This window comes from Lotus japonicus, chromosome 1, assembly GCF_012489685.1.
Source record: "Lotus japonicus ecotype B-129 chromosome 1, LjGifu_v1.2".
NCBI lineage: Eukaryota > Viridiplantae > Streptophyta > Magnoliopsida > Fabales > Fabaceae > Lotus > Lotus japonicus.
Window position 1 is genome coordinate 74,303,441 of NC_080041.1, and position 51,204 is coordinate 74,354,644.

The 51,204-nt window shown below is 38.2% G+C and overlaps 2 protein-coding genes and 1 pseudogene across 2 annotated transcripts; 2 read left to right on the top strand and 1 right to left on the bottom strand.

Moving 5' to 3' along the window:
* Nucleotides 1–28,367: 28,367 nt before the first annotated feature.
* Nucleotides 28,368–30,821, top strand: LOC130745958 (uncharacterized; annotated as a pseudogene).
* A 2,676-nt stretch (nucleotides 30,822–33,497) lies between these two features.
* Nucleotides 33,498–34,757, bottom strand: LOC130749541 (PRA1 family protein D-like; the record flags this gene model as incomplete). The annotated part of the gene is made up of 1 exon (XM_057602917.1): nucleotides 33,498–34,757. A coding segment is annotated over one exon (429 nt), but the record flags the coding sequence as incomplete, so codon positions are not given.
* Nucleotides 34,758–40,055: 5,298 nt separating this feature from the next.
* Nucleotides 40,056–42,294, top strand: LOC130749547 (60S ribosomal protein L10). Its single transcript, XM_057602926.1, has 4 exons — nucleotides 40,056–40,166; nucleotides 40,884–41,385; nucleotides 41,705–41,786; nucleotides 42,053–42,294. The coding sequence occupies exons 1-4, from the start codon at nucleotides 40,157–40,159 to the stop codon at nucleotides 42,128–42,130; spliced, it is 672 nt and encodes a 223-aa protein (XP_057458909.1). The 5' UTR covers nucleotides 40,056–40,156; the 3' UTR covers nucleotides 42,131–42,294.
* The last annotated feature ends 8,910 nt before the right edge of the window (nucleotides 42,295–51,204 follow it).

Consider the following 51,204-nt stretch of genomic DNA (forward strand, 5'->3'; position numbering starts at 1 on the left):
TTTTGACAGCATATTTTCTTTTAAGCTTTTTATGTTTATTTAGCAGCACATCATGTTTCTCCATTATTTCAACTAATGCAGTTCTTAGCTCAGATGGAGAAAAATTAGAAAATACCTCATCGTCATTCTCAGAGTCTGAGTCATCTTCTGAAGCTCTCATATCATCCTGTGCTTCAGCATCTTTGCTGGTGGTAGCCATCAGAGCTTCCACAGCTTCATCTTCTTCTGACTCAGCTTCATCAGAGTCAGTCGCATCAAATGTCACAAGGGCTTTCTTCTTGAAGACTTTTCTTGGTCTCTTGTCCTTCTTTAGCTTGGGACAGTCACTCTTGTAGTGCCCAGATTCCTTGCATTCAAAGCAGGTGACTTCCTTCCCAGAGGACTTCTTTTGATCAGATGAAGATTCAAATCTTCCCTTACTTTTCTTCAGTCCTTTTCCCTTGCTGTGTTTGTGAAAAGAGATAGCTCTTCATCACCAGAAGCATCTGATACTTCTTCAGAGGAATCTTCCTCTTCTGCTTGGTAAGCTTTCGCCTTGTCAGATTTTGACTTAAGAGCAATAGATTTGTCTTTCCTTTGAGGCTTGTGCTCTTTGAGTTCAATCTCATGGCTTCTGAGATGACTCACAAGCTCTTCTAGCTTCAAGGAGTTCAGATTCCTGGAGAGTTTCAGTGCAGTGACAAAAGCCATCCACTCCTTAGGCAAACTTCTGATGATCTTTTTGACATGATCACCAGTGGAGTAGCTCTTGTTCAGCACTCTGATCCCAGCAATCAGAGTTTGAAACCTTGAGTACATCTCCTCAATGGTTTCACCAGATTCCATCTTAAACTGCTCATATTGCTTTATGAGAGCAAGAGCCTTAGTCTCCTTAACTTCTTCATTTCCTTCGTGCGTCATAACCAAGGAGTCATAGATGGATTTTGTTGTTTCTTTGTCAGAGATCTTTTCATATTCAATATATGATATTGAACATAACAACATGGACTTCGCCTTGTGGTGATCCTTAAAACGCTTCTTCTGAGCGTCAGTCATTTCAGTACGGGGGATCTTCACTCCTGAAGCATCTACTGGATCAGTATAGCCTTCCATGACCATATCCCAGAGATCTGGGTCAGTGCCAAGGAAATAACTTTCGATTCTATCTTTCCAGTACTCAAACTTTTCACCATCAAAGACCGGTGCTCTGAGTTGGTTGTTGTTGTTGTTGTTGTTGTTGTCAGCGGAAGTATTGGCTTGGGCCATCGTTGTTTTTCACACTAGGTTCTGGATCACTGAACACTGTTAAGTGTATAAATCAGAACCGGAGCTCTGATGCCAATTGAAGGTGCGAAAAACACTAGAAAGGGGGGGTTTGAATAGAGTTTTTCAATAAACGTTTCCCTTTTGTAAGTTTTGGCAAACTTAAAGATAAGAACTAGGTGCTAAAGAATATAGAGTAGAGCATGCGAGTATTTTATCCTGGTTCACTTGAGATAAAAGCTCAAGCTAATCCAGTCCACCCGTGAAGGTGATTTCTTCCTTCTTCTGATGAAGGCAATCCACTAAAATCAATGAATGTCACAACTGCACTTGCGACCTGCAAAGTGACTAACAGTACACTGATTTTCTCACTAGTATTCTCTCAAGAAGCTGATCAACCGATCCTCTCAAGACTAGCTAAACACTGAATCAAACTTGATTCAGTCCTCTCAAGATCCGACCAACCTTGGTCTCTTAAGGAACTTTACAAAGTGTTTGTAAAAGGTTTTGGGTTTACAAGAAATGCTTCTAAAAAGCTAATGGTAAACTCAGATGTTTAAGAATACTGAAGAAATATTGCTAAGAGATTGGTTAGATGAATTCAGGAATATCAGCAAAGTTTCTTAGCTTCATTCTTCTTTCTTCAGTCCTTTTATACTCTAAGGCAAATGATGTAGCCGTTGCTAGGGTTTTGTCCGTTGGAGTGGCAATCTTGTAATATCAGACTGCTAGACTGAACGAGGTAGGTAGCGGGCAGGCTAAGACTGTACAATGTGTACTATGACAGCGACCTGTCCTTTCACCAGCTGACTTCAGATCTGGTGTGCTTCAGATGGATGTTGGTGAAGCTTCTGATCAGTGTCAGACGGAAGCTTGGATCTTCTGACCTTGCAACTTCTGCTTCTGGACATGTTCCTCAGAACTTCTAAACGCCAGTGCTAGAATAGCTTGGGTCTTCAGAGCCAACTTCTTGCCGGTCTTCAGAACTTGAGTCTGTCTTCTTCAGAACCGTTCCTTCTGGAACATCTGGTCTTCAGAACTTCTGACTTCGGTTCTTCAGTACCTCTTGAGAGCTTCTATCTTCAGAACTTCTGAAGTATATGCCACTGTTCTGAGCGAACATGGTAAGCTTTAAAACTCTCTTATGGTTACCCTTGGGTCTTTATCTTCTGATTGAATAGGCTTGGGTCAGAATCAGAACCTGTTTGTCACAACTAAAAGAGACAAACGTTAGAGTACCATAATTGTTCATCCTCAAAAAACTTAATTGTAATCATCAAAATATAGAGATGCAATCACTGATCAAATCTTGATCTTACAGCCTGGTTAAAAAACTCCCGTGTTGGAGAAAAATAGTGCATCTTTATTTTTAGTCCTAACTTTCTGGCTGCTTCCTGGATTAAAGTATGACACCTAGTATTTCATCCACGTCGCCCGGATCAGCTTTCTCACCGCAGGAAGGGAAACATTGTTGCTCACTTTCTCTCTCGCTGTACCTTGGCCTCTTCCTAGCACTTACTGACTGCTCATATCCTCTTGCATCTCAGTGACTTTTCCCCCATTTGTTCATTTTATTAGCTTTTCCAAAGAGCTGGTCTAAAGTGAGTGGTCCCCTGTGAACGGTTCCTCCTCGCTCTCCGCCAAACAGATCGATGTTGTCCTCCACCAGCATACTCAAACGTTGTTCCTGCTCCATGGTGAGCCTAGGCTCGATCGCCAATACTCCTCTACTCCTTTCCCTATCTCGCCCCTTTACCTTCTTTCCTCTATCCAACTTTCCGTTGATCTGCTCTTCTAACTCACCCGCGACATTCCAGCTCCGCCCCACTAGCTGTCCCTGCTCGTTCTCAGTCCTTCGATTTTCATGACTTCTATATTCGTTGTGATCCTTCTCCCCGTCGTACGTATTAAGGCTATGGAGGCGACGCTTCTCCACTCCCTCCTGGTCTATCATTATCCTTCCCACCCTTCCGCAGGGTAACGGATATTCCACCACGAGGTGAGCTGAGGATATGACTGCACGAAGGCGATTTAAAGTGTCCCGCCCTATAATGATATTATAAGCTGGCGCAACTTGCAGAACCAAGTACCTTATTTTCAAAAGTTTGGAGTCCTCGCCCAGTCCGAAAACCGTATCCAATTCCACATAGCCGCGAACGTGAACCTGCTTTCCGGAGAATCCCACCAATTTCCCTGTGTATGGCCTCAGGTCTTTGTCTCCCAATCCCAGCCGCTCGAATGTATCCCGTAGATTATATCAGCTGAGTTACCTTGGTCCAACAACACCCTCCGCACATTGAAACCTCTAATTCCTACCATTACCACTAAGGGGTCGTCCGTATGGGTCTTGACTCCTTCAAAATCTGCGGATGACACTATTATGTCCGAATGGTTGTCCTCGAACCAAGCCGAGCAGACTTCTGTCGGTGTTGTCCCCTTTGTTCGTCTCTGCCCCCTTTCCGTTGCGTCGTCGTCACCCCCAGCGATAGTCGTGTTAGCTGTTGCCACAGTTCCTTCGTCCTCGCCGCTCTCGGCCTTCTCACCTTCCTTTCCTTTCGCCACTCTCGGTTGTCTTGCCTTGATTAGCTGCTTGATCTGATTCTTGAGTGTAAAACAGTCGATTGTGTCGTGGCCTTCCAAGTTGTGGTATTCACACCATTTGGGCCGACTCTTCACTTCTGGTCCTGGCTTTGCGCTGCACTTACCTTCCCTGTCTACATCCTCGACTCCTGCTTCCAAAAGCGACTTTGTCAACTCCCAACCTGTGCGTCCTTTCGGCCTCATTCACCGGCTCGCCCCAACTGCCTGGCGAGACCGCCGACTGAGTAACCCTCCCTTGCTTTTCTTAACAGATCGATTAGCTTTTTTAGACCTTTCCTCGCGATTCGCCTCCTCTTCCGCTATCCGTTTCCTCGCCAGCTCCACGCTCACCGCCCTCTCCTGCTTTCTTTTGTGCGCTTCAATTTCTTCTTAAAGGATGTAGTCTTGTGCTCGGGCACGGACTTCTATCATTGAACTCGCCGGTTCTCTGCTTAGCTTGCGCTTAAACTTTCCCCAGGACAAACCACCCTTGAAAGCGTACGCGCACATGCGTGGCTCCAGTGTTTCAAACCTCGCGGATGTAGCACTGTATCGTTTTGTATATTGCTCTAACGTTTCACGCTCCCGCTGCCGCATATCAAACAAGTCCTCGATCGATCTCGCGGAAAAGTGATCGAGCAATTTTGAGGAGAGGTCACGGAACTTGGCTAAGGATCCTTGAGGCAAAGCTACAAACCAATCCATAGCTGCTCCTCGAAGCGTGGATGGGAATATCCTACACTTGACCGCGTCAGAAACCTCGCTCATTGCCATCTTTGCATTAAAATGAAGCAAATGATCATTCGGATCGGTTTTCCCGTCATATGCTTCAAACTCAAGGTGTGTCATACCGTCTCGCATAGTCACCTCCTGCATCGCTGCCGAAAAAGGTCTGACCTCAGCGATGGCCGCAGCCGCGTTCTCTTCCTGATTCCACTGCCGAAGGTGATAGTAACTCAACTGTTCTTGAAGACACTCATTTTGTGTTTTTGTTTTTTGGTTGGATTTTGTCTTGCTGCCTTGGACTGATTGTAAATGTTGCAGATGGAGGTAATTTCAAATTTTTTCTTCCATTGCTTGAATAGCTAATTGTTTTTTTTTTTGAAAATTCAAATATATTAATAATAATAGAGAAGAGAGCGGCTAAGCTCGAGAATAGGACAAAGAGGATTACAAAAACAAAAGTCCTCAATCATCCACAAGAATACATAATCACTTAACCATCTCCGAAAGATATAAACAACAAGAACCTCCCTAAACAAAAAGAAAAAAACCAACCGACGCAAAAGCGAAGACCTAAACCAGATCCAAAAGCTAACCACAAGAGCATATCATCGCTCAAGGCGGCCACCACTCCTCCATTTCTTCAGCCAGACCACGGATAGCCGCCTCATCCCCACCGTCAAACGTACAACCCACAAGTTTACCAAACATCCACGCTTTTGTGGCCCGCGTCCAATACCGACCACGAGGAGTCTCCCTGAAACCACCGGAGTATGACAAACCGAGGGCATGATCGCACTCGAGGAAGGACCTCCACCAACCAAATCCACACAACCCTCTGGAGGCTCCTGGCGGGGTTTGCGACCTCTCTTGACCTTTTTTGGGCGTCCTCTCCTACGAGGAAGAGAAGCCGTAGGAACCAAAGACGGTGCAACCAAACCAACTGACACATCAAAGAGCTGATGTCGAGGAACCTCACCATCTTCAATCGGGGTCAGACACTCGGGTTCAGAGGGGAAAAAGCCAAACACATCATCAGTCACACTGGGAGAAAACGAGTCAGACCCAAAGGCTCCCTCATCAACCATAGGAGGTGGAAGAGAGCGAAGATGAAGCAAACCAAATAGGGAACGACCAAGAAAGGCATCCATCAAGAAGACATCAGGGGAAGATCTCAAAAAAGACATAGGGATCCTGTTATCAACAGACAAAGCCATAACAATCTTCCCTTCTCTAAAAACGAGGCTACGCAAAAGGGATACCAAAACAGCACCCAGAGAGTTATCGTTAAAAACGATTCCTCTAATACCTAGTTGATGAATACATGGGGAAAACACCGACAAGGCCTGCGAAGAGTCAACTGCCAACCTGCACTCAGCTGACGAAGGAGGAAAAGGCGACTCGTCTAAAAACTCTACCATAGAAGATGCAACAAATACCACATCGTCTTCTACCTCTCCATAAGGACCTCCAATTTCAGGGAAAAGCATAGCATCCCTCCATCCACCAACAAAGGTCGAGCCACCTTGCATAACTGACCCAAAAGCCTCAGGAAAACGGACCTCATCAGGGATTCTCAACTCCATCTCGAAGCAACCGTCAACTCCCTCCAAATTTGTTAACCATGGGACAAAAGCCATCATCTTTACATCTTCTGAAAAGGACACCAAATACGAACTCTTCGTGTTTCCTACAACAACATCGCGCCAAGAAGAGAAAAAAGGACCAGAGACAGACTCCTTCCTCTTACCCGACAGACCAGAAGAATCATCCACCTTCTTTAGAACAGAACAGACATTAGAAACCCTAGCATCGGACCTCGAAACAACCTTATGGGGAGGTTTTGCCAACCCCACAGAGAGCGACGCACCACCCAACCTAACACCATCCAAGGACTTGATTGCCACGGCAGCAACCTTCCAAGAAGAGAAGCGCACAAAACCGAATCGAAACCGTCGACTAAGCTTTTTCTTACGCTGCACAAAGACGTTCACCAATCTCCCAAATTGAGCAAAAAAGCCTCTGATTTGTTGGTAGCTCACCTACTGCAAATTTGTGCTGGTGAAATTTATAAGGTAACTCAACTTGCTTTTGTTGAATTACCATATTGCACCTAAAATTTATTAAAAAAAATTGATATTAAAACTAATATAAAAGTTTAATATAACTTAAAGTGTTTTTTCACAACTTTTTATATTTATATAGATAAAACTATAGATTGCACGGAATGCACGAGTTTAAATTTAAGTCTTTTTGTCAACTTTGCTCATCAATCCAGACTCTTTTATTTCATTTGTTGTTTATTAATTTTCTAATAATCAATGTATTGATTGATGTATCAAATACAAACATATTCTCCGTGCAACGCGCGGGTAATAAAACATTAGTATTAATTAATTTCATCTGACTTATCACCTTTTATATTATATTAATCAAGCACAACTACTTTCTATTAAATTATTATATTCTTCTCCATCCAAAGTAAAATTTAGTAGCGGCATATAGTACTAGTAAAACTAATTAAATAATTATTTTAGTAAAATTGCACTATTAATAATTGTCATCTTAGTTATTATTAAACATGAATATAGATAGTAATTTTTTAAAAAAATAAAAAATGAGATTAGTTACTGTTCTAGTTTTTTTTGGGTCCAAGTTATTGTTCTAGTTGATACGTCATAAATTATTTTTTAATAATGAGTAGAAGTACACCCTCTGGTCACTAATATAAGTAAAAAAACACTTTTTAGGTTCATTCAATAAATACATGTATTGATTGAATGAACCTAAAAAGTGTTTTTTTGCTTATATTAGTGATCGGAGGGTGTACCATAAATGCTTTGTAGAAATTATGTGGATTTAATGATGTCAAAATATCACACTTTTCTTGCCAAATAATAATTCATTGAGAAGGTCGAGATGTGTGCAAATTGGTTGATGTACTCTCATAGTTGGCCCTGTTTGATTGAGATGGGGTGTGCCAGTAAAAACTTTAATTTATGGTGCTTCCCATAAAGGATGGAAGCGAATTATGCAATCGAAAATGTTAGGTTGGCGTTGGGATTTCGTAGTCATTAATTGACATATATCTTAGCGGTAGTTTTTAACTGTTGTTAATTTTTGTGGTAATTAGAAACCATTGTTAAAACTTAAAATCATGTCAATTTAATGTCACATAAATATTGAATGTCTGTGCATTTTTTTTTTGAAACAATGTATGTGTATAATCGCTTTTATTAATTTGAGCTGAAAATCCATTGACATATAACTACCCAACAAAACCTTTCTTTTGAGTAGTTAAAGCAAAATACTATTTGCACAGCTTTTTTTTTCTGGGCTCCCCCCCCCCCCCCCCTCTCTTTCTATCATAGACTAAAAATAAACCCTTCTAGGTACCCTTTGGTTGCTAATTTGACTTTAACCGATTCTGCATAAAATACTTGTCTCTTTTTCTTTTTATGTTTTTGGACATTTAGATAATTAAATTGATGGAAGTCCAAAAACATATCACTTGAAGAACCATCAAGAAAGTTAAATGCAATGGAGAAGAGACAGAGGACGGCTTTCGCTTTTGCGAAAACAAGATAGAGAGACAAGGAGAAAACTAGTAAAACAGGTGTTTTTATGCTTGAAAATATATAGTTTTTTTACAAGAAAAAAAAATAGTTTAACTCATCCTAGTCTAAAAATCATAGATAGATTAAAAAAGAATTGTACAAGTCATCAAATAACCTCTTTAAAATCATTATGCTCGAACAAGATTATCTCAATTCTCAATGGAGGGTAGTTTAAAAAATTATATAAAACTGACCAATCTCTTGTTTTAGCTTTGGGGTTCTTTTGGTTTTGGTTAGGCTCAGGCTTGGGGTGTTTTTTGTGGGCGTGTTAGGCTTTCTCCCTCTACCTTGGGTTGTTTTGTGTGGGCTTTTTAGGCTTTCTCCCTCGTTTGCGTTGCTCTCTTACTTGGTGTTTTGCACTCTATGCTTGACAGTTTCAAGCTTTTGACATATTATATATATATATATATATATATATATATATATATATATTTATTATTCATCTTTAAAAAAAAAATGATGACCAATCTCAATAACCTCAAATATAAAAGAATATTTTACTTTAAATAATATTTGAATATTTGAAAGTGAGAAAAATTAAATACAAGCATTAAGAAAATAGAAAACAAAAGAAACATAAAAGGATGATCACAGCTGGATAGCTCATCATATATGACTAGATATTAGTATAATTGGCTAATATCAATGCGATTTTAATATTGTGTCTATCTTTTTTCTTCTTAAATATTCAACAAATTTACTTATTTAATATATGTTAAGAGAGATATAGATATAAAATTAAAACATGAGAAAATTTGATGGAGTTTATGATTAAGAGGATTCTGATCCAAACTTCAAGCATGTTTGTGTAGGTATCAAGAAAAATGTAAAAGACGTCATTTATCTTAATGAGACAAATTTAGTGCTTTGAAAAAATGTTCATGAAAAAATGTATCAACCACTTTCAAGAGTTATGATTTATTCGCATTTTTACCTCATTTACACTTTTACTTGGCAGTATTATATATCACAACCATTTGGCACTCTCTCTCTCTCACTTTTTTTTCACTTACCTCTTGAAATGTGAATGAAACTTCAGTCAACTTTGAACTCACTTTGAAATCTTAAACGAAGACGATGGCCGACAACATGTGTCTTAACACTCACAATACACGCATCGATGGCCGACAACATGTGTCTCCCTCTTACACGCAAAACAAAAGTTCACTCCAAATACTTTTCAATAGCTAATTCAATTTTGTGAATGAGATTATGGCTAATAATCTATCTAATGAGCAACACACTAATTTTTTTTAACTTAACCCAAATTCAAATATAATATTAAAACCTATCTTAGATTTATTTATTGAGCCACTTGTAAATATCTAATTCAACTAGTTTTATCTCCATGTGTTTAGTATTTAATGTGAAAGGATCTATCAATGTTGAAACATTGACTAAAAATATGGTTAATTAATAAATTTATATAAAATATTGCGCAATCTTCTCACAGAGCTATTTGTGTTAAACCTAATTCGAATAAAAAACTCTATACATGTTTATCGATTTAAGTTTATCATGAAGTATATCTTAACTTATTTAAGTTTATCTTATAACATAAACACTTAATTTAGGCTTTAGAAGAGCTTATAAATTACTAAGGCTTAATGTTCAAAAAATATACCAACGCTTAAAAATAAGGGTTTATGTGATATGTGTTTATTATTACAAGTGTAAAAAAAAATCCTTTACTCAAACCCACCAACTCAACTAACAAATATTTTTATCGTACCATATTAGATTCGCATATTAATAATGATATACTATGTTGGAATATACAAACTAATTTGTTTTATAAATTGAGATGAAATTTATGTCAGGTTAGTACTCCACTCCAGTATCCAAGCACACGTACAAATACACTATACAAGATAATGTAAAAAGTAAACAAAATTAAACTCATTTGACAATGCATAAATATTGGTCAAAGTAGAAGACAATAAGTACACACATTGATATGTCTCATGCTTTTTAAAATATTATTTTCATTATCATATATAATTTTTTTCCTCATAAAATGCCAACAATCTCTGCTCCCCAGTCTCAGGTTTTGGGGAAGGCCTATTACAATTGATAATGACTGGTGAATGGAACTAGTCTTCTGCAGAGATGGTTGGCAATTTAATTTCCCCCTCAGAAACAGAAAAAGAAAGATGCTTGATTATTGAAGTTCCCATAAGAGACAAAAAGTTGAAGTTGGAGGAAGTGAGAGTTGTTGAGATAAATTTAAGGTAGCTAGTGAGGAATGCTTAGAAAATCAGAGATGAAAGTGATTTTGCATAAGCTGGTCCTGAGTCCTGATCTTCTTGGACAATGGCTCCGGTGAAGATTGTTGGGCCAAAGAAATACCCAAACAAAGGAGATGGTTAAAACTCGGGGGATAAAACTCCACATTAGGCTTTGAGCAAACCATAAGTGGACCAGACACCACATCTTTCACCCAAAACCTTAAGGCAATGGGTGTATGGGTCCTCACACTTATAAACCACTCAAATTTATCCATAGCTTCCAATGTGGGACTTACTCACACTTGAAAATTCCCAACAAAAATGTCACAGAATTCACAGCCACTGCCCATGAGTCATTGGAGCTATCACAGCTAAAACAAACATCCACTACTCCATTTGGGCTACCAGGAATCAATCCAAACTTGCGTTTCATGCATTGCCTATTCCCCTGACCACATTTCCAACATCACTTTACAACATTCATCAACCTTGTCCTGTTATGATGATTTCGAGGTTGGTGTGCAAGCTGTGCAATTTGATAAGCTGTGTGCTAACTTTTATGAAGCTGCACATATGGCAAATACAACATTAAAGTGTGAATTATTGATGAAATGCATAGATGAAGCAAAGGAAAAGTCCTAGAATGACATAGATTTGGATAGTAGTAAGCATACTACTACTCTACCAAGCATTGACCATGGAGCTGAATCAAGTGAAAAATTGTCACCTCCCTTACAAGTGCGTGGCAAAGGTCGTCCACCATCAAAGAGGAAAGAGTCTAAAATTGAGAAAATAATGAGACAAAAAAGAATAAGAAGAAAGAGGTAAATAATTCAAAACAATTATTCTTTTTTATTGACATATACAACAAGTTATTTATGTGACATGATGTTACAGGTTCATGGAGAAAAATTAGGCATTGGAGAAGGTAACAGAATGTACAGATTTTCCCCATTTACTTATTTTAATTTAATTCGATGGTTAAGATTTATTCATCCTTTATTGTGATTTTTACCCTCTATTTAATTTTTGTTTGTTGTTTTCTCTTCTTTTTTTTTTTTTGCTCAGTTGATAAGGATCTCGGTTTTGGTTTTTGATTGTTTGTTTCTTAACTATATTTATTATGTGTGTTTGGGGGTTTGTGGTTTGGTTGCTTTAAATCTTTAATTTATGTATTCTTGATCTTATGCGCCAAAAGTTTATGTGAGGTGCTTTTTTTCCTTTTGTGGGTATTGACTTATATTATAGTAGCATCGTTTTTAACGGCTAAATAGGAGGAACATTACTCTCTTTTTTTCCTAAAATTTTTTAGTTGTTTTCTCACATATACAGTAAGTTATTGTTACAGGTTCATGGGGAAAAATTAGGCATTGAAGAGAAGGGAGAGAAGGTCACAGAATGTGCAGATTTTCAAAAGAACTATCTAGTATTTAGGTGTTGAAGACTCATGTGTTAAAAATTACAATTTAAAGACTTTATTTCATGATACCTCTTTTAAAGATGGTCATGTTTGCATTTTTATTTTATTGACTTTGTCCCGAGTTATTCTCATTATATATATTAGTGAATCTTAATATTACATATTAATATTGGGTTTTCCTAACTTACGTATGGTGAAAATGATTCATTCAATTAAGAAGAAATAGGGGCCTCAGAGGCCATTACATCGGATTGGCATAAGCCATAAAAGTCTTGAGGGATCTCCTCAATCCAAACCAAAACACCTAAAATAAAAGAGCGCTTAGCTAGCATCAGCGACACTATTGCCAGTACGGCGAACAAAACTGAAATCAAAAGTATCAAAAGCAGAAGACAAACAACGACAATCTAAAATCAAAGAGTCTAAAATAGAGCAACCACCCCGGCGCTGCCAAGCCTCATAAAGGAGAAGACAGTCAGTCTCGAAAACTATACGCCGGAAACCAAGTTCCATAGCCAAGCCGAGTGCCCAACGGAAAGCGAGCCCCTCCACCACCAAAGAAGAAGATGCAGGCCCATGCGGGGAGCACGCTGCTGCCAACACTTCGCCACGGGAATTCCTAACAACAAGAACGAAACCTGCGTCGCCGGTAGGAGCCATCGCCGCATCAAAATTTGCCTTGAAAGTGCCCGGCGGTGGACGAGACCAAGTGCTGGGTCGGTGAGTCTGCGGAACCCGAGGACCCTCCAAAGGTGTCAGTGGTGTGAGGGAAGCTGCATGGGTCAAAATCTGCTCCAATGAGGCCACCTTGTCCTTGAAACATAGCTCACTTCTGGCCATCCAAATCGAATATAGCAATGTGAGAAAGACTCCAAGGCTGGACTCATCTGCAACCTGCATAAAATCAGAAACAAATTTGTGCATACGACACTCATGAGCTAGACGGAAACCAAGAGAGCTGGCAAACCAAATTGGTTGAACCATCGGGCAAAAAAGTAATGCATGTTGGACCGTCTCCGGAGCTGCCAAACACCGCGGACACGTCGGGTCAGGGACCAAACTGGGCGCATGAAGGTAGCCCCTCACCGGAAGGACCTCAAGGCAAGCTTTCCAACCCGTCTCACGACAGCGAGGGAGTGCATCAGCTTTCCATAACTTCCTCCAATCCGCTCGCGGAAGAGAGGGAACCAGGGAAGAGGACGCAACAACAGCTTCGGCACCGGGGCGGAGGAATTGGTACCCTGACTTAGTTGAGTAATGACCATCTGAAGTGAAAGGCCAATACATAACATCATCATGAGGAACAAGAGGCAAAGGAACTGCCATAATCGCGCGCGCCGTCGGCGGACAACAAATAAAATTTATAAGCTCCCTATTCCATGACAACAAACCTGGCTGCATAAGATCAGACACAAGAGAGACACCAAAATGTTGAGCAAGCTCCTTACTATATACCAATGTATCCGTCCCTGGGACCCACTTGTCTGACCAAGCTTTAACACTTTTACCATTACCTATGTTCCACATGCCTCCCTTGGCAAAAATCTCACCTGATCGGATAATACTAGACCAAGCATAGCTCGGGCGATAGCCTCGTTTAGCATCATGGATCGTGCCTCGCGGGAAATACACCGCTCTATACACCTTCCCTAAAATTGATTCAGGGTTGGAATTAATGCGCCACCAATTTTTGGCTACTAAAGCAGAATTAAACATTTTAAAATCTCTGAACCCAAGCCCGCCATTATCTTTGGCCTTGCACAGAGTCTTCCAGCTAAGAGAATGCATACCACGTCTCGTGACATCCCCACCCCAATAGAACCGGCTGATCATACCCTCAATCTGATTGCATAATCCATCAGGGAGTAAGAAACGGGACATGACATAGGACGGAATCGCCTGCACCACTGCTTTAACAAGCACCTTTCTCCCTGCTCTAGAGAGTGACCTCTCTTTCCAGCCCTTAAGCTTCTTCCAAACACGTTCCTTGACAAAATTAAAAATCTGAGTCTTCGACTTATCAATGATGGTAGGAAGTCCCAGGTATTTGTCGACTGTCGTAGCTCTCCACCGCCTTTACATTCAATAGCTGTCTAAGCTCATGGAAACAATCATCTGGCACATTTTGGCTACAAGAGAGCATCGATTTGTCAAGGTTAATGACTTCACCTGAAGCTTGTTCATAACTGGCAAGAATAGCCTTGATTGACAGTGCCTCCTGCGCCGTGGCCCGAGCAAAAATGACACTGTCATCTGCAAACAAAAAATGAGATATTGCAGGGGCAGTTCTAGCAATTTTTAAACCATGGAGGGAGGACGCTATTACAACCTTATTGATTAGAGAAGAGAACACCTCACCACAAAGAATAAACAGGTAAGGAAATAGGGGATCCCCTTTGTCGAAGGCCTCGATGAGGTCTAAAAGACTCCTGAGGTGCACCATTTAACATAATAGAAAAGTCCACAGTGGACACACAAGCCATGATGAGGCTCACCCATGAAGTAGGGAACCCCATCTGCGGTAAAACACTCGCCAAAAAAGGTCATTCCACTTTATCGTACGCTTTTGACATATCTAATTTTAAAGTCATCATCATTTTCAAAAAAAAAAAAAAACTTACGTATGGTGAAATTGTACAAGGTTCAAGATATGAGCTTACACCTTTTTTTCAATGACTAAAAAGTCAGTGTCATTTTTTTAACTACCTTCGACTTCTGGACAAGAAGGTAAATTTGCTTTTAGTTCTTGTTTTAATCTGCAACCCCCATTGTCTCTCTCCTCACCAACTTTACTTTTTCATCATATTTTCAACGTATTAATATTTGGTCACATTGCAAGAGACTTGATTGAAAAAAGATATTTAACCTTGAACTTTTTTTTCGTGTTAAATTGCTCTCCTATACTGAGTCTGGTAAAACCTAGTGAACTCGGTTGATTCCTTCGAAGTTGACAGTTAGCCTATTTAGCCTCTCTGAATTAACACATCATCATCCAGTTACTTTTTGACTAAGATAAAGTAGAGAGGAGGCGTCACATGTTACTCACCCTGTTGTTCCCCTCTTGTTTGAAGAAACCGTTCCACTGAACTCTGAAACCCTCCTTCCTATATTTGGGTTATTTCAACCTGAGCACCACCTTCTGCTCTCGTTCTGATAATTTTCTAATTTTGTGCTTTGATTGCTACAATATGACTACAACACTACAGCCTATTCTGAACTTAACCATTTTCTTCTTCATTCTTGTTCAACTCAACCATTTGCTTCTTCACTCTTGTTCAAAACACCCCTGTTCTCTCCGCCTCTTCGCTTTCTCAGAGAAAAAAAAAAGCAACCATGTCCACTTCCTGTTTCACGAAAGTGGGTCAATGGACAGATAAACACATGATGTTCTATCATCTTATAGGCGTGGTAGTTCTCCTGTCCGCAGTATCCATTTTGGTCCCACAGCTCACCATTGATATGCCAGTTTATGCCACTTATGCTTCGTCCTTCCTCATCGGCATCTTGTACGTGGGATACATGGCCTGGACGGCCATGTTACTGTCAAGGGCAACTGTGCTGAGAGCTCAGCTAGGAAATCTATGGTGGTATTAGGGGTGTTCATCGGATTGGATTGATCCGATGAAACCGACGAACCGAACCGAACCAAAGTAATTGGATTAGTTTTTTTGTTGTTCGGTTCAAAACTGATCAAAACCGATAAAAATCAATGAAGATTGGTTCGGTTCTCGGTTTAAAAAATAAAAAACCAATGAACCGATGAACCGAACCGATGATGCATATTTATAAAATATTTTAATATATATATATGTGTGTGTGTGTGTGTGTGTGTGCGCGCGTGTGCGTGTGCGTGTGCGCGTGCGCGTGGGTGTGTGTGTTTTATAAAAAAATGTTTTGAAGAAATAATATTTATGCTAGACTTATTATGTTTTTGTTTTCTATTATTAATTTGTAATGTTACAAATATTAAACACTAATTGAATCATTTTTACGTTGTTAAGTATTTAAGTTGTTCATTATGGATTATGGATTATAGATTAAGCTATGATTGAGTTATTAATTTGACATTTTTATGTATTTTTAAGTTGTGAATCATATGTAGTTTCTATATATATAAAGTTGTGAAATTGATATTGACTAAAAAAAAGTTGTGAAATCGTTGAACCGAACCGATCCAAACCGTTCATCATTGGTTTGGATCGGTTCGGTTTTGGAATTTTTTTTGCTAACAATCAAATGAAACCAAACCAATGAATATTGATTGGATCGGTTTTTGGTTTCACCTAAAACCGGTCCAAACCGAACCGCGAACACCCCTAGGTGGTATAATCTAATCTTCAGAAACTACTTCATGGCGGAGTCCCTACTTTTAACCATCATCGTGGATAACTTCACGAACCAGGAGAAAACAGAGGGAAATGGACTTGGTCTTGCGGTTTATGTGATCACCGCATATATAATGACCACCTTGATTTACCTGGTCGTCATTTACCTTGAAAAGAAAGTGAACAGCGGTTTCGAAAGCTCTGTTCAATCTTTCCTAGTCAACACCTGCTTCACCTTTGCGCTCATCTACTCAGATGTTTCGAAAAATCCCCGGAAGGTCTTATTCGTGGCCCTGGGAAATGTTGCTCTGATGACGATGATTCCAGAGGTTGTTTTCCGCTGCTGCTGCAAAGGACCTGATGTGAATGATCAGCCCAACAACAATGAAGCAACTGGTCCTGCTCTTAAAGAAGGAGACAACTCTTCAAATTCCCCTGAAGGTGAGATCAATATTGATAGTTATATTCATTTACTTTTTTTTGACAACTTGCCCTGCAAATTTCACAATTTTTACTTTGGTTTGTTTCAGATGTGGTCATTGAAGAAGCTGCTACCCAAGGAGACAATGAGATCTCCACCACCAACATCGGTAAAGACACTTCTTTATTTCTCTATGGACCTATACATACTCTCTTAGATCAAATTTTATGTTCCTTTGTGATTTTCACAAATTTTACTTTGGTTTGTTTGGATTCACTTAGGGAATTTGGATGCAAAGCCAGATGTGGTCAATGAAGAAGCTGCCACCCAAGGACACAATGAGATCTCCACCGCCAACATCGGTAAAAACACTTCTTTATTTCTCTACGGACCTCTACATACTCTCTTCATCAAATTTTCTGTTCCTTTGTGATTTTCACAATTTTTACTATGGTTTGTTTGGATTCAATTAGGGAATTTGGATGCAAAGCCCGATGTGGTCAATGAAGAAGCTGCTACCCAAGGACACAATGAGATCTCCACCACCACCAATATCGGTAAAGACACTTCTTTATTTCTCTATGGACCTCTACATACTCTCTTCATCAAATTTTCTGTTCCTTTGTGATTTTCACAATTTTTACTTTGGTTTGTTTGGATTCACTTAGGGAATTTGGATGCAAAGCCAGATGTGGTCATTGAAGAAGCTGCTACCCAAGGACACAATGAGATCTCCACCACCAACATCGGTCAAGACACTTCTTTATTTCTCTATGGACCTCTACATACTCTCTTCATCAAATTTTCTGTTCCTTTGTGATTTTCACAATTTTTACTATGGTTTGTTTGGATTCAATTAGGGAATTTGGATGCAAAGCCAGATGTGGTCAATGAAGAAGCTGCTACCCAAGGACACAATGAGATCTCCACCACCAACATCGGTAAAGACACTTCTTTATTTCTCTATGGACCTCTACATACTCTCTTCATCAAATTTTCTGTTCCTTTGTGATTTTCACAATTTTTACTTTGGTTTGTTTGGATTCACTTAGGGAATTTGGATACAAAGCCAGATGTGGTCATTGAAGAAGCTGCTACCCAAGGACACAATGAGATCTCCACCACCAACATCGGTAAAGACACTTCTTTATTTCTCTATGGACCTCTACATACTCTCTTCATCAAATTTTCTGTTCCTTTGTGATTTTCACAATTTTTACTTTGGTTTGTTTGGATTCACTTAGGGAATTTGGACGCAAAGCCAAATGTTGTCATTGAAGAAGCTGCTACTGAAGGAGTGAAGAGAAGAACTTGATTTGCAAGGAACTAATGTGTCAATATATCTAGTGATTGGTTAGGTTTTGATGAACTTGATTTGCACATTTCTTAGTCTTTTTGTTCTGTTTTTAGTTTCAGTATTATATTATCACTAAGATAAGTCGGATGTCTATGTTTCATTGATTAATTTGCCTCTTGAATTACACACTTTGGAATTTGTCATCTTGTCTTTGCTTACATATTGATATTTATGTGCCCTTTGGTTGTTTCTGCAACGTTTTGTTAGTCTCCTTGTCCCACTATTGGAGAACAAGTTCATTACAGCTTCTCATAGGTGATTAACTAGGTAGTATCACGTGCGATGCACGGTTGCCAATTTTTTAATTATTTAATAATTATATTATAACATGTAAGCTAAAAATCAAATATACGTAAATTAGTGCACATATTTGATTTTGTTTCGTACTAAAACCAAAGAAATTAATGTGTATGTGTCGTCAGTGTAACATTGTTTATACAATCACCAAATTGAATTCCGACAAATCAAAAAAATATCATGGTTTTAATTAAAACTTTAACTAAATTAATTATTTCACTTATGTAACATGCTATCTTAATAATATATATAGCTCATCCACCAAAGTGAGCCACATTGTTACTTAATATCCACATGTTTTCATTCTATTGGTTGTTGTTATTGAATTTCCAAATGTAAGTTTTTTATTGGTTCATATTGATGATTTTTCATTGGTCCAAATTGTGTACACAATCAATATATTAAATCAAAAGATTCAATTTTAGCAAATATCTGGATTGGAATTCACGTTTCACCTAATTTTTAGTCAATCAATTAATTAATTGAATTTGAAAATTGAAAGTATATGATCAAGACACATTTTCTGCTGATGATATAACGGGAGAAGTGGAAATTGATCTTCAATCCCGACAACATCTGCTATGCCGTTTGGAGATGCATATGCAAATAGGAAAATGGTTGAAATCGGATGACAATGCACAATTGAGGATAGTACAGTCAATATTGATGATGGTAAGGTTAAACAAAATATGACGCTCAAGCTCCAGAATGTTGAATTTGAAAAAATAGATATAGAGCCCGAGTGGATTCCTCTTGATCAATAGCTACTTAACTGCTGGTAGCCTATCCATTCTCTAAGTGAAATCATTATAAGTTAATCTCTCAAAAAAAAAATCCCACATGCCATTTTTATCTTTCATGTGAAGCAAAACCAGATTAACTTGTTCTGCATTTCTTTGCTAATCCCCTTTTTAGATTTAGGGTTCAATTTCAGATTTTCATTTTGACAAATAATTTATAAATATCTTCAATTAAAATACTAAGCTTAATCATTCCTTTTGAAATATGAAAACCTAAACAGAGCCAAACACACTTTAGAAAATTACAAGCCTCTGCAGACATAAAATACGAGACTTTGCATCAAAGACCCGCAATACTTAGAAAATATGTGTCCTTCCACACTTATAACAAATAATTTATAAATATCTTCAATTAAAATACTAAGCTTAATCATTCCTTTTGAAATATGAAAACCTAAACAGAGCCAAACACACTTTAGAAAATTACAAGCCTCTGCAGACATAAAATACGAGACTTTGCATCAAAGACCCGCAATACTTAGAAAATATGTGTCCTTCCACACTTTAGAAAGTGAACCAGTTGATGAGCGTCCAGATATTTCAGTTCACATTTTTAAGATGAAAAAGTTGCACGCTATAGTTTCTAACTATGATAACATGAACCGTGTGGTGGTGCAAACAAAAAATTATCATGCATGGAGAAGGGTAGGTGCACTAAATTTTTTTCAAAGAAATTTCAAAACACCACCACTATTGACGAAGAAGGCTACCCGCAGTATAGAAGAAGGCAAACAAGGATTGTAATCAAGGAAAAAGACATTGAAATTGATAACATGTATGTTATTTATTACAGTTGTAATATGCATTGCGAATAAAGTGAATTGATACCACTTTGAAAAAACATAACTTCGTGAAAAAAAAATGAAAGATAACTCAGATATATTATTTATTACACTTGTAATATGCATGTGGCATTTTCTACATTGCAGGTATGTTGTGCCTTACAATCTCACTCTCCTTATGAGGTATCAAGCTCACATTAATGTGGAGTATTGTAACAAGTCCAATGTTATAAAATATTTGTTGAAATAAACAAAGGCGCAGACCGAGCAATGCTTGAAATTTCAAATAAGGACAACGATGCTTAAGCGAAAGAGTCTGTGGACGAGGTAAAGCGATATTATGAATGTCGTTATTTTTCTACTTTTTATATGGCTATGGTGGAATCGAAAAGACTTTTGTCTGGAACACTTTATTTCCGTCACTTAGATCCAAGATGATTAATTGTGCTTAATGTTGCTCTCAATGGCATAGCATCATTACTCTTGCCTGGAAGCGGAACAATTCATTCTAAATTTTGCATTCCATTAGATGCTACAGAGACCTCAACATGTAATATAAAGCAAGGAAGTCTACGAGCAAAGCTTCTGCTTGAAACAAGCCTTATTATATGGGATGAAGCTCCAATGTTGAAAAAGTTTTGTTTCGAAGCTCTAGACGTTACACTTCGAGATTTGATGAGGTTGAAAAATGAAGACAACGTACATAAACCTTTTGGAGAAAAAGTAGTAATAGTGGGAGGTGATTTTAGACAAATACTACCTGCAATAACTAACTTGAGGAAGCAGACACGAAGTTATTGGAAGTTACCGTAAACTCTTCATCATTGTGGAAGCATTGCAAAGTTATGAAATTGTCTAATAACATGCGGCTAACCACAACTGAGACGACTGATAAAGCAAAAGAAATCAAAGTGATTGCAGATTGGATTCTTAAAATTGGAAATGACGTTCATCCTGATTCCACAGCAGGAAAGTATAATGTTCAAATCCCGCAAGATCTGCTTATTCCAATTATTTCTGACTCATTAATGGAATTGATTAAATATACATATCCTGACCTTCCACACAAAATGAAAGACCTGCAATTCTTTCAAGATAGAGCAATACTTCCCCTTACACTTGAGTTGTTGAGATGAAAAAAACTTACATGCTTGACATGATAGCTACACCAGAACATGAATATCTGAACTCTGCCTCTGCCTTGCGATCTAATGAGGATTCTCAAATTCGAGGTGAGTGGTTTACCACAGAATTTTTGAACGACACTAATAGTTTATGAATCTCAAACCACAAACTATTTTAAGAGTTGGTACTCCAATCATGCTTTTGAGAAATACAGACCAAGCAGCAGGTTTATGCAATGGAACCGGGTTAATTGTGGATGACCTTGACGAACGTGTTACCAAGAAAAAATGTTAATGACAAAGTGCACATTTCAAGAATGTACTTGATTCCTTCTGATTCCAAATTTTCAATTAAGTTCAAAAGAAGATAGTTTCCAATTGCAATATGCTTTGCGATGACCATAAACAAAAGCCAATAAAAAACACTATCGCAGGTTGGGCTCTTCCTTCCAAGGCCTGTCTTTACTCATGGTCAGTTGTATGTAGCTCTCTCTAGAGTACGCTCAAGAAAGGGGCTTAAACTTTGTATACTAGATAAGTTGGACAAACAACAGACCAGCACTATAAATGCAGTGTTTAAGGAAGTTTTCGGAAATGTTTGATGTATACAACACAATTTCATTTATTTATTTCATTTTTCTCTTCATATATTATTACGCGGTTCACTTATACACGATTGACTTATTTATAATTTTAAAACTACATATATATGAAAACTAATTTATTTATTAAAAAAATTCAACATCAAGTTCCGTGCAGCGCACGGGTTATCGCACTAGTAATGTGTTATACGTATAAGAATTTTACACTGACAGTTCATATCCACTAACTCAAAATAAATACATATCCATTTTATCGAATATAATAAGATTCAATATGGAGTACCAATTAATCCATGAAAAAAAAATTATACTGGTCATTGTTACAGGAGGTAGGGTACAATACAATCTTAAGACAACACCACCTGATATCTCATTGGTGTTTACTCCATCATTCAACAACTATTTCACTTAGAATTGAGTTTCCAAAGACCCTGAAAAACTATATATACACTCCTCTTGCCTTCACAAACAGCACAAGTCATTGGCATCCTCAAGTATTCAAATTTAAAAACAAATCCAGCCAGAAATTAATACCTTGAGGTCAAGGTAAGTACAGAAAATAAAAAGGTAAACATAGAAATGAGACAAGGAGATCACATTAGTTTCAACGATCCACTTACCAATACATTGAGAATAGACAAATACATTGATTAGAAGCCTTTGATTATAGCATACCAACATAGCAGCATAACCGTTGATGTGCGAAAGTAGAGCTCCAGGGTACACATATGAGAGAAAAGGAGAAAAGAAATCAGTAAAGGCAGGAAATGGTAAGAAGATGAAATATTTTGCAGAACAGATAAGAACAAATTCATAAATCCCAGATAGATGAAGAGAAACAAAAAAAAATGAGGAATGAGCAGGAACGACATAAACAACAAACAATGGCAATGGTTATGAGTATGACAGTATTTATAGACAAGTGAAAAGGGAAAATCAATGACAATTGAATGGAAGAAACAAACCTACTGGACCACGATGAACCCCTCTTGTACTCAACTGACGGGAAAGCATCAGCTGAGTAAAGGACGTCTTTGGCTTGTGATTTTGCTCTTCTCGTGACAACAAACAGTGAGAATTTCCACCATCTCCTTCAACAATCTATTTAAATGAACAAAAAATACATACAGGCTGGATCAAAATGAATCCCAACCCTCTTGTACTCACCCGACATCTAGGGAAGCTTCAGCAGACGAACAAGCATGAACTCTTTCTCATTTTGCTCTTTTTCTGACAACAGAGAATCATCACTACTTCCCCAATCTCCTTCAATAAACTAACCCTAATCCAACTCATTGTCACCTAACCCAAACTCAATTGAAGAAACATACGTCATTGTGATGAAATCTCAAACACTCCCAATATCGATTAAAGAAGCACATGACATAGTGACAAAATTCTGCATCCCTGATCATTCAAAATAATCCCCAAACATCACCTCTTTCTCAATTTACTCTTCCTGACAACAGATAGTAAGTACTTCCCCAATCTCCTTAAATAAGTGATTTCATACAAAATATTAGAAGAGTAGAAATGATCAATCATAATTGTTCAGCATTGGATTGTGTGAAATAAGTAAACTGTAAACTACACTCTAGAAATTATTTATGCAATGTAGTCATTAATTGAAGGACAAATGAAGTGTAGGACAGAATCCTCATTTCTGGCCTCATGCACACAAATATGGTTAGTTCAATTTTGGCATTTGTTTTGGCATTATAATTTTGTTTGGCCAAAGAAAGCACATAAATATAATAAAGAATTTTTAACAACTAATGATGGCTTACATGAAGAGGTAAGATAAAGGAAATTCACATTTTGCTAATAGCTTTGATTAGTACAGCTCTACCATTATAATTAAAGAACTCAATCATGAATAGACACAGTCAACCAATCTTTCTTCAGTATAATAAAGTTAAGATTTTTACTAATTCTGCGAATAGAAGAGAAGGAGGAAGCAGCATTAAAAGGAAGAAGGCAGAGTAGTTTTCTTTTAAAAAAATAGAAAGAAAGAAGCACAATATTAAATAAAGTTGAGATTTTGAGTGATTCTGTGAATGATTGAATGTGGTTCACATGATATGAGAGTGGTGATGAATGAGGAAGAGACTCACCCGCCTGAGAACGACATTGAAACTGCACGAGAAGACTCCATCGCGTTTGTTCTCTCTGCTGAACTAACCACTGGATGAACAACAACACAACCGAGGGTCAATTTATAAGCACCATATAACAAAAATCAATATCCAATGAACAAACCAAAACCAGAAAAAGATAACCAGATGTGAGAAAGAAAAAGTTGGCTAAAGAAGAAAGCATGTTGGTATGATCCAGTAAGTGAGTAAGCTGCCAAATCTTGAAAATTTAGCTAACACATATTTTTCAATCCTCCCCTCCCCCCCCCCAATAAGATAATTAAATCAGTGGTCGAACCGAAATGAAGAAAGCATGCCCAGACAAGGGCTCTATTTGGAATGCTTCATTCCAGTTCCACAACAAGGTATCATTATTATTGAGGAGACCTTTCAGGAGGTAAACTGGATTAGAAGTTTCTGTTTTTTCTCTCTAAACTTGTTTTCTTTGCGAAGTGACGAAGTCCTTCAAACAAAAATGAACTTGCTGAGCATTAACTAAATCATGGTGAGCATAAAACCAACAGAAAATGAGAATAATTCCATAAAACAATTAAGTGTCCCTTCAGAAATCCTTGGTACGTGACTATATGTACCTAGAATCAGTAGATAGCATAGCACAAACATTGTTTTTCTTAGATAGCATTGAAGAACAAATAGGCAATGCATAGAACAATATGGTAAATCCATTGAGTAGTTTAATTTAAAAAACTCAAAAGCAATACTTTATATAAGCCAAAAGAACCAACCATAGAATCAAAAGAACCACCCTCGTCATATGACACAGTGATGTCTTCCATTTGCAAGGCATCAAAGAACACGAACCTGTGAGTCAATCACAATCAAAGAAAATTATCAGTTATGTAGAAATGTGAAATAGAAAAAGAAAAGGGTTATGAGCAGCAAGAAGATCACAAAATGACAGTATTTAACTATTTATAGACAACTGCAACTCTGCAAGTGAAAAATCTAGGACATTTGAATTAAATTAAATAAATTAAAATTAAATTGAATTGAATTGGATGCCAGAAAGAAACTTGCTGGAACACTACCACTACAACCCTCTTGTACTCTACTAAAATCAAATGAATGTCAGAAACAAACTTGCTTGACATTTGACAACTATGCATATCAAACCTGTTTATATTATTATATATTACACAGTTTAAATTATTATGAATTACCTTGACAAAGATAAAGATGAATCTATCCCTTTTAACTATCTCCTCCAATGAGAATGCAGAAGCTTTCCAAAGAGTCACGAGACCCCCAGCAGCTCCTAACGAATGAACAAACTCCATTTCATACTGAAGATGCAAAATTCCTCAATGACTTCTCTCTGGATTGGTCAAGTTTTGTTTCTCGTAATAATACTATCTCAAGAGAGAAATCCGAAATCACAAAGTGGAGAAGAGGCAAAATCTCGATGCACAAAACCAGAACCAGAAATCAAAAATCTGTGAGAACCTGGAGGCAGCGTTGAAAACAAGAACCAGATACGAAATCAGAGAACATAAATCACGAACCAGATGTGAAAGATTGAAGGAGAGGAGCAAGAATGAGGCGATTGCCAACCGAAAAGTCGAAAACACCATTGTTGAAGCTGGAAAAATCATCTTAGCAGTGAGAGCAGAGAAAGTTTCAGGTGGGTGGTTGTGTAAATAAATGAACCAAAAGCTTCGAATGTGGGTGGTTGGAGGGATTAAATAGATGGAGAAGAAGAATTATAATGGGTTAAAACTATCAAAAGTATGCTCAAAAGTTCAGTTTTCCTCCAAAAGTAACATTAGATACCAGAGAAGATGGAAAAAACATGAAAAGTAGGGTTCATTTAGTGTACACAAGAAAATCCTTGTGTAAGGTTGCACCACCCTAGATTTACCTGTTGTAGTAGGTTACTTCCGGGTTAATTTTTTTAACTAATTATTTAATCTGGTTTAACCCACCACCACCAAATCCTAATTAATTTTTTTTAATTAGGGATATTTACCAGTGCTGGCAGATTCGTTACTAAAGCCAGCGCTTCAATGTCGATTATATTATATTCGTTACTGAAGCTTTTTGGATCATTGAAATCTTTGTTTTGGTTTATGGTGTGATTAAGGGTACTGCTGTGTATTAGAGAAGTTTTTTTTTTAGTCAAGGCGTATTAGAGAAGTTGAAAGAAGGGAGTTGCAACTGTTGAGCACTTGCTTGAATTTGTGGGTTGATTGGGGTTTCTACTCATTTGCTGGAAACCCATCCCATAGCTTTCTTTTCGTGGAGCATGACCCAAAAATTTATTCATGTTGATTTAACAAGACTAAACACATAGGCCAAATGACTTGCAACTTATTGTTGGTGGTGAAAAGGGTGGGTTGCAGAAAACAATCATCTTCAAAATCAAACCAGAGCCCCAAAACCCAGAATCACCACCCATAAAACCCAGAAAACGCAGATCGAAACACACCAAACACAAAACCCCCAAAACACAGATTTGTCATTTTTCAGATCTGAAGCCAAACTTCGCAGCTCCTCCTTCGTTGTTCACATCTGAAGTCAGATCATCTCCTTTCTCTTCAAATCCGGCCAAATCCGCTTCTTTCCGAGTTGGCGTTTTGGGGTTTTTTGGTGGTTGGGGGTGGCGGTGGCGCCGCAACGTGGTTGAGCTTGGGAGTGGCGGCACGTTTTTGGGATGTTGGAGGAAAAGAAGAGATCATTAGATTTGGCACCCCAACCATTAGAAATGTCACCCCACTTACGGAAACTCAGTTTCCGAAATATTTCGGAAATAAGGTTTCCGAAGCACTTTTTTACTCAAAAGTGTGGTTTTTTACTCAAAAGTGTGGTGTTAGATGTATTTTGAACTAAAAATCACGAATTAATTTCGGAATCTAAGATTCCGAAATAATTCGGAACTTGAAAATCCAAAAATTAGGGGTGTGAAATCTAATGGTTGGGGTGGCAAATCTAGCTCTCAAAAGAAGATGGTGGAGATGTTGGAGGAAAGAAGATGAAAATAAAGAAAGAAGATGAAGATACGTTTTTAATCTGGATAACTGTAGTTGCAGATAATTTCATCTATTTTTAGTTAGGGATATTTTAAAATTAATTAGGATTTGGTGGTGGTGGGTTAAAAGAGATTAGATAATTAGTTAAAAAAATTAACCTGGAAAGTAACATACTATAACAGGTAAATTTAGGGTGGTGCAACATTACACAAATTTTTTCTTGTGTACACTAAATGAACCCATGAAAAGTAATCTGAAAAGTAAAAAAGCAGTTAAAAGGCAAATAAAGTTTAAAAACCAACGCATTCATGCTCAGGAAAGTAGAAAAAAGGGCTAAAAAATCAGATAAAACAACAAAAAGTACCCCAAATCATGACCTTATGGTGCACCAACACACATGCTATAAAACTCTCCTAGTGAACAGTAGCAAGAAACTTCTCCCTTTGTAGTGTTTATAGATTATAATTAAGATCATAATGTAAGTTTTAAACATGAAAACCAGCAAAGAACAATTAATATTTAATTGTTTTGGCTGCATTCAATCTAGTAGGACAAATTCAAAGCTGGAAAATACCCACAAAGAATAGAATTGAACTCAATCAAACATGTCAAGCAGCTTTTCTAAACAGAATAGTAATGATTCGTGTACAACTGCACTTTGTAGATGTCCCGAGTGAGATAGGAAGATAAGAGAGATGAGTAATGAATGTGGTATATGATATGATTTGATAACAAGAGAGACATAGAAAAAAATTGAGGTGTTTGAAGGGTGTTTATATATGTTGTTTGATATCATTACTGTGCTGCTGCCAAAGAGTATCAGATAGATAGGAATAAAAAAGGTAGCAATTAGGTGAATGTTATGGTGGGTTAGTGACTTAGGTGGTGTTGGTGCACAAGCTAATAAGGACCACAAGAAATTAGCAAAAAAAAATCTAAATCCCATAAATATTTTTTTTTTAAAATATAAATCCCATAAATAATGAGCGGGTGTAAATAAGTTAGGGTAAGTTACTACTTTATCCTCCTCCCATTTTACCATTATATCCCTTAGTATTTTTTATTTTTTGCATGATTACCATTATACCCTTCCACCTCATTCCTTTTCCTCTCTCCCATGAAACCCCACCCCACGACCACTGCATCTCTCCCTCTCTCGCCGGCGCTGACTACTCCGTCGTGGGTTCTGCTTCTTCAGACCGACGACGGCCACCGAATTCGAGTCACTTCCCCACTCACTCTTGATTGCACTCCATTCTCTCACCTTTGTATTCTCCACATTCACACTGTCTTCTCTTCTGGTAGTTCGAGGACCTTCTGCTTGTGGTTGCCATCGCCGTATCGTTCGATTCGGTAAGTTTTTCTTCGTTCGTGTTCAATGCATTCAAACCTAAATTCACTTCCTACGTATTCGGATTTTGAGACCAATTTCTAGGGTTTAACTCATTTATCTTGTGATTGTGCTTTGAATGCTCTAATACAAGATCAGCCCGAAAAACCATGTTATTCTTGAGGCTTTATATATCTATCGATTGCACCATGTATTGGTTAACTATAAGAATTTTCAGTCCAGTAAGTTAGAAAGAGGATGGATTTGGCGTTTGGTACTTGGTTTTGGGGAAGAAAACGACCATGGTAACAGAATCCTATGCATGCCACACACGCATGAATTGAGTTCATCAATGAGCTTCTTTTCGTTGATTTCAATATGGAGCAAGGTTCAGATAACTAGAATTATTAAAATCACCAATTTCCTCTAACTACTTTAGATTAGTGTTTTATGGTTAATTGGCACATTCTGATAGATGTCTTCTTTGGGAACTTTATGTTTATCTTAGCTTTCTTCTTTATGGTCAAGAAGATGTTTCTTTTTTTTTTTTGGTCAAAGGATCATGGATCCGAAATCATTGATGAAAGGCCTAAGCCCAAAGATTACAACATACTGATCCCACACAGCCCAAAAGATAAAGAAAACTAAACAAGGCTCTGCCAGTAGTTGCTAAAGACGACAAGGCATGGGGAACCAGGACAAAAGGGGAGCAAAAACAAGGTGAAAAGGGAAAAACAAGGGGAAAAGAGAGACTCAAGCCACCTACACTACACGCTACACACTTACCCCAATAGCAGGGGAATCTCTTTACTGCATGCACTATTATTGGTGTACATCATAACTATGCCAACACATAGACCACTACCCAAAACAAAAAACAGAGATAGAATGCAGTAACCTTGACTCTCCTTCCTCCCCATGAACCTAAGCCCCTCCTCCATCTTGGGCTGTTCTTCTCCTTATCCTGTATTCCTGAGAGTGTTGCTTGTCCCTGCTTAAAGCTGATCTTAGCTCATTTGGTGGGTTCCAGGACCAAGAGGAAGGCAGCTTACCATGGAGGGCTAAGTTAGCAAGAGTATGAGCACTATGATTGTCGCTTCTTCCCGTCCAGGTAAATCCCCAGTTGGGGTATTCTGCCTTCCAAGTGAAAATATCTTCAATTATGTGTTTAATTGAACCCACTTGTCTCCTTCTCAAACACACCTCTATTAATTGTAAGTTATCTGATTCAAACAGGACTTTTTCCATTTTCATGTTTGCTGCCATGAGAGTTGCTTCTCGAAGGGCTAGAGCTTCTGCAATGAGAGGTTTTGATGTGTACAAGCGTTTGGTGTAGCCACAGGTAAGGTCTCCTCTTTCATCCCTTAACAAGTAACTAGCCATGGCTTTATGCTGCTGCATATTCAGACCAGCATCTGAATTACATTTGAGGAACCCCGGAGGTGGTCTTCTCCATTGGTATGTCCTCTTGACTGAAGGGCGGGTTCCAGTGATCCCCTGATCTGGAATAGGAGTCTCCGATCTGCTCTCTCTGAGTGCAATCTGAATCTTTTGTAAGCAAAAGGTTGGGCTGGGGCGTATACCTCTGAACACAGCTTCGTTCCTCATTTTCCAAATCTCCCATAAGGAGAGACTCAAGTAAGCAGCAGCTTCCTCCACTCCTTCCCCTCTTTGAGCTAAGGCTTGGAATCTCCCTTCAAGCCAAGCGGTAAAAGGCTCAATTAAGCCTCCAGCCATATCTAGTTGGAGCAAACCCCCAAACCACACCGGTCTCACCCATTGACACTGGAGGAGACAGTGGTTCACATCTTCCTCTGCTTGATCACAGATCGGGCATTTTCCATCAGTAGCACAACCCCTTCTCCTCAGGTTTCCTTTGAGCGGGATGGCGTTGTGGCATAGTTTCCAAAGGAAGTGTTTCACTTTGTTTGAGACTTTTGCTTTCTAGATCGAACTCCACAAGAATTTAGAGGGATTGTTCGACGTTGTGGCTCTAGCTTCATTAGGATCTTTATTCTTTCTGCACTGTTTGTATCCAGATATATATACTGCTGATGTATTTTCCATATCTCATACTGTTACGGGCCCATCCTCCAGGCCCAAAATTACCAGTCTATGTAAGACAGAAGAAAGATGCAGTGCACTTAATTCTGTTACTGATTTGGATACCTAGCACATACTTGAAATGAAGAAGGAACAATTGCTTAACATCCCTTTAATTTTACAGAAAAAGGGAACAATATGTTTGTTTGAAGAATGATTAATAAATTATACGTTAGGAATCTCATGAATCTATCACCATCGAATTATATAGATTTTATTTTTGGTTTGATGTATAGAACAGGAGAAGATATGGAGAATAGTTTCTAGAGTCTTGAGTTATGGAGTACTGTTTAAGTTGTGAATAAATTGTATTTATGAAGTTATGGTTGAGATTTGAGATGAAATTTTCAATGTGATGTAGTTCAGATGCACAAGTAGTCAAGTAGGAACTGAAATAGTAATTATGCGTATAATAATTTTCCTAACAGGTTCATAGATGCTACCAAGTTTTAGCTTTTAAACCTTGTAATCAAAGGGATAGAAAAAAAGGGGCATGATAGAGAATGAGACTATTGCCGCCAATTTTAACTTTGTGGAAGCATTAATAAGTTGTTAATACTTTTATCCATGCCAATTTGGGGTTTATTGACAATCAAGATCACTTCAGCTCAAAAGCACTTATCTGTGCAGGTGCAATGACCTTTTGCTTGTACTCATGATTTCATGTTATTTCAAGATCTTTCTTGTTGCCATGATGGTAATGTCTACAATGAAGTGATCCAAGTTGGTTCTTTCTGTTTTTTGTTGATCACTTCTTGTCTATGATGTGTTTGTTAAAAGCTAAGCTATCTCTTTAATGTTCAAGTATGTGTATCCTGTAGGTCAGGGAGTTTCCATCGTCTGTGATCTTCATTATTGAATTATTTTGTTTATCATCTAATGCAGTGGCATTTCTCCCTTCCCCATATTACCATTATATCCCTTTGTATTTTTAATCTTTTGCATGATTACCATTACACCCCTCGACCTCATCCCTTGACCTGAAGCTCAAATCGGTTATGTCTCATTCCCCTTGTTCAATCAACCCATTTCTTCCTCTTCCATCAAACCCCACAACCAGTGCAACAAAAATGGATCTTTGGCCTAGCTAGCATCTCTCCTCTCGAAATGGATCGATTTCTCTGGAGGCATGATACAAGACCTCGACGAAGTTGATCCGCTCGGAGAAACGGTGTCTCGTTATGTTTCTGTTCATAGCGTTCGAACGAAGACGATGAACGCTCTTCCGTAACCGTTTTTCTTCTTCTTCAGCTTCAGCTTTTGCTTTGCAAGTAAGATTCGCGTGTTTTTCGTGCTTACTCTACGATTTCTCTGCTACTCTTAACTCTTCGGAAGGTTTTGAAACCCTAGAAATTTCGTTCTTGACGCTCAGTTCGAGAAAATATGAGGAATTTGTTTTATTTTGCTGAGATTTTGTTTTACATTGGATGACCGTTATAATTTTCTTTTTATGATTCAATTTTAAACAGCACTCCTACTGCACTGCATATAATAATGCAGTGAATACGTGATGGAATGAAAGTAATGAACTTCATATCTATATCATTAATAAAACAATAAAAAGTATGATGAGGTCTGCATTTGAGTTTGAGCTCCACAACGGAAGTTTATGGCTTCTTGTTGTACGATGGTATACTAAATGGAGAGGAAGCATATGAAATTTTTAATCTATAAGAAGATCCATGCACTATCTAGTTTTGTGGCTTCAATAGCATGGAAAGCTTCTCTTGCAAATGTCTCAATAAAAATGACTTCTATTCATCAACCTGAGAAATGAATATTTATTTTGAGTTTCAAATTAAGCTGCACCATTTGAACCTATGACAGTCAAATGAATTGAATAAATTTTTATCCTATTTTTCTAACTTGTTCTAATTTTTATCCTAGTTGCATTTTCTTTGAAATCCTGATTTTCTCCCCTGATATTCTTGACAACTGTTTGTAGAAAGGGTAGATACTACTGTTCAGAACTTCAGAGCTGAATTTGGAGATCTGCATGTGTGGGTACCTACCTCCTCTTAACTAAATGTGACTGGGTCCATTTAGTTATATGTTAATGAGATTGTTTAATAACTGAAGTGTGATTGTGATCTGACAGTGCCTCAAGGAATATGTTGTTGTACAAGCTCTTCTTATCTCCTTCTGCTCATTCTGTAGGTTGCCTCCGTAGCAGCTCTTTAACTTTTTTTTTTAATCTCCATTATGCATCAAGATGTTGTTGTGGTTCCCTCTTAAATTCTACAAATTATAATAAAATTGTTTGGGTTGCTCTTCAGCCATTGGATTGTGCTAGTTGAATTTCTTTGATACTAGAAAATTTTATATTCTTGGTGTTTATGCTGTAAAACAAATTTGGAATTGTACGAAATGTGCATATGATTTGATACTAAAGAATCAGACAACTTGTTTATTTTCATGTTGCCATGCATTTGTGAAACTTAATATGAGATACAAGGTTCATGTAAAATGAGAATTTTAAGAAAGCTAGTCATGGTTAATGCATTATATGCTTGTGGTGAATTAAATGTATTATTTGGTTACCACAATAGAAAGTAAAATGATTGATAGTGAATCAAAGTAAAATGTCACAAGCCTTATTAATGGTAATAAAGCCTTATTAATGGTAATAAAGAATGATAGTATATATAATCTATAGAATGATAGTATATGCTACTCCATCTAAAAATTAATGGAACTAAAACACTAAATTATTTGACTCAAGCATCACGTACTCAAACTACAGAACATAAGGCTACATCTCAATTTTTCATCTCCATCAAACCCACCCTCTGAGGCTGTATAGGAATGCATGAAAGAGGACATTCAATGGTTAATACTAAATTCACTTGAATTGTAAATTAATAACTGGACATGTTGAATTCACTTTGAAACATGACAATATGTCAATTAAAAACTGTAAGTTTGAATTGCAACCCTATCAAAGTTTCTCTAAAATCTGTGTTGCACGGGTACTGGTACGGTATTGGGTACGCGGTACGCGATTTTTGAAAAAACAGGGGTACGGGTACGTTAGATATATGTATATTTTTTTAAATATAATATATAATAAAATATACATAATATTTAAATATAAATAAATTATGGAACAAAAAGGCAAAACGTCGTCGTTTTGAGCCCAGAAAAAAAAAAGGCAAAACGTCGTCGTTTTGAGCCCAGGAACCATTTTTTTTTTTTTGGAACGGGTAGGTACCGGGTACGTACCCACAGCGTATGCGTACCGGGTACGTACCCGGTACGGGTACGCGGCCAAAACAGCCGTACCCATGCAACAGAGTCTAAAATGAATTATTTTTCGCAATTCTACTAGTCCAGAAAAAGGAAGAGCTAAAGGAATAGAAATAATACCTGAAACAAGAAAAATTTGCAATGATCATTTGACAGTGACTGAGAGGACTTAATAATATGATGAAGATCTATATCCATGAGTTCATAGACCAAGTAGACATCCTTGAAACTTGTTCTCTGGGTCGGCATCATGACATCTCTCATTCTCAAAGCAATCACATTCTCATGCTGAATGTGTCTAAGCAGCTTCAGCTCCCTTAGAGTTCTCATACCTGGCCAACTAGTGACTATGTCTCTGAACTTCATATCCAGGATCCACTATTGCTTGCAGGACCATGCTATGTTTCTTCTCATAGTCAAGCCACACTTCCTTATGAGGTTCTGTGGAAGCTAAACACATTGATGTCTGTAACATCAACTACACCACAGCAATTTGGGAGGCCTTGTAGTTTCTCAAAAGGCATCTCTGCATGCATGGTAATGAGGCTTTCTACCCCCTCCCCAACCAATGAAACTTCTTGATTGTAATACCAATACTGAATAGCACATTGTCTTCAGACAACAATGGCAAAAACAAACAGATCACCCAGCAATATACCAAAGTAAACAAATTAATAACAACACACAAAGACTCAAGCAATGCAGCACTTGTCTAATCACACAACTCAACAATCCAGCCAAAGGTTATTTATCATACTCTACTTCTCATTAGATGAATTCACAACTCCAATCTACTACATGTTCAGTTGTTCACTATCACACACAAACATATAGAAATGAACTGCTAGAAACAGAATAGAAATCATGTATAGATGTATATGAATCAATTGAGAAGCTACTAGTGAAATCTACCGGTAAAGAATGGAATCCAAAATTGACAACATTTTCCACAAATCACTAAGCACAAATGCCAAACCCTAGTGTCAGTTGACAGTTGTTGATGACAAAATCAAACTCGAGTATAAGCACCAGCACCGTCACCAGAATCATCACTAAGCATGGGGCCATAGGGGGATTCATAGTCATCAACACCTTCATCGGTTCTCCTCAGAGCGGCATAGAAGCACGCCAAAGCAGCGCTGACGAGGAAGGAGAGGAAAACGTTGAGCCAGATCACGATAATGCAGTCGTCGAGTGTGAGGAGGCCGAAGAGTGTGACAGGGGGATCAGCGGCGTCGCGGGAGAAGAGGAAGTTCCAGGTGGCGAGGAGGGCGGCGACGAGGAGGAGGGCGAAGGGGTGGTAGACGAGGCTGAGGGCGAGGGCGAAGAGGAGAAGGAAGCGCGTGAGGTTGAGGGAGATGCGCGTGGTGGCTTCGGAGAGGGAGGATGGGAGGGAGATGGCGGAGAGAGATATGCTGGGATTTTTCTTTTTTTTTTTGAAATTAGGTCAAATTAGATTTTCCCAAAATAAGATTAAAGAAAGAAGGGGTATAATGGTAATGATGCTAGAGTGAGAAAAGAGGAAGGGATATAAAAGCAATATGGAGAGGGATAAAAATGTAACTTACTATGATAATTCTCAGCCGCACAATTTTTTTAGGCTTTTAATTTATTTTTTCCCTATTTAATTGTGGCTAGAACTTGTTGTGTAAAAGGTGGTGTAGCTACACCACCTAAGTGACTAACGCACCAGAACATTTTCTGTTGCCTCACCAGGAAGAGGCTTGTTTCCTGCGCTTTCTTTCCCTTAATTCAATCCTTCTTTTTTCTAAAAAATTAATATATATATATATATATATATATTAGAAAATAATTATATAACTTATCTTTTGTTGACATGTGTTTCCTAATTCCAAAACACATCTTGAAACTGAATTTTAAAAGATTTGTCATAATTATCTAAAATTTAAACAAACACACATAATTACATTCATGATTAATTGAAACTAGTAAGAATGATTGTAATAGACATTGCCTACAATAGGTGTACATAGATATTTAATTGTAGAACCAGCTTTTCTACCTTCAAGAATACGCATATGCACAAGTCGGGAAAAATTTATTATGGTCATCTAAAAACTTGTGCCAAGTTACACCAAGAACTTTTGACCCACTATAACAGGTTTTTTTTTTTTAAATCAAAATTCATATTTTCTTAATTAAACATTTATTTTTAATAAATATTTTCAAAATGTTTTTTTTTTCCTTAATCTGTTCTTCTTCTCTCTCCCTTCTTCACCATATGTTATTGTCCATTTCATATCAAACCCAGCAAATTTTCAGATCAAACCCAAAACACAACACAACAAAAGCTGCATAATTTACCATCCAACAATCAAACCCAGAAATGAGAAAACCAAAATAAACCCACAAATAAGGTCTTAATCTTTTGGATCTGCGACTTCCATTCACCAATATTCATCACCCTAAACCCACCAAGATCATCTTCGTCACCGACACCTCTATTTTCTTCTTCTTCTCTCAGATCTAGTTTCCTTTCTTTTTTTTCACCTTCTTCTATCACTTCCCAAACTCCACCACCTCCTTCTTTGCCTCTATTCTTCCACCGCCGACTTCAACCACCACTGCCCCATCGCCCAAGCCACAACCCCCTCTGGTGAACAACCACCACTGCCCACCTCTGGTGAAAACCACCATAAACCCATAAACCCAGATCTGGAAAAAATCACCAAACCCATTCTCCTAGCCACCGCAACCTTCCCCCCTCCCCGTCGCAAAAACCTTATCTGCACGCCGGCGAGTGAGAACACGCCGGCGACGACCACCATGCTGCAACGGTGCCCCCTCTCGCTCTCTCCATCTCACTGGTCTCTCCTCTGTGCTGAGTTTTGGGATTTTATTGGAATTTAGTCACTTGGTTTTCAGTTTTATGGATTGAGGAATCATTGTTGCAACGGTTTATGGGTTTATGGTGGTTTCTCAGCGATTTTGTGGTGTGGGTGCGAAACAAGAATCAATTTTGCTGCTCCTGGGAACAAGATCTGGTTTTTTCTCTGCAACTCAGATCTGGTTCTTCATTCCCCTGGTCTGAGTTCAGGTGAGTGAGGAGAGGGAGGAGATCAGGGCCAAAGGGTGAGATGGGAATTTCTGATGTGTTGGAGGGCCACTGAGAAGGTTGGGAGAGGGAGATTAGTGAGCACGGTTGATGACTGGTGATGGTTGGGGTGGTGGGATGATGGAGGAGGAAGAAGAATTTAAGATGTTTATGGGTTGTGTTTCTGGATGCAGCAATGTTTGGGTTTTAATTAATGGGTTAATAATTAACGTAATCTTTCATTAATTAGTTTACTAATATATATGTTTTTTTATTTTAAAAAAAAAACCTGCTAAACTTACTATCATAGATCAAAAGTGTTTGGTGTAACTTTGCACAAGTTTTTAGATGACCATAATAAATTAAGGTGATAGTCTGATTGATACCATCGACTAAACTCCCACTACAGAAAAATGATCAAGAATGACTACTCTAGTCTCTACCACAAAAAGACGAATGTACATATGTTTGTCATATTGCTAAATTTTTTTAATATTCGAATAATTTTATGATTTAATCCGTGCATGAAAATTAAGTATATTTAATATTGATATATTTTGGAAGAATAATTTCTTGAAAGAGACCTACATATCTAATGTGATATATTTGAGTGTCAGAGTTTTTTTATGCAAAAATAAGAAAAGGGGATGCACGCGAGTACTTCCAAGGAGATCACTCATCCTAATATTATTATCGACTAAGCATACTTAATTATGAAGCTCTAATGAAATCCAATGTATTAGTGCAGATATGATCACATATATAATCAATCACATGGCTGTCGGCCATGAGATAAACAAAGATAATGATATATTTTAAAATCCAAGTTGAATTTACCTTGGTGATGTTAAATATTTTACGATTTAATTGTATATTGATGAAGCTTATGCCATTGAAGGCTGAAGCTTTGAGATATTTAGCCAAAGCGCGCTATTCACAAATTGGTATTGTTAATTAATAAAGTGATCCTATATTTGAAGCCACTATATCCACTCATCATTTCCATATATAACTAGTATGTTTACCCGTGCAGATGCACGTGTCATATTTCCAAAGATATAATAAATTGTTTTAAATATATATTTAATTTTTTTTATAAATGAAAAATAAATATAAATATTATTTTGTATTTGATTAATTTGATTATGATATAATAATATAATAAATTGTAGATTTTTTTTTTGTTTTTTCTATCTTCAAATAATTATATACAATTTATAATATATAAAAGATGTGATATGTTTTGATACATTGGACTAATAAATTCCATCATCCAGGAATTGATCTATGGACCTCTCTCACTCAACGAATGAAATTATAATAAAATTTGCTCTTCTCTTATTTTTAATTAAGAATATTTTAATGTAAATGTTCTTCCCCTTCGAATTCTATATTCACAATCAAATTGTAATACTTATGTATATCTACTCCTAAAAATATTTAAAAAGTCAAGAAAAAGTTTAAAAATTATATTAAAACATTTTCTATTCAACTTGAAGATATTTTCATGCTTAATGTCCCTCATCGTATCAACTTTTTACTATATAACCTAAACATCAACAAATATAGACTATATATTTACAACTCTCGTGTGATGAATTGCTCTCTCTCTCTCTCTCTCTCTCTCTCTCTCTATTTATCTCTCTATCTATCTATCTATCTACCTATCTATCTATCTCCCTCCCTCCCTCCCTCCCTCCCTCTCTAATGTATAAAGGACTTATTATTCCAACAACTTGTTCATTTGTAAGCTGAATTAATCTATGTTGTGAGATTGTTATGCTGATTGGATACTTTGGAAACTTGAATTTAGCGACTCAATAATTTATAAGCTATATATGTTCATTTAATTCCCCGTCGGAGCCTCATATTCACAATCAAATTAAAATGCTTCAGTATATCTACTTTCATTATTAGAAATTGGGAGACTTATACCAGCTAACTCAAGAGTTGAAGTTTACACTACTTTTATAAAGGATATTTGTGCTCTATCTTTTAACCAATGTGGGACTTTTAGAAAAAGTACTGAAATTATAACAAAATATTTTCTATTAGTTTCAACTTAAAGGTATTTCATGCAAATTGTTTCTCCCCATATGAGCTTTTTAGTATATGTAAGTATGTAACGTAAACATAAATGAATATAAGCTATATATGTTCATTTATTCTAATTCCCTCACCATTTCATATATGGGATTCCCAAACTTTCCCAAGAACCCAAACCCTCAATCACCTTATGAATTCTAGAACACACCTTTTTGTCAATCGAATCCCGAGACCTTATTGCATTGCTTGCGTGACTGTCATGTCCCCAAGCTCGTGTGGCTGTCGTTGGGTTTTAGAGATACTGGTTTTTGGAGCTGTAATTCTTTCCACTCTTGGATAGATGGGATTGCCAAAGGTCGACAAGAACACTTCTTCATTTATGCCTGGTGTCTTTGGCGGGTGAGGTGCAGTCGAGTTTTTGAGGGGACTCCTTGTTCTGTGCATGCGGTGCAAGACCTTGCTGTCCCTCTCCTTGGCTTGCTGGCGGCAGCAAGGGGACACGGCGTTGAGCGGATGTCTCGCTGGATGGTGTGGCAGTTTCCAGACCCCGGTTGGGTTTGCGTCAACGTGGATGGAAGCTCGAAAGGCAACCCAGGTCCAACAGGTTTTGGTGGTGTCGTGCGCGATGCAGGTGGCCGGTTTTTGGTTGGTTTTGCGGGTGGAATTGGTACCTCAGAGATTCTACAAGCGAAACTGATGGCATTGTTTCAAGGCTTGGTAATTTGTTGGGAGAGGGGATATCGTCAAGTACGGGTTTGTTCTTATTCCGTCATGGCTTTGGAGCTAGTTCGGGAGACAGTCTCTTCTTTCCATCTCTATGCTGCTTTGATCTTGAAGATTAAGTCGTTGGTCCAACGCACCTCGCGAGTTGATTTGCAGCATACTCTTCGTGAGGGTAATGCTCCGGCAGATTTTATGGCAAAGCTAGGTGCGGATATGCCTCGCGTGCAGTTTGTGTTGTTCCCGTCGGCACCTCCGGGTCTTGCTCCTCTGTTGTTGGCTGATATCCTTGGGGTTCCTCACTTGAGGATTTAGTTTTCCTTTGCTTAGCGTTGTCTACCAAAAAAACATCAGAATTTATTTTTATTTTGATTAAAATAAAAAAATACTACCACTTGGTCTTACATGGCATAATGTGATCGATTACTAATGTAAAACTTTTTTAGACAGACCGCGCGTCCCCGCATATCCATTTATCTCAAATTTAAAAGAAAGGGAAAATAAAATATGAATATGGGAAAAAAATCTGTATTAATTATGATAATTACCCACCAACGGAGTGTGCGTAAATAATATATAATTTTATTCACAATCAAAATTCACTGAACTCATGAGAGAAATGAGATATATGAACGTGGTATAATATGAAAAAAAAAAAAAGATAAAAAGAGAACGCAAGTAAAAGAGAAGATCAAGTCTCAATTGGATTAAAAATCATGTTAATAATTGCAATATTTGGCTAAGTGTGAATACAATATTTGGCTTATCTAAAAAAAAATGTAAATAATAGCAATATGATGTGTAAAATTTATGTTTTTTCTATTTCTATATGTGTGGTTATTGGTTAGCCCAACAGGCTGAATCTTATTTTCCAGAATGGGCCTAAACAAAAACCCGCTTTAAACTATTGGACCAAAGAAAAACGATCACGTATGTATGTATAAATACAGATATCATCGTTTTAGGGTTTGTTTCACGGTGCCTGAACCTCACGCGTTGCGCAGAGAGACGTCGCAATGGGGAGGAGTAAGCACCTCTCTTCCAAATTCTATGATTTCGTTCGCCATTTCGAATTCAGTTTTACCTACATTTCTACTTTCATGAATTTCCCTTCCCTATCGATTATTTTGCTGTTGCATTTTTAGTAGAAATGGATTCGTAGTTGCGTTTTAGATTTTTGATGTGTTATTGTACTCTTGTGCCTGGATATCGTGGCTTTGTGTTCGTTCTGCTAGATTGTTGTGTTTTCTGTTTGAATTATGCTTCAGCCAGATATGTTTCATATGCATGGATTTGGTTTATGTGAAAAACAGAGGCTCATTTGATTTCTCCATATTTTAAGTGTTTGGATATTTAAATTATTTTTAGATCCAAATGACCATATGTATTTAGGTGGATCAATTTTTTCATTTTGATTTGGAATTCATGTTCCATGCTTTTGAAATTGCTAACATGTCATGGCATTTTGCTTATCGGTCACTGTAGGAATTATTACACGTTTTGCTCAATGTTTGTAGGTAGAATTGTTTAGTATTGCTATCAATTATGTATTCTTTTAAATGTTTTATTCTTCCCTGTGACTCTATTATATGGTTGGATTGAATTGTATGATGGTTGAATTGTAACATGTTTGATTCATCAGGTTATTGAATTGAACATGCTTTTGGAATGAAATAGTTTTGGTTCAATTTTCATATGCCATTATTATGGAATGATATTTATGATGAGTGCTGTATGATGTAGGACCTGCTAGGTGTTATCGTCAGATTAAAAACAAGCCATACCCCAAGTCACGTTTCTGCCGTGGTGTTCCTGATCCTAAGATCCGAATTTATGATGTTGGTATGAAGAAGAAAGGTGTTGATGAGTTCCCTTTCTGTGTCCATCTGGTTAGCTGGGAGAAAGAAAATGTTTCAAGTGAAGCATTGGAAGCTGCTAGGATTGCATGCAACAAATATATGGCAAAGTTTGCTGGAAAGGATGCATTCCACTTGAGGGTCAGAGTGCACCCCTTCCATGTTCTCAGGATCAACAAAATGCTTTCATGTGCAGGAGCTGATAGGCTTCAGACTGGTATGAGAGGTGCTTTTGGAAAGCCCCAGGGTACATGTGCTAGGGTGGCCATTGGCCAGGTTCTTCTTTCCGTCCGCTGTAAGGACAGCAACAGCCACCATGCACAGGAGGCCCTTCGTCGTGCTAAGTTTAAGTTCCCTGGTCGTCAGAAGATCATTGTTAGCAGGAAATGGTATGTATTCTTTTGGGAGTAAGCTTTAGGATCATTCTGATTCTATTGCTGCAATAATTATCTAATTCTTAGAATCATATAATAAGGTTTTAGACTTAATTAGGAATTTTACCATATTACCTTGAAATGAATTATGAATTCTACATTATTTTCTACAAGAAACCTTATATCTTCTTCCATAGCGTCATGTGATTAATTGGTTTTGGTTTGTGGACCATTGGTTTAAGGATCTGATTAGATTTTCTTTCATTTGGCTCTGCTCATATAGCAATTTTTCTGCATTTGGTTTGATGGTTTGTTGTTTAAAATGCTTGTTCAGGGGTTTCACCAAGTTTAGCAGGACTGATTATCTTAAGTACAAGTCAGAGAACAGAATTTTGCCTGATGGTGTGAATGCTAAGGTACTGTGAATCTACGTGGGGATTATTTATGCATCATATTTGAAAATTTATTGAATAGCAATATAGTTTTTATTATATTGAGGACACCTCATTCTCGATTCTACGAGAATTTTTATGAAAGCCTTTCTATATATGTATTTCCCAACTTGGATCTGGATTTGTTTATAACGTATTGGTTAAATTTTTCCTTTGTATTCAAATGACCTATTTTTTCAAGTTACTTTTTGTTTATCGAATTCACAACTTCCTTCATGCGTTTTCTGCAGCTTCTTGGGTGTCATGGACCATTGGCAAATCGCCAACCTGGAAGAGCTTTTATAGATGCTGCCACTGCAACTGCTTAGGTGACCTGTTACTTGGAACGGTAGATTTTGCCCGTAATAGTTGCAGAAGATTGAATGTTTCCTATTTGTTCTGCTCTTAATATCAAACTATGTTGAATTTATTTCCTTTTTTTGTGAAAAACCTTCAATGGAATGAATGCCATATTGTTTTGATTCCCTTGCCATTGATGGTTTTGTTTGGCGTATTTCCGTTACTTTTTTTCCCTTGTTAATGTTCCTTCATGCATCTCTTCACATAACCTTGTTCTAACGCAAAGGTTGCGTGTGAAAACCTGAAAATACGACCAACTTCCATGTATGTGCTTAATATTTGTGATGGATGAGAATGTTTTTTTAAAGAAGTGATTGATGAGAATATTAACAAGCCCAATATAATTGAAAACTTCGAGGATTGTGTGATGCAAAAATACACCTTGAATAGAAATAGTTGTTTTTGGATTTTTGGATCCACATTTGGTCTTTTCAGATTTAAAATCAAACAAACATTAAGTTAGTCTGCATCAAGAAGCAACAAAGTCAGAATAAGAATATGAAGAACACAAAGAATAGAACATGTAATTTTTTTTAGATGTTAAACACATATTTTTCCAAGGATGAAAAATAAAAACGATGTATTTTGCAGGAACCCAAAACTTATTTAAGCCTAATTTTTTCATATTTCATACCATTTGATGGCCGCGAGAGAATGAAAAAGGACGTAAGGGACGAAAAATTGGTAAATTCAATGCTTGTTGTGCTGCCACCAATTGCAATTCCAAATCCATTCGGTTGAACCCTTACTCGCTCTCTGCAATGTCGTCAAGGCAGTGTCATCATCTTATACGAAATTGTTATACATTTGTCACTTTTCTACTCTCAAGATAAAAGATGGGTATTTAATTAGTGTTATCAGACTCGGACCGGTGATCGACTCGGTCGAGACACTGGGTCAATGAGTCAATGGTTCAACCACTGGGTCATTGGTTCGATTGCTTGACTCGGTTTATATTAAAAAATTATAATAATTTAAAATATAACCTTAGTATATCATATATATAAAATAATATGCATTCTTCTTAACAAGAAGCAAAGTGGTGTAGTGACAATTTGGATTAGCTTTCCTCCCTCAAGGTTCTGTGTTCAAGTCCTAGCAATGACAATTTTTTAAAATAACTCTCAACTGAATATCATTTGACCAAATAATTAACATTGAATGTAAATTAATTACAGTTTGAACATTAAAAAAAGTTTTGACAAAAAAAAAGCAAAAACAGAAGAAAAAAAAAATGGACCGGTCCATTAAAACCAGCCGAGTCGTCGGTTTATTCCCTGAACCGGCCGGTCCAAACCGGTTCACACCGGTTGAATTGCATGGTCGATCCATTTAATGGCTCGGACCAGTCAAGGGTCCGGTTCCTGGTTCAACCGGTCGAACCGGCTGGTCCGAGTTTTATAACACTGTATTTAATATTCTTGAGAATATAAATTATATTTGAAAATAACTAAAAATATAATTGATTCATAAAACATGTGAGATGTAAAGAAAAATAAGTGAAACTAAAATTGATGAAAAAATATTTGTGAATCCATCATAGGCAAATTTATATTATTTAACAAGCTTTTAGCATATTATTTAAGTGTAGATAGATGCTATTGTAAGACGACCCAGTTTAAAATTTAAATTTAAATATGTAGGCATCAATATGATATACATTAGTTGTTATTTTTCTTTTGCGTAGCTAGGCTATCACTTTGTTATCTTCTGCTTACCTTGCATATTTCGATTTTGTGGCCTCCATTGCTACGTACATACCATCCTCCAATCACAAACATTGATTTAGCCTCGCAGCCTGAGCAAGGAGGTCTGATTGTCGATACCCCTGTACCTGTTTGGCTTTCATCCCCCAAGATAGCGAGAGTTAAGGACCTTGATTTAGTGCATTCTCTAAAGGATGCATTTGTGGTGGCGGGTCTCTCTTCTCTGAATGTGAGCTATCTGGGGGCAGATGCGGTATTGATCTCTGGTAAGGATGACACTACTTTGGAGGACTGCTTGTCTGAAGCTCATGAGTTGCTTCTTGAGATGTTCAGTTCCATTCAACCTTGGTCACCTGAGTTTTTACCAATTTTAGAATTAGGTGGGTTAGATGCTTTGGTCTTCCCCTGAACTTGTGGAGAAGAAGTGCTTTGAGAGGATTGTTGCTCCAGAAGGTTGCCTCTTGAAGTTGGATGAAGCAACCTCTTCACTTTCTCGGCCTGAGTTTGCACGTTTGAAGGTGAAACCGGGACCGCACGACTTCTTCCCCCACAGCAAGAAAATCAAAATTAATGGAAAATATTTCAGAGTCAGACTCTTTGAGGAACCCTGGCCAGAAGAATCGAGTGGCGGTAGATGCTTCAATTCAAAATTGGAGGAGGAGATCGGCTCTTCATCATGGTCGGAGGAGGATGATGAACCCAATTCCGTTGACGCTTCTAGCGGCGGAGAAGAGGAGGACTTTACAAGAGGCTTGGCGGCGGATGATAACCTAGCTTTGGATCATGGGAACGACAACCCTAGTCGTGTGGACCCTACTCCACGAAATCTGACTGTCAGACTGGTTGCTAATGAGATACCTGGGACGGATAAGATAACTGGCAGGGACAAGGTTTTCTTGTTGGAACATGCACAGGGTCAGCGCTTGGACGTTTCTAGTTTATTTGAGACATCATGTGACAGAGGAATGTGCTCCTTAAGTAATATGTCGGTGGACTGCTTATTGAGAGAAAATGAGAGCAATATGGGCTGTTTGGCAAATGAAGTGGGCTGTTTGGAATCAAATAATTCCCAACGACTTGGGCCTGATAACGAGTCCTAGAATTCTACCCGTCTTTCCACCAACAATTCTATCAACAACAACAACGAATTTATCATCTGCAACCACAATGGGGAACACGAACAACAACCTGTGTTGAAACTGATTCAACTCCAAATCCTTTGGAAACACAATTGCAAGGGATGCATATCTCTCATCCAGTGGAAATTGGGTCACAACCAGCAGTTGTCAGAGGAATGATAGAGTCTCTTGTAGCTTTGATGGCGATGAATCATCCGGAGAATTGGGTGGGTGATGCGAGCCCCTCCCCTTCTACGGCAGCGACTTCAAAGGTTGCTTCCCATCGAGAGGTACGTCGTTTCTTGCTTTCACTGAGTGATTCCTTATCCGATTCTGGAGTAGTCAACTGTAATAAACGTTTCTGGCTACCAAATGTGGAATTGGAAGCAAAGAAATTATGGTCCTTGGGCAAGGAACTTGGAGTAGGTTTCATAGGAAGTGATGAAGAGATGGTGGAAAGATTGATTGCACTGGAAAAAAGGGACAAAATCGGCTAGGAAAAATTTATGCAGAGAATGAGAGGTGGGGAAGAAGAAGGTTGTCCATGAAGATTCTCTCTTTTAACATAAGAGGGATGGGCAGTAGGGTGAAATGGAGGATTCTTAAAGAATTATTGATCAAAGAGCAGGTGGAGATGTTATTACTACAAGAAACAAAGTTAGAACACATTGATTCTAGAATTTGTGCAGGTATTTGGGGTGACGGGAATTTTGACTGGAGACATATTGCATCAATTGATAGAGCAGACAGATTACTATGTGTGTGGAACAAAGAGATCTTTAATCTCCATAATTGTACCTTAGGCAACAACTTCATTGGTCTTTCTGGGACTTGGGGGAGGAGTTACATCCCTGTATTATTATCAATGTTTACTCACCCTGCAACATTTGAGAGAAAAGAAGATTGTGGGCTGAGATTCTGGAATGGAGGTCTAACTCACCTTTATCTCTCTGGTGTGTTGCGAGGGACTTCAATGGGATAAGGGTTGCGGAGGAAAGGAGAGGAGTGGCAGAGAGTAATACTCAAGGCTTGGCAGAGATTAAAGAGTCCAACCTCTTCATCGAAAATATGGCCCTAATGGACATTCCTATTCTTGGTAGGAAATTCACTTGGTTTCGACCCAATGGCCCAGCCATGAGTAGACTCGATAGATTCTTGATTTCCCACGATTGAGAGACCCGGTGGCCGAATTGCTCTCAACTTGTTCTTAACAGAGACATATCTGATCACTGTCTTTGCTTTTGAGGAGTGCGGTTCAGAATTGGGGACCGAAACCGTTCAAATCTCTAAACCGTTGGTTCCAATGCCCTTCTTTCAGGAAATTTGTGGAGGAGTCTTGGTCTGATTTTTAGGTTCATGGATGGGGCGCTTTTGTCCTCAAACAAAAACTGAACTACTTAAATATGCGCGGAAAAGTTTGAACTTAGAAGTCTTTGGAGATATCAATGTCTCTAGAAAGAGACTTTCTTTGCGGCTGAATGAGCTTGAGCTTAAAACTGAATTTGATGGCTTAGATGAAGAGGAGAAGGTGGAAAGAATTAAAGTGATGGGGAATTATGGCGTGTGACCAAACTAAATGAATCCATATCCTTCATCAGAAGTCTAGAGTGAGGTGGATTAAAGAGGGCGACATGAACTCTAAGTACTTTCATTCCATTGTCGATTGGAAAAGGAAGGCTGATTCTTTAGTTGGATTACTCATGGATGGAAGTTGGGTCGAAGAAGAGGGTAGCATTAAAAGAAATGTGAAGACTTACTTTGAGGATAAATTCAAAATTCAGCATGTCGGAATGAGACCATCACTAGATGGTGTGAGCTTCAAGTTGCTTTCACTAGAAGATAATCGATTCCTTTGTGATAAGTTTGATTTGCTAGAGATAAGGGATGCAGTGTAGGAATGTGATAGCAACAAAATCTCAAGTCCAAACGGCTTCAATTTCAAGTTCATTAAAGCTTTTTGGGAACTCTTAAAGGGTGACATCATCCGAGCAATTGAGGATTTTTGGGTTAATGGTGTGTGGCCTAGAGGGAGCAATGCTTATTTCATTGTCTTGATTCCCAAGGTGAATTCCCCACAGTGACTCAATGACTTCCAACTCATCTTTCTTGTAGGCCTCCTTTATAAAATTGTTTCCAAAATTTTGGCAAACCACTTGAAAAGGGTTTTACTGAAATTAGTTGATGAGAAACAATCAGCTTTCCTGGGAGGTCGTTGTATGTTGGATGGTGTGGTGGTGGCTAATGAGATAATTTATGCAGCTAAATCTGAGAAGAAAACATCTTTTTTTCTTAAAGTGGACTTTGAAAAGGCTTATGACACTGTCGATTGGGGATTCCTGCGGTATATGATGAGGCGGATGAACTTTTACGACAAGTGGATTGGGTGGATAACTAGCTGTCTCTCTTCCACTTCAGTGTCCGTTTTGGTGAATGGTAGCCCTACTGAGGAATTTCGCATGGAACGTGGCTTGAGACAAGGAGACCCTCTTGCCCCTTTCTTATTCTTAATAGTGGCAGAAGGATTAACTGGTCTAGTTCGGAGTGCTATTGAGTTGGGAAAACTTACCGGTTGCAAACTTGGAGTAACTAATGAGGTGGAAGTGGTTGTCCTCCAATTCGCAGATGACACTCTACTCATGGGAGAGGCTACTATGCAGAATGTGTTGACCATGAAATGTATCTTGCGCTGCTTTGAATTGGTTTCGGGATTAAAAGTAAATTTCAGTAAGAGCGGATGTGTAGGACTTGGGGTTCAAGATTCCGACTTGAGGATGTTTGCTTCTATTCTGAATTACAAAATTTCCTCCCTTCCCATGGTGTACATTGGCATTCCAATCGGGGGTAACCCGGGACGTGCCAACTTATGGTAACCTATTCTTCAGAAGATGAGAAAGAAATTGTCTCTATGGAAGCAGAAATCACTATCCTTTGGGGGGGAGGGGGGGTGTTTGTTTGATCAATAGTGTTCTGAACGCTCAACCTTTGTTCTTCTTATATTTTTTTAGATTACCCAAAGAGGCAGAGAAGGAAGCTAAGAGGATTTTACGCTCTTTTCTATGGGGACCTTCATAAGGTAAAAATAAGGTGGCATGGGTGAAATGGAATCAGGTTTGCAAAGCTAAAGATGCGGGTGGCCTAGGTATCAAAGATTGGAACCATTTCAACATTGCACTCTTTGGAAAATGGAGATGGAAATTGGATTCGGGTTGTAAACATTTTTGCACCAAAGTTCTTAGGGCTAGGTATGGCAACAGGAATAGGAACAAGGTGTTTTATTCCAGACCTATGGACTCTATTTGGTGGAGAGACTTATTTAAAACTTGTTTTGAGATAAGAGAAGAAGTTTGCTGGTTTGATGAATATCTTCACTTAAAACTAGGATGTGGCAATCTGACAAGCTTCTGGAGAGATCAGTTGTGTGGAGGAACTACTTTAAAGAATCGGTTCAACAAGCTTTTCCATTTATCCACACAGAAAAATTGCTTGATAAGTGACATGGGAGGTTGGGTAAATGGTGAAAAAGCTGGCTTTTCAGTTGGAGAAGGCCTTTAAGCGCGCGGGAACTCGCAGTTGAAGAACCCCAAAGGGTAATTGTTGGTAAACCTCTGATTGAAGGAGTGCTGGACTCAAGAATTTGGGCTGCAAAACCAGAGGGATAATTTTCAGCAAGTTCCGCATACAAATTACTTCAGAATATTGATTTGGTAAACTTGGACCCATTCTTTCGTTTAATCTGGATATCAGCGGCCCCTTCAAATATTTGTGCCTTTATTTGGAAGACTCTATTAGATAGAATCCCATCGAGAAAGAACCTTCTTAGAAGACGTATCATTTCCAATTCTAAGGATACTCTCTGCCCTGTTTGCTCCGAGGCTGAAGAATCGGTGGATCATTTATTTACCCTTTGTCCCTTTGCTGTCAAAGTTTGGTCTTTGTGCTATTGTTGAATTGTACTGCATTTATCTTTACCAGAAACATGTAGAAACCATCTACTGCAGCATGAATTCCCTGTATTAGAGAAGTATAGGTATATTGTTGATATGAAAATATCGGTTTCAATGTGTAAGTGTGTGCCAGCTGGAATGCCAGCTGGACACAACTGTAATTTCTGTTAGTAACAGCTGTATACAGCTGTCAAGTTTGTTAGAGTCAGTTATCTTTCTGTTAGAGGAAGTTACTGTTCAGTTAGCTTGTTCAACAAGCCACTGCATCCTATATAAGGATTCAATCTCTCATTGTACAATTGAGTTTTATCATAGTGAAATATTCAGATGCAAATTCTTTTTCTTTTCTCTGATTCTTCTATCATGGTATCAAGAGCCTAAGATCCATGGCTATGGATTCTTCATCACCTTCTATGCCTTCTTCTTCTTCCTCAAGCTCTCTCTCTCAAGCTTTCTCGCACAAGCTTAGCATCAAACTTGATGATTCTAATTTCTATTCATGGAAACAACAAGTGGAAGGAGTCATCAGATCACACAAGCTTCAGAAATTTGTGCAAGATCCACCGATGATTCCTGAGAAGTTCTTGACTGAAGAAGACAAAATCACAGAAAATGTGAATCCTCTGTTTGCAGATTGGGAGCAACAGGATTCTCTTCTCTTTACCTGGCTTCTTTCTACTCTTTCGCCTGCAATTCTTCCAAATGTGATTCAATGTGTGCATTCCTACCAAGTTTGGGAAGAAATCCACTCGTTTTTCAATGCCAAATCAAGAGCTCAGTCAACACAGTTGCGGAATGAACTGAAGAACATCACAAAAGGTACAAAAACTGCTTCTGAATTTCTGCAACGAATCAAGACGATTGTGAATACTCTTGCTTCGATTGGAGAACCTGTTACCTTTCGTGACCATCTAGAAGCAATTTTTGATGGACTCTCTGAAGAATACAGTGCTTTGATGACGGTTATCTACAACCAAACAACCTACTTCACGATCTCAGAAGTGGAAGCTATGGTGATTTCGCATGAAGCGCGATTCGACAGGATGAGGAAGAAACAACTCGCAGACACTACTCCTGCGGTGTTTCTTGCACAAGCGCAGAATTCGCCTTCTTCTTCCACTGCTCCAGCGCTGCCGCCGCCACAAGCTCTGTGGACCCAGCCCGCTCCGGCACCATCGCCAACGATGGCGCAACCTCCTGCTACCAGTGTCGCTCCCTCTCAGCCAGTCGATACTGCGGTTGACTCAGGATATGGCAATCGCGATGAACAAAATCGCAATTCTGGTGGTTATGGCAGAGGACGTGGTCGCGGGAGAGGACGCAATGTCCAATGCACCTACTGCAGTAAATGGGGCCATGACGCTGCATCTTGTTGGTCGCGTCCCTCAGGAGTTAGTCCCAATGCTAATTCCAGTGCTAATTCTGCACAAGCTGGGAATTCTGGTTCCAATTTCTCTGTTCCTGGAGTCAATTTAGGGTTTTCCCCAATGCAATTTGGGGGTTTTCCCTCTATGGCCAATTTTGGGTTTCCACCTTATGCTCCATACAATTCAATGCTTCCTCAGTATGGTTCTAGTGTTCTTTCACCATCTAGCATGCCTCCATGGTCACCTTGGTGTATTCCACCAACTCCTTATTCACATGCTACTGATATGCAAGGTATGCAAGCTGCTGGCATGTCCTTTGTTCGACCTTGGCTTCCTCAGGGGCAGTTTCCAGCACCTACTGCTCAAACTCCTCAGTTTCCTAGACCACCACAGCAGCAGGTCTCTACTGGAATGCATCCTCAAGCTATGTTAGCTACTGTTCCTACACACCACTCTTCACCTGTGACTTGGTGCCCTGATTCTGGAGCTACACACCATGTGACTAATAATCCAGGCATTTTTGTGGATCATGTTCCATCTTCATCACAAGAACAACTTTTGGTGGGCAATGGTCAAGGACTGCCAATTCAGTCTATAGGTTCAGCTCTTCTTCCTTCTTCTTTTAATCCTACAGCTAGTTTAATTCTTAAAAAGCTTCTTCTTGTGCCTTCTATAACTAAAAATCTTGTTAGTGTTAGTCGTTTTGCACGTGATAACAATGTTTTCTTCTCTTTTCATGCCAATCATTGTTCTGTTCATCATCAGGACACTTATGAACTTCTTCTTACTGGTACTGTTGGAGATGATGGTCTATATTACTTTGATGGACCACTCACCAAGGCCAGCTCACAACCACAGTCTTCTTCTCCTTTGTCTTCTATCCAGGCTTGCTTAGCTTCCAAGTCTGC

Bases quoted from the DNA above. Each gene is read 5' to 3' on its own strand.
- LOC130749547 (XM_057602926.1), top strand. The intron at 41,386-41,704 runs GTATGTATTCTT...ATGCTTGTTCAG, and splicing joins ATCATTGTTAGCAGGAAATG to GGGTTTCACCAAGTTTAGCA. The intron at 41,787-42,052 runs GTACTGTGAATC...CGTTTTCTGCAG, and splicing joins CTGATGGTGTGAATGCTAAG to CTTCTTGGGTGTCATGGACC.